The sequence below is a fragment of the Malus domestica genome, chromosome 12, assembly GCF_042453785.1.
Source record: "Malus domestica chromosome 12, GDT2T_hap1".
Lineage (NCBI taxonomy): Eukaryota > Viridiplantae > Streptophyta > Magnoliopsida > Rosales > Rosaceae > Malus > Malus domestica.
This window is the reverse complement of record NC_091672.1, coordinates 15,252,263-15,324,351: the sequence shown is the minus strand read 5'-3', so window position 1 is coordinate 15,324,351 and position 72,089 is coordinate 15,252,263. Positions and strand designations below refer to the sequence as shown.

The following is a 72,089-nucleotide window of genomic DNA, read 5'->3' as shown; positions in this document are numbered from 1 at the left end:
ATCCTACATTGAAATGCTTTTTTTTTGTTCACTTGATTTCTATTTTTTATAGAGTTGAGAAGATGAGTTTTTGAGTTTCAATTCACGGCCATCAACATTGAAAGTTGAGAAGATGGGTTACAATATCTGCATAGAAAGAAAAGTTATTATTAGTCTATTTTCTATGGTGTTTTAAGTATAGACATATGAAAGCATATACTTTATGCTTATGCAAATACAATCACGGGGACATGGATATCAAGAAAGTATATGGAAGATTTCTAAACAAGTAGAAACTTCACCAAATTATTCAATTGGGATTTTATTTTTTAAATGGGTGCAAAGATAAATTTTCATTTTGAATTGGGTTTGTGAGGGTAATTTAGGTATAAAATTGGGTTTAAAGATATATTGATTCTTTCATTAAAAATAATATGGGTGTAAAGGGTAAGTTGGGTATAAAAAGTGGTTATATATGAGTTCAAATAAAATTTCCCTTTGATTTTGGTCGGTTTCAAAAGTATCAAAATCCAATCAGAATTGTTGGGATATTATTGGGATATTATTGATTTGCATATTATTGCTTTTGTGCAAGATTTCTTTCAGTGCGGTTAGTTGTATCCTAACACTAATAGTTATTTTACTATTCTTGTCTCAAAAGTGAATGGTGTTTTTGAGATTGGCCAATATCGATCTATTGTTCTCGCAAACTTTTTTATTTAAGATTATTTCCTAAAATTCAGGTTGATAGGCTTAGTCCAATTGCTACATTAACTATTTCTCCACGTCAAGGTGCTTTAAGGTAGCGTTTGGTACGTGGGACGGGACGGAACGGAGTGGGACGAGACGTTCCGTCCCACGTTTGGTACGCCTAAAACGGATGGAACGGGCTGTTCTACGAGACAAGTTTTGGGTGAATTTTCGTTCCGCCTCACCCCCCTGGAACAACTCGTTCCACATCCGTGGAACATAAAATTATAACATTTTAAGATAAAACTGCCCCTCTCCCATTGTCTCTTTCCTCAGACCTCAATCTCTCCGTCTCCTTCGTCCTGCATTCATTCTGCCGCTGCCCCTCTCTTCCCGTGGGCTTCCTCCTCATCCTCTCTAGTAGGCGTCGACTGCACCCAGCCAGCACACAGCAGCACGAACCCACAACTGTCGTGCTGCAGATTAACCTAGGTATGCGATTGATAGCTTGATGAATCTCAGTTTTTTTTTCATTGTTTTGCGTTTTGATTGAAAGTTTTCTGGGTTTTAATTAATTAGGGTTTTCTTTTTTATCTTTTGTTGCTGATTTGTTAATTATTGGGTTGTGTTAATTACTGGGTTTTGTTAATTATCAGATTTGATTTGTTAATTACTGGGTTTTGTTAAGATTTGTGCAACTGGGAGTGCGAGTGCATAGATTTAACATGCCAATTTGAGATTTCTAAATTAGAAGTGAAGAACGGAGCAAACAAATGTAAGACCCCACTGGTGATATTCGAATGCTGCTATATTTCCAATTTGAAATTTCTTAAATTCTTACTAATATCTTATGGTGCTTAGATGATATGAATTTACTGAGCATAGATTGAGGCAAGAGACACGAGTTTCGGACAATCAATTCGGGTTCATGCCAGGGCGTTCAACCATGGAGGCAATCTATCTCTTACGAAGATTGATGGAAAGATATAGAGATGGGAAAAAGGATTTACACATGGTCTTTATAGATTTGGAAAAAGCGTATGATAGGGTCCCAAGAGACATTCTTTGGAGGATTTTAGAGAAGAAAGGAGTATGAGTAGCATATATCCAAGCTATAAATGATATGTATGAAGGAGCAAAGACTGCCGTAAGAACTCATGAAGGACAAACTGAAAGCTTCCCCATAACTGTAGGATTACATCAAGGCTCATCCTTAAGTCCTTACCTTTTTGCGTTGGTAATGAATGAGTTAACAGGACATATTCAAGATGATATTCCTTGGTGTATGCTTTTCACAGACGATATAGTGTTGATAGATGAAACTCAGGAAGGGGTAAATGCGAAGCTTAACCTTTGGAGAGAAGTGTTGGAATCTAAAGGTCTTCGCCTAAGCCGATCAAAGACAGAATATATGGAGTGCAAGTTCAGTGCAAATGGAGGCCAAAATGAGTTAGGGGTGAGGATTGGAGATCAGGAAATACCAGAGAGCGATCGTTTTCGCTACTTAGGATCTATCTTGCAAAAGAACAGAGAATTAGATGGAGATCTCAACCATAGAATACAAGCTGGATGGATGAAGTGGAAGAGTGCATCCGGCGTGTTGTGTGACCGCCGTATGCCACTGAAGCTCAAGGAAAAATTTTATAAGATGCAGGTTCGTCAATAAATTATAATCAAATTCTTAATGAATTAAATTGTTTGGTGCATGGCTCACAAAATCAAGCCAATGAGGCTCAACAAGATGCATATTGGCAGCCATATGAGGAGTTCTACACCACACCTATACAGCCACCACCCTCTACCATATTTTCACTACACCATTCACCAATCATCCCTCATTGTGCCGTGAGTTTGCAAGGAGAAGAAGGAAGACAACTTGGAGCCGTGCATGCCATTCAAGACGTTGGATTGTCGGAGCGTTTCTAGGTGTTTTCTATCTTTGCTGTATGGCACAGAATGTTGGGCGGTGAAACATCAACACGTACACAAAATGGGTGTAGCGGAGATGAGGATGCTTCGTTGGATGTGTGGGCACACGAGAAAGGATAAGATTAGGAATGAGGATATCCGAGGTAAAGTAGGAGTAGCCGAAATTGTAGGAAAATTGAGAGAAAATCGGTTACGGTGGTTTGGACATGTGCAAAGAAGGCATACTGACGCTCCGGTTAGAAGATGCGACTACGGGACAGAGGTTCAGGGCCGAAGGGGTAGAGGAAGACCTAGGAAAACTTTGGAAGAGACTCTAAGAAAAAACTTAGAGTATTTGGATCTAACGGAGGACATGACACAAACCGAGCACAATGGCGTTCTAAGATTCATATAGCCGACCCCACTCAGTGAAGAAGGCTTTGGTGTATTTAACACAATATGTTGAAATGAAGCAAAGCTTATTTATTGATATATCCGATAAGTTACAAATATGTACATACACATGAGTCAAAATAAACAAACAAGAGGGAGCCTTCACAAAGGTTGCTTATGAGAAGTCTCAGTAGTCGGTAGAGCCCCAGAAAGAGAAGGCACCGGAGGGGGATCATTCGGAGCCTCAGTACTGGACAGAACCCTAGAGGGAGGAGGCATCGGAGGTTGATCATTTGGAGCTTCATTACGCGGTACAGCCCCAGAAGACGAAGGCAATAAATGCCTTTGGAACAAACCCACAAACCGCTGATGATCAAGTAAAACCTAACCATCAGATTCCTTCATCTGGTTAAGCTTCCTCTTCATGTTTGTAGCATAGTCATGTGCGAGCTGGTGCAACTATTTATTCTCATGCTTGAGCCCTCTAATCTCCTGTTTGAGACTCATCACTTCAGCCGCCAATGATTCAACTTGGCGGGTTCGAGTAAATAGGCGTTGGGCCATATTAGACACAGAACCTGCACATTGAACACTTAGAGCCAGAGAATCCTTAACAGCCAACTCATCAGACCATTTGGAAAGTAGTCTGTTATCTTTGGGAGTGAGAAGGTTCCTGGCTACCATCGCAGCGGTCATATCATTCTTCATCACGGAATCCCCAACGGTAAGAGGACCAGTAGGGGATAAGAAGGATGGGCGCCATATGTTGTCTGGAGAAGGCGTGGCTGCCTCTTCAACAAGGTTCAAGTCAAAACGACGGTCGGAGGGGCCAGACATTTTCAAAGGTGTTGAAGAGAGAAAAGGTTGGACAAATCAAGATCTTAGAAGTGCAAGAAGGGAGCTTCTACTGGTGAAGATTCAAGTGTGCTTTGGAACTTAATGCCAGCCTCTATAAAAATCTGCACTCGACGGAGCTTCAGAAATCGAAGAGGCGCCTGCCCAGAAATCGAAGAGGCATTTGCTTTCTCAAAAGTTGGGCTGCTCAGAGACCACGAGGGCCGATCTCAGAAATCGAAGAGGCGTTTGCTTTCTCAAAAGCTGGGCTGCTCAAAGACCACGAAGGCCGATCTCAGAAATCGAAGAGGCGCTTGCTTTCTCAAAAGCTAGGCTGCTCAGAGACCACGAGAGCCGATCTCAGAAATAGAAGAGGCACCTGCTTTTCTTAGCATTGTCAGCACCTGTCACATGCACACTCAGCTTTGCTGAAATTACGGGCATTCTGTTGAAGATTTCTGGTGAAGTAGAAAGCACGTGAATCTTACTGTTCAATCATCCACTTTCCACACGCACTATCAGCTCATGGGTACTACAAATAACTTTGCCAAAGATCTCTGACAAAGTTTAGACACGTGAAGCTTGCAGCTCCCACTACATCGCTATGACCAAGAAGGGTAAAAAAATAGCAAAGAAACAACACTAACAAAGTTTAGACACATAAATTTTGAAGGTCTAGCTACCATATTATTACCCACAAGGGTAAAGGAACAACACCACTGCTGGATAATTGGAAAGTCCCTATGTGTCAACCTCTGTGCTCCGTGGCAAGGTAGACTAGCAAACATGCCCAACCTTTACTCATATTCGAGAAAACACTCCTAACAAGATTGCTTGCTCCAAAATCGAAGAGGCACCGTCCTCCGAATCTCGAGAGCCAGACTACCAACATGATTACTTTCTTAAAAATCGAAGAGACACCGTTCTCTGAATCTCGAGAGCCAGACTTCCAGCAGGATTGCTCTCTCAAAAATCGAAGAGGCACCGTTTTCCGAATCTCGAGAGCCAGATCCCCGACAGGATTGCTTGTTCGAAAACCGAAAAGGCACCGCTTTCTCAACTTCGAGAGCCAGATCTTCTTGGATAAAGCTTGTCTGTAATCTTCACACTCAACATCAGCTTTCCAGATACCACAGACCAATTTTTCAAAGTGCTCTGACACACGTGAAGTTGGCAGCTCCCACTATCGTGCTATGACCAAGCAGGGTAAAGGAATAACATTACTACTTGTTGTTAGGGAAACTCCTATATATGTCGACCTTCATCCTCAACGGACAGGCAGACCTGTAAAAATGTTCAACCCTTCCTCATATCTGAGAGGGCACTCCCAACGAAGCCTTTCGAAATACTCAGCTTTCTTTCCCCCCGATAATCCCTCTGCAAACAAGCTACACCAAAGCAAGAATATCTCATATCATCAAGGTTAAAAGCAAGAGTATCCCATATCATGCTTTTTCCCTGTCTTTTCCTTTGGCCTTGTTCTTACCTGCAAGACAAGGAGAAAGAGAGCAATTAGTCAGCACTTGGAATCAAGCTTCTAGTCAGGAACTGATTGCCTAGAACCCTTTACCTGATTACTTACCTGGCATTGCTCTCGAGTACTCATCTTCAACATCTTATGCTTCCAGAGAAGATACCACATCTGCCTGAGGAACAGATAGGGAAAGTGAGAAGGATACAAAAAAGCATGTGGAGACAAGCATAACAGAACACGTGCCGATACATCCATTACTTTGTCAATAGCAAAAGTATCCCATATCAGCAGGGTCGAACGTACTCTAGATTTGATGGACTTGTTTTACCCTTAAATTCTTTAGTCGGCCTTATACTTTGGAGGAAACCAGAAAATCCTCTAGCCCAGTTCAAGAATAAGCATGTGGAAAGTTACTTCTTCAAAAGCAAAAGTATCTCATATCATCTATTCTTCTTTTCTTCTCTTTATCCTTCATGCTGCCTGCAAGATAGGAAGAATGAGAACAATCAGCCGGAACTCGAAATCAAACTTCTGATCTGGGACTGATTGCTTGGAGCTCTGATTGCTTACCTTGTCTGTCGCCTCTTTCAGCAGATCCCCTAGCTCGGCGACTTGGGGGACTCCTACTACATGGTTTGTATCGCGCTTGACCAATCCTGAAACTACAAGTAAGCTTCAAGTGAAATTGATACATTACCTTGTGCATCTCCACCAGTTAAAGATACCATCCCTGGATGGAGGAAGAGTACTTCCAGAGAAGATGCCACATCTACCTATGAGACAGATAAGGCAAGTGAAGACGAGAGCTTGAACCTATGTCATTTGTACTAAATCATTCACTTGTACTCACTAAAGGAGAGCTTGAACCTATGTACTTGTGTAAACCCTTCACAATTAATGAGAACTCCTCTACTCCGTGGACGTAGCCAATCTGCGTGAACCACGTACATCTTGTGTTTGCTTTCCTATCTCTATCCATTTACATACTTATCCACACTAATGACCAGAGCAATCTAGCAAAGATCACAAACTTAATACTTTCTGTTGTACCAAAGTCCTCACTGATTTTGTGCATCAACAATCCTTAAGTCCTTACCTTTTTGCGTTGGTAATGGATGAGTTAACAGGACATATTCAAGACGATATTCCTTGGTATATGCTTTTCGCAAACGATATAGTGTTGATAGATGAAACTCAGGAGGGGTAAATGCGAAGCTTAACCTTTGGAGAGAAGTGTTGGAATCTAAAGGTCTTCGCCTAAGCCGATCAAAGACAGAATATATGGAGTGCAAGTTCAATGCAAATGGAGGCCAAAATTAGTTAGGGGTGAGGATCAGAGATCAGGAAATACCAAAGAGCGACCGTTTTCGCTACCTAGGATCTATCTTGCAAAAGAACGGAGAATTAGATGGAGATCTCAACCATAGAATACAAGCTGGATGGATGAAGTGGAAAAGTGCATCCGGCGTGTTGTGTGACCGTCATAGGCCACTAAAGCTCAAGGGAAAATTTTATAGGACGACAATAAGGCACATAATGTTGGGTGGTGAAGCATCAACACGTACACAAAATGGGTTTGGACATGTGCAAAGAAGGCCTACTGACGCTCCGATTCGAAGATGTAACTACGGGATAGAGGTTCAGGGCCGAAGGGGTAGAGGAAGACCTAGGAAAACTTTGGAAAAGACCCTAAGAAAAGACTTAGAGTACTTGGATCTAACGGAGGACATGACACAAAACCGAGAGCAATGGCGTTCGAGGATTCATATAGCCGACCCCACTTAGTGGGAAAAGGCTTTGTTGTTGTTGTTGTTGTTGTTGTTTGGGAGTTTAAAACATTGGAGAAAGGAGGTGCGAGCATGGCGGAATATCAGGGAGTGCCCAATGTGAGGGAAGAGAGAGTGGCAGCCATGGTTGTGGATTTTTTGGGTCTGTTAGGACTTAGGAGGGGTAGATAAAATGAAAAATGGAAGAAAATAAGGAGAAGATGAGGAAGAAGAAGAATGTAAGAAAAATGAGTGGTATCGACTGGTTTTTCTATGGTTGCGAGCCTGTGGCTTATCAAAGCCTAATCTATATACTGTTTGTTTATATATATGAGTTGGAGAATTTGGCCAAAGAAGGGTTGGAGTAAAAATGACGACATGGAATTAGAATTCACTTTGTATGATATATACAAATGAGGGATTGCTTGGTGTACAAATAATTTGGATAACAGTGAAGCTTGTGATATATGTTAATCTATCTGTTATCTATATATTGGTGCAGATAACTGAATTTGTTAACTTTCATGCCTACAAGTTAGCATGCTGATTCTTGTATCGGAATTCCCTCTTATAATTTTACAGGGAGTAGGATGATTATGAGGTGGTGAATTGCATAGCTTTTACCTTCTGTACTTGTATAGGCTGCCTTGTTGGTATTGTTGTTCAGTGAGTGAGGTTTTAGGAGGATTGCAATCGGAATTGGAGTGCATGAGAGATTTGGTCTTGTGGGTTGTATGCTGGGTAAATTTGGGATTGAGAATAAGGTGGGATTGTGGGCTTGTGATAAGGATCAGGGGAAGGGGGGGCAAATGTGGCTGAGTTATTGTGGGATTTGAGGACCCAGGTTCTTTCCATTTTTGCTTGATCTCAGCTGGGTAAGAGCTTTTTGGCTCACTTTTTCGAGTTTTCGAGATTTCGAGTTCAGGGTTTGACACAGAAATGCAGCAGTATCACACCAAGAAGGATCACACCATGGAGTTTAATTTCAAATGTCTGCGGGTTTAATCTCAAATGTCTGCTGATTGAGTGGGACATTTGTTAGCTAAAATTGCAACATAATTATTGGTTTAGATAACAGCACTTGGATTTAGTTTTTGCTTTATAACAATCATAATGGATAATGGCATAAGTTAATGCGAATAACCTTTGATAGATATGTTTCCATTCTTATTTTGGTACTTTACCAATTCATTGTTTGATGACAATTTGATGACATTTTGCTAAAATGATTGTTGTAATTTTTTTTTATTGCTTGAAGACTACTGAGATGTAAACATGTATGGAAAGCCTACTTCCGTAAAATAGAGACTCATAATTTTACACTAGTACTATCATATTGTTTGAATGTTGCCTCTTCACATCATTGATCCGATAAGCTTCAACCATATTGAAGCTAAGCATCGTATTGTTATAAAAGATAGAATTCATGGCATAACATATCTTCAGCCATGTACTACGCATAAACATTGTACCAAACAACAAACAAAACAGGGGTGATTTAGTCATTTAATATTTTGGTTTCGTTTCGTCCAGCGTGTACCAAACGCAGACTGGAACAATCGTCCTGTTCCATCTTGCACGTACCAAACATAACACGGAACCTCTGTTCCGTCCCGTTCCATCCTGTCCCGTCCTGTTCCGTCTCGTCCTGTCTGCGTACCAAACGGTACCTAAAGGATGACATATTCATGATTATATTGGGCAAATATCAGAGGGTTTTGATCTTTTAGACGTAGGATGACACACCACGACCCAATAACTAACTAGTTAAATGACCATAATGTGCTGGACGATGTCAAGTTGACAATGTAACCTCATTGTAGGAATGAAGAAACACCACCAACTTAATGATGAAAACCATGGTAAAGAATTATGATGTGAATACATTTGAACCAAAGTGGCTCTTTATTAATTTAATTCAGACCAGCTTGTAAGTCCTAAACAACCTCCCTACTTAGGAACACATTTCAATGGATACAATCCCATTATTATCTGTCATAGCCCGTCCTGAAATATTATATCTGTTGATGCACAAAACCGGAGGCTTTGGAACAACGTAAATCCGACCGTGAATCTGCATGAAATGTAAATGACACAAGATGTATCGTGGTTCACCCCAATGTTTGGGCTACGTCCACATTGATTGTATTATATTTCTCTGTCGAAGAGGGAGAGAAAGAGCTTAGAGCTTAGGGGGTGTGAGGAAGCTTAGGGTTTGTGAGGGTGATAAGGCCCTTTTTATAGAATAAGGGCTCCTCCCCTAATTACATATTTGCCCATTCCTTTATTACATAATTACATTTAAAACCCCTGAGTATTTATACGAGGTCTAAATATGGTATAAACAGGGGCCCTCTTATAGAATAAGGGCTCCTCCCCTAATTACATATTTACCCCTTCCTTTATTACATAATTACATTTAAGTCCCCCGAGTATTTATACAAGGTCTAAATACGAGACCCTAAATATGGTATAAACAGTAGTCCCCCAAGTTTTCAGTCAAGAGAGTCTTTTGGCTGGAGACTTGAAATTTAGTCTATGTGTGGGCCGAAGTAACTAGATGTTGTCTTGAACTGATGCTCGATATGAGGCAGTGCTCAATCTGAAATGACGCTCAACTAGAAGTAGCACATGCTGCGAGGCTGCTCGGCTCGTGGCTTATGTTGCCTTGGTTGGCTCGGCTTGTGGCGTTTGAAGGTGAGGGAGTTCCTTTTATAGAATAAAGGCTCGCTCCTCAATACATGAATGATGGGCTAGAGTTGATGCTCTCTAATGATGGTGAGGGAGTCCCTTTTATAGAATAAGGGCTCGTTCCTCAATACATAAATGATGGGCTAGAGTTGATGCTCGCAGCAAAGCGGTTGCTCAGTAGGTGGTGATGCTCTCTAATGGTGGTAAGGGAGTCCCTTTTATAGAATAAGGGCTCGTTCCTCAATACATAAATGATGGGCTAGAGTTGATGCTCGCAGCGAGGCGGTTGCTCAGTAGGCGGCGATGCTCTCTAATGGTGGTGAGGGAGTCTTTTTTATAGAATAAGGGCTCGCTCCTCAATACATAAGTAATGGGTTAGGAGTGATGCTCACGGCAAGGCGATTGCTCTCTAATGATGGTAAGGGAGTCCATTTTATAAAATAAAGGCTCGCTCCTCAGTACATGAATAATGGGTGCTCTCTAATGAAAGTGAGGGAGTCTCTTTTATAGAATAGGGGCTCGCTCCTTAATACATAAATAATGGGCTAAGTCCCTCAAGTATTTTTCATGAGGCCCAGTTGAGGCCCAATATATGGTACATAATGTAGTCCCCCAAGTCTTCGGTCAATAGAGTCTGTTGGCTGGAGACTTCAAATTGAATCTATGTATGGGCCGAAGTGACGGTTGTTCGGAGGCGGTATTTGTATATCCTGCACTGAAGCTTTGTAAGTGAAGCTTTGAAGCTGGAGCTCTGTAAATGAAGCTTTTGAAGCTAGAGCTTTTGTAAATGAAGCTTTTGAAGCTAGAGCTTTTGTAAATGAAGTTTTTGAAGCTGATTGACATAAGTGATGCTCATGAATGTTTGATTGACATGAGTGATGCTAATGGATGTTAACATGAGTGATGCTCATGAATGTTGACATGAGTGATGCTCATGAATGTTTATGTATGATTGATATGAGTGATGCTCATGAATGTTTATGTATGATTGATATGAGTAATGCTCATGTATAATATGAAGTACTGGGCGTACTTTTGATCACCTGGTTGGTGGCATGAATGGCTAGTTGCCAAATTAGAGTACGGGTTGTACATCTCATCACCTGGTTGGTGGTAATAGCGGCGGGTTGTCGAATAATTTTGGAGTACTGGGCGTACTTTTGGTCACTTGGTTGGTGGTAATAGCGGCGGGTTGCTGAATAATTATGGAGTACTGGACGTATTTTTGATGACCTGGTTGGTGCTATTTTAGGCTTATGGGCCTTCGTTCTTCACAAAACATTGCAGCCCATTATTTTGGGCTTTTTTTTTAATTACCCTTTGATGGGGTTTATACATATTACCCTCTGATGGGGTTTATACAAATGTCTCCGAAAGATAAAATAAATTACATCATGCTGGTGAGATGTTTATTCCTTACTTTTGCAGTGTCCCAAGTGCCTCTCTTTTCCTTTTCTGCTTTACTTTTGCTTTTGTTTCTATCTTCTTTTCTCTTTTGCAGATGGTAGAAGGGATGATAAGTACATTAATCTTATCTCTGCTTTTGCAAGATCCCTCATGATCACAGCCTCCACCACCTCTCCATACTTCCTGAAATATTCCTTAAGCCGTTTCTCATCTGTGTCCCAGGGAATCCCCATTGTTTCTTTTTCTTTTCACTTTCTTTTTCTTTTTCTGCATAGGCACAGTGGATTTTGATCTAAATCTGCCAATAGCATTGCTTCTGTCAGTGCTTTTGCTTTCGGCCTGGTTGGTGTTGGGACCTGTGGGATGACAACCAGCTTGGCATCATTATGTCTGAATTCCTTTATCTTGCTGGGTAAAGCTCTGGATGACAACTCAAAGCACCAGAGACCAAGAAAGTCTGGTTAAAATATTCTTTTCGCACGTTCCTCCGCGATTGTGTCTGTCAAAATATTCCATAATATTGAAAGGGTTTTGACAATAATGGAAAAGAGAAGGACCCAGACACGGTGGACGAGGAGGCCGAGATTGTGGAAGAACGGGAAAATGAGGACAGTGAGGAACATGAGGACGAGGAGGCCGAGATTGTGGAAAAGCGGGCGAAGCTTGAGGAACTAATCCCCAGTTCTGAGAGTCAATCGACCAGCTTGACATTAACTACGCCGAAACCACCATGCTGTGCAACAGCATCATCGATCCCAACTCCACTGGTAATCTGGGAAGACCAGAAATGCGTCGGACAGGAACGGAGGCCGTAAAGAGAGGGTTCGACTTGAGTTGAGAGAGCTCGGATGCCAGCGTCTTATTGGTGAGATTGCACGTGAAGAGCTGTAATCAGGAGGATAACCCAGAGATAATCTTTGCAGGACGCCATTGGAGAAAGTTTCGAGCTTTGTGGGCTGTAATCGAAAAATTTCAATTACTATTTTAACTGAGAGAAAAGTACCAATTTGAATAGTCATGATTCCATAATTGCAGCCAATGTCAGGACAATCTTTTCCTTCGAACCGTTCCTTCTTGAAAACCTTCAACCTAACATCTTCTTCCATTTCTTGGCTAATTTGATAGCAACTTTTGTGGTTTCCATAAGGGAAAATGTCTTTGCGTTTCTTATTACTGATCTGCCCATGTTGCTGTTCGCCTTCCAAACCTGAGTTCCTGCAATTCAGCTCTATCAATTGACTGTGACACGAACTCAAGCTACAAACCTGCAAACTGATCATTCTCTGAAATTTCCTGCGTCGAAGGCGCGCCACGTGTTCCTCGTTCTTCCGGCCCTCCTCCTTCTGCTCGATCGACGGTCAGCTCGGTGGCCGAAGTCGAACTTTATTTCTCCCCCAAACGACGACGCTGTGTGGGTCTTGGTTTCCAGCAACCGAAGACGATTTTTCCTCAGCGTCGGCTTTTTCACGCAGGAAGGAAGGAAATGTGTTTTTTTTTTAAATTCTAGGATTTCTCTTTCAACGCTTTTGGTACACTGTATTTCGAAACACAAGGTGAGAGCGGGAGCTTTACACAGATTTAAAAGCAGCAACCTAGATGGTGGTAGCTCATGGTGGGTGTTGTGCCAAGTGTGTCGGATCTCCAATGACGGGCGGTACTAGGCCGGGTTATGGGCTAGGATTGAGTTCCCCAGTTTATACTAATGGATCCGTAGGTGGAGACGGGGGTCGCCAGGAGGAAAATGAGTGTGCCGATATTTGAGGGTATTTTCTGGGTTTTTTGTAACCGTTTGTTTGGGTTTTATTTCTTTCTAGGAAGTGATTGGAAAAACTATGATATCTCTGAAATGAGATTTGGGTGTTTTGATTTGTTTGGTAGATGAAAATGGAGATCTGTAGGCGTTTTGGATTTTTTACGAATCCACGGTGGATAGTGGTTGTGATGAAAAAAGGGAAAGAATCCGACATAGCTTTTCGTGTCGTTTCCCACAGACGGCGCCAAATGTTGATGCACAAAACCAGAGGCTTTGGAATAACGTAAATCCGACCGTGAATCTGCATGAAATGTAAATGACACAAGATGTATCGTGGTTCACCCCAAGGTTTGGGCTACGTCCACACTGATTGTATTATATTTCTCTGTCGAAGAGGGAGAGAGAGAGCTTAGAGCTTAGGGGGTGTGAGGAAGCTTAGGGTTTGTAAGGGTGAGGAGGCCCTTTTATAGAATAAGGGCTCCTCCCCTAATTACATATTTGCCCCTTCCTTTATTACATAATTACATTTAAGTCTCCCGAGTATTTATACAAGGTCTAAATATGAGGCCCTAAATATGGTATAAACAGAGGCCCTTTTATAGAATAAGGGCTCCTCCCCTAATTACATATTTGCCCCTTTCTTTATTACATAATTACATTTAAGTCCCCCGAGTATTTATACGAGGTCTAAATACGAGGCCCTAAATATGGTATAAACAATATCTTTAGACATGAAATGTCAATTATGCCCTTGAGTGTTTGTGGTGTTGTGTGGTTTACATTTAGATTTGGACCGATTCCTTAAGTCCCTAGTATTTTGGAACCAATTAGAACTAAAAAGGACTTAGTTTTGTTTGGTTTGTGACCAACTAGGACCACACACACACACACACAAACACCCATACCCTCTCTCTCTCTTTCCCGTTGACTCCCTCCCTCTCGGATTTTCAGTTTTTTCGTACAAGTCGTACGGACCACCTTGAAGCTTCACTTCTCGTGACGGATCGAGCTCATAGTTACCATCATCATCTTCATCTCATCATCACAAGCTTAGCCATACCCTTTTTCTGGTCGTGAAACCTTCGAAACCTGTGAACCCGAGATACCCAGTTTTGGTGCACTGTTCATGCACAAGTAAATGTGAAGGTTTCAGTGGGTTTTAAGCCTCTAGGAAGCTTTAGAATGTCTTCACGAAGCTCGGAGAAGAAAAACCAAGTAATTTGGACGTCGGAAAGTCGAGTTTGACGAGTTGTAAGTTTTGGCCGGATTATCGAGTCTTCTCCGTCAAGATTCTATGGATTTCAAGCCTTGAAATTGGTAAGATTTTGTTCGTCTAGTTACAAGTTTCATTTGGGGACAAATTTGAGGTAATTTGGTTAAGAAATGACTGAAATATCAAGGTTTTCGAATGCGCAGTTTTTCGGCGACGACAACGGTCACCAGAGTCGAAGGAAGAAGACGAGCGAATATTCCGTCAAAGTTTGACGGAATATTCTGACGCCGTCAGGTAGAATTAACGGTTTATGTTACTTTTTAATGGAATATTCCTAACTGGGTTAGGGGATTCCGTTAGGGTTCCCTACGTATGGCCGCGCGTAGGGTTGGGCCTTTGTCGGTGTGTGACGGTGCGTGAGGGCTCCAAAAATTATTTAAAAAATTTGGGCGTGTTCATGGAGTTGTGTAGGTCATGATGATATATTTATATACCTCATTTGAGCAATGTATGAGAAGTTATTAGCTAGTATTGGTTATGTGCTTTAAATTAATGTTTTTATAGTTGTTTCGCATATAGGGGAGACTTATCCCGAGGACGAGCGCAGTCAAGGACGACTCGGGGGCTACGACCCTTCGACATACCAGTGAGTGGGCTTTAGGTTTTCAATATATACTTATATACTTGATATTTTCCCAGAAAATGCGTTTAAATGAAAGTATGCTTTGAAATGCCATGCTTATAAATTTACATTCAGCATATGAATTAGTATATGATGTATAATATGAATTGGTATTGTGGACGCTCAGGTAAGTACCAGGTGAGTTATGTTTTATTATATGAGATATTTATAATATGAGATGTGATTGGAAGCTCATAAACCTGCACCCCGGGTGATTGTGATTTAACCAGAGATATGGTACATGCCTGTATATAATGTCACCTCCCGCGCCATATGCTCACATTGGATCCAATTTAGGTGCACAGTCTTGTCGTACAGACCATCATAGGTGGTTCTGACTCGTAGGTGACTAGGATTTATCGTACAACTATCATGAGTGCGTAGCATTAAGCATAACTATATTACACCCAATCTTGTCGTACAGACCCTTACAGTGGTTCCGACTTGTGTGCAGTGTAGTGCTGTATAGGTCACTTGTAGTGACTCCGGCTAGATTGATTAATGAGCTATGAATTTAGCCGTACAGACTTTTGCAGGGGTTCCGGCTAATATGTTATTTTCCATGAATTTATTTTCACCTGAGTTATTTATTCTGTTTATACCTTGGCATGGCATATTTGTGATTATGGATATGTGTGAAGCATGAATTGATATATATATATATTTTTATTCCATTCCTAGGAAAATTATATATGTTTTACGGCAAGGGGTTAGAGCGTTGTTAAATGAAATGATTTTAAAAAGCTTTGTTTTTTCCCACTCACACTTTCTGTTTTGCGCCCCTCCAAGTTTTAGGTAGACTCGATGTTGGTGGCATTTGAGGATCTCGGCGGTTCTGACAAAATATAATATATGTAGGACCTCTTATGGTACTGTATAACTAGTACTTGTCCTACTGGACTGCACCTAGACTTTCTACGCTCTGATTAAGTGTATTTACACTTGTATCTCATTCCTAACACTTTCTACATATTAGTGCAAATTAATTAGCTTTCGGTTCTTATTTATTTGTATATTTCATATCCTTATTGCTTCCGCACTGTGCACATGGCTACGTTACCCTCACATGGCGGGCAGCACGCCTTGATTTTAGGTCGGGGTGTGTCAATTTGGTATCAGAGCCTAGATTTAGCAGTCATGTATATCTCGTGAATAATCTAATCATTATGATGTCTTTTGTCAGAACTATGCCGCCTCATAGAGAGCCTTGTCACTCAGTTGAGCTTAGTTTCCCCGATATTGCTCAGTTAGGGGAAGTTATAGCTAATGCCATTCAGTATTCGCTTCGTCCTCCTCAAAGGACACATCTTGAGACTATGTATAATCTGAAGCTGAATCATTTCATGGGTAATGGAGGACATGAAGGAGCAGAGAAGTGGCTTAATCAAGTCGAGAAGACTTTCCTTGTGATGCAAAGTCAGGGGAATCTTCCTCCTGATAGGTGGGTCGAGCAACTACCTGGTTTCTAGGTCCGGAGCCTGCATCCTGGTGGAGACAGGAGTCATATCAGATGCCACCAGAGGTAGCAGCCGATTGGGAAGTGTTTAAACAGTTGTTTCGGAAAAAGTTCATTCCCCCTAAGTATATTGATCGCAAGAAACAAGAATTTACGCATCTGAAACAAGGAAAGATGACGGCGAATGAATATTACAGGAGATTCACTGATTTGTCTTGATATGATTTGGAGGTTGCTACTAATCCGGTTGAGATGCTCCGTCGTTTCAGGTTGGGTACTAAGAAGAAATGGCGTTCTATACCGACATCGACTCCCTGTGCCACTTACCAAGAGTTTTATGAGGTTTTACTGTGGATTGAGGACTCAAAGAACATGCCCAGTGAAAGTGAAGATGAAGAAGAAAAGAACGGGAACCAGAGGCGAGATGATAAAGGTGAAGGTCAATCATCTCAAGGACCTTGTAAGACTCAGAGTTTTAATAGAAGTGGTGTCAGTTCCAGCTCTTCTAGTGGAGGTTTAAGCTCTAATGTGCAAAGGAGAAGTGGTAGATTTTTTGGAGGCTCAAAATTTCAGAGGCAAAGGGACTTTGGTGGTTCAGGTGCTCCTTTATGTCGTAGGTGTAATAATAGGAATTTTGGGGAGTGTAAGAGAGGCAGCAATGCATGCTATACTTATGGACAGATGGGGCATAGGGCTACACATGCTATACGTGTAGGAGACCCAGTCTTGTCGTACATACCTTTACAGTGGTTCCTACTCTTGTGCAGTGTAGTGTCGTATATGTCACTTGTAGTGACTCCGGCTAGATTGATTAATGAGCTATGAATTCAGCCGTACAGACTTCTGCAGGGGTTCCGGCTAATATGTTATTTTCCATGAATTTATTTTCACCTGAGTTACTTATTCTGTTTATACCTTGGCATGGCATATTTGTGATTATGGATGTGTGAAGCATGAATTGATATATATATATATATATATATATATATTATTCCATTCCTGGGAAAATGATACATGTTTTACGGGAGGGGTTAGAGGCTTGTTAAATGAAACGATTTTGAAAAGCTTTGTTTTTGCCCACTCACACTTTCTGTTTTGCGCCCTCCAGGTTTTAGATAGACTCGTTGTTGGTGGCATTTGAGGATCTCAGCGGTTCTGACAAAATATAATATCCGTAGGACTTCTTCTGGTATTGTATAACTAGTACTTGTCTTGCTGAACTGCACCTAAACTTTCTATGCTCTGATTAGGTGTATTTACACTTGTATCTCATTCCTAGCACTTTCTACTTATTAGTGCACATTAATTAGTTTTCGGTTCTTATTTATTTGTATATTTCATATCCTTATTGCTTCCGTACTGTGCACATGTCTTCGTCACCCTCATGTGATGGCCTTCATGCCTTGATTTTAGGTCGGGGTGTGTCATTATCACATCGAGTTCAGAGCTCATATTTAATTTTCAAACTCAATGTCGCTAGTCCATAATATAATTGGTTTTTATTTTTTTTATCGCTATGTGCATTTGATTGCTCATGACAGCAATTATGACTCAGTCTTTGCTAATCCGCATTGGTTCAACATGTTTACAAATTAAATATCGCTTACGCATTAATCCTAACGGTAACTGAAAATGTGATTTCGTAAACATAAGGTTTAGTTTCATAAGTTGTCACAAACCTATATCCAATATATACAATGCATTTTCTAAAGTCATCCAAAACAAGTAATAATAAGGTTTAGTTTCCCTAACTTAATTCATCACAATATGTCACAATAAATGGAAAGCTGTCCAACAACACATATCAGCGATACAAAAAAATTTCTACAATGAAGCACTGTAATGAGGCAAAATTCCTTCTTCGTGAACTGGGTTACTTTATAGCCTATTAAATACGTGAGCCCTTCTAGGCCTTTCACCCCTTGATTAGCCACTCTACGGAGTGACAATTCATGCACCAATGGGCCCTTGAAGGCCATTCTATTGACATGCTCTAAGTGTCCAAAGCATGATTCCCTAAAGGCAGCACGATGTGCGTCATTAAACTTTTGACGCATGTCTCCTAGCACATGACTTGCTTGAGAAAGTTTGTTAACCCTTCCCTTATACGATTCTTCCTATTTTGTTACTAGCTGAATCCCCTGAGTTGTCATCTCCTGTACACATAACAATATAAGCATTCAACATAACCAAATTCAGCAATATATACCCTGAACACAACCAATGTATACCCTTAACACAACCTGTCAACAAGTTTTCATAACAATACATCTACTATACAAAACTTCATGACTTAAGCAATATCAAATGAATTCATAAAATTAAAAAAGATTTCATCAAAACAAATCATTCCCAACTAAACAATATAACTTCAACAAAACAAAAGTGAACGACATAGCTCTTATACACAACTTGTCAACAACATTTCATAAACCCACATCCAACCCAAATTTCTAAAAAATTCCACAAATATTCACCAATTTCAACTAATTTCATCAACGAATATGCATAATTAACCTTAAAAACTACATTGATTAATAAAATTTACAAAAATAATAGAATTTATTTTTAGGGCTCCACATTTCCAAACTCACCAAATTTCAAATTTTCTCTTTTTGTTGTGCATTGTTGAGGAGTTGTCCCACATTGGTGAGGAACAAGGTTTGCTATGTGCTTATATGATCTTGGGCTACTCCCTATATAGCCAATTGGTTTTATGGTGGAACCCCAATTTCATCATGGTATCAGAGCAAGGTTGTCCACGTGTGAAGCCCAACGGCCACACGCCACATCACCCAGTTATTGTTCACGTGTAGGCTTGAAAACCCGTCACATGTGCAGGGACGTGTTGAGAGTTGTCTCACATTGGTGAGAGACAAGGTTTGCTATGTGCTTATATGATATTGGGTTACTCCCTATATAGCCAATTGGTTTTATGGTGGAACCCCAATTTCATCATTGCAACTCTCACTCTCTTCGAAATTATATTTACATCGGTTTTATTTTATTTTATTTTGAATTAAAATAGGTATTATTCTAAAGTAGATCAAATTTTAATCCCTCAGACAACACAAACCAAGCATAGGAACGTAAATAAAAAGATATTTCATTCCTTACCATTTGGTGCATTTCTCATCATTCTAGTTTCGAAACATGGGGAATGAGGCATACCAAACTCGCCCATTTAGATTTTTGTTTTTTGAGTTAGTTTAAATAAAAAAAAATTGAGATTATATGATTATATTACAGCAAGGTTCTAAGAGATTTATCTCAGTCATCACATATGAGACAGAGGATTAGAAATTCTAAAACGCCAGTGTTCTTAAGATAGAGAATCAGAATATCATAGTTTGCCCTTGAATACATATTTCTCTTAAATTCCAAGTGAAATTAATGCACTACATGCTATAAAACTGACCCAAAGTTTCAGCAGTAGAAACATATATATAAAGCACGACTAAACAACATAGCGATGCAGAATTCGAGCGCCAGAGATGCATGATTTCGTAACAGGATGGTCTTATCAATGCATCAAAAGCTTGAAGTCAATATCATCGGTCACTACTACATAGTCGTATCCAAGAGTAGTGGCTCGAGCATGGAACTCATCGATCTCGCTTTGAGGAACTTGGATCCCAACCAACACATTTGCCCCGGTTTCACCCTATTGCAGAGGAAGGGCAAGTACACAATCAAAGTATTGTTAATAATAAGAAGAAAAAAAAACGAATTTAAATTTCTTACTATAATCATATTGAAATATAAAATCTTTAAAAAGGAAAAGATGTTGAATTACAACCTCTCCGCGGTAGTGGAACAAACTAATATTCCAACGTGGACTAAAAGCGTCCAAGAACTTCATCAGAGCACCGGGTCTTTCTGGGAAGACAAAGCGACAAAGAATCTCATTTTGAAGATTTGATCGGCCCCCCATCTGAATGATGCAAACAAAGTAAACTTAGGACCAAGATGCGCAACTGCAGCCAGGACAGGAAACAAGTCCTTTCTTTTTTAAAAAAAAAAAAATTAAAAAAAAAAAAAATTTACACCGTTGACATAAATGACGTGCTTATTTTTGGGTCAAAAGAAATCAGTCTTGCAATGGAAGACAATTATGAGAATCAAACTCTCGCCATGGCATGGGGGTAAGTGCTGTGTTTGGAACTTGTGACCATCAAAAAATGTCATTTGATCGACTAAACAAAAATGAAATTGCTACTTTTCCACATACTGTATGGTGTTGCTATGGTCGAGCAGCATAGCATGCCACTGTATGGGAAGGGAACATAATTCATATATACACACATGCACATACAAGAAAGACAATTATAAGTAGAAGAATTACCAAGTAACGCAAGTGATCTTTGACTAAGTCACTTTTCGTGAGATTGTAAGTCTTGAGTTGAGAAGACTCCAGGCGCTCTTGCATTTCTTGAAGTTCAGAGGCTGTATGCACACCAACACTGCATATAACGTACAAAGGATAAATAAATATCTCACTTCTGCATGTATTATCAGCCCTAAGTAAGAAAACCATTTGATGGGAGTCAACACGACCGTACTAAACACATCTAAACCAAGCAAAAGAAATTGGCCCTGAATTCGGAAAAAGTAACAACAGTGATCACTAAAACCTTCTTAAGGCTTACCTGTACAATACTATAGCCTCTTTATCAGAATTGTGTCTGTATTTGAATTCACTGATATTCATTGGGCCCACCTGTCAACCAAAGTGATTCAGTTCAAACCATGAAGACAACTTTAATAGGATGGGGAAAACAAAAAAACAATCGACTAAAGCATTATTAGCATATGATGTAGGACAACAGGAATAGATATGAACAGAGAAGAAGATCTGGACACACCCGGCCCTTGGCATCGCACCAAAGGTGTAATGGAAGCACTCCAATAGAGAAATCAGAAAAAAAAAATCACACTGGCCTTCAGCCTCACACTGAAGGTGCATTGGAATCACTCCAAGGTGGTTGCTCCTCACGCACAAGCAGGAAACCCAGAATTTCATTTTACTAATACTTATTTTAAAAGATTAAGAAGTAGACCTTTTGATAGGCTACTAGGTACATGAATCTGGAAAGATCCACATTAATATACTAATTTATGATACCTAATACATTAATATTTTAACATAGAGAGACTCAAAGACTATGAGCTTGCAGAATGCATGTGTAACTTGGCTCCATCAGCATACCAGTTCACAATAATGTTTAAAGCTCCCAGGCTCCTCGGGCATAACAGTTGCGAGTACAGCCTCTTGTTGTCGACCAACATTAGCAAGTTCAGTCACCACTCTCAATTTATCAAAGTTCATATTTGCCCCACTCGTTATTGCAACAACATTTTCTCCTTTAAGACCATAATACTTGCAATAAGCTTCAGCACCGGCAAGAGAAAGAGCACCTGCCGGTTCTAAAATGCTCCTTGTCTCCTCAAACATATCCTGCAAAAGAAGCAATAGGATTGTTAGTTCTAATCTAAGAATTCAAAACTCTCAAATGGTAACCTACTGTTCTGCTCATCATTTCCCTATTGGGTACACTAGCACAATAATTGCATTTGAACCGATCAGTGTCACAAACAGTCAAATAAAGGAAAGAGGTTACTCCTGAACATGAATGAACCAACATTAGCAAGAAGCTCTCTGATGTCGTAAGTGCATTATGGAGCACACATCCCTTTGTATGAGAAAAAACGTCACGGACCAAACTAAAATATCAACATAAAATGACGACCCTAGTATCAAAGCTTGAAGGATTAAATAGAATAACAGCAGAAAAATGGCCCGCCTTGAGGCATTAGAACAAGCCGAAAAGGACCTCGCTACCATATCAGTTATGGTAAGCTTGGTTCAAGGAATTTTTTCCAGCCCATGATGACTTGTCCTAAGTTTATTAGGAATTACAGCCTTAGAGGATTAAAATTATTTACCCAATCGAAGTTGTTTTCCCAATTGGAGTGGTTTCTCAACTGGAGTTGGTCCAATTGGAGAAGGATTCATAACTGGATTCCAATTAGGATTTGTAATCCTTATTGAAGAAGACCTTTATTATGTCTATATAAAGGGGCTATTGCACTAGTTTTGAATTGGAGCAAAACAATAAGTTGTATACTACTCAAGGAGTTAGAGTGAGAGAAGGGCAAAGTGTGTGCGAGAGAAAAGACAAGAAATAAGAGTGTGTATCATGTTCTTGTTCTTTCAAGCTTTTCACCCAGTCTTAATCCTAGAGGCTTGGCAAGATTATTCGTTGTACTCATTATTGATATGGTGAAAGATTGTTGTTGTTGCCCCGTGGACGAAGGCACATAGTTTTGGTGTTGCTAATCTTGGTTATTTGCTTTCGATATCCGAGTTTGTTCTGTTTTTCCCATTCTTAAAAGCAACATTCACAACAACAGAATATTTTTTTGGCCATTTGGACATTCTAATCATACATTTGTAATCCAGTAACCAATATACAGTACATAATTGCCACCAGAAACCACCCATGCAGATACAGAACATTCACTCGACCTGATTATCATATTTAGAAGTCCTCAAGTAAATCCACAATTCCTTATGTGGAAAGACACTAAGGGAGAGGGATATATTCCTTGATTTTAGTAATTGCCAAGATTGTACGACGAGCCCTTTTGTTCTTCACCCAAACACATTCTAACTGCTGCCCAAGAATTTTAGCTTCTGATGCCATGAATTCAATTTCTTCATATGTACGTAAATATGTCAATTCTAAGACAGGTAGCGTATGTACAGTTACAAAGCTAGAAGTAGGTTTACAATCTATAACATGCAAATGCAAGCAGAAGGCTTCTTTAAGAAGCCAACTACCAAAGAATGCATGAGAAGCAAAAGACACTCACCCATGCAAGTTTCAAGACTCGAAAGAAATTTCACCTTTATTGAGCCGCAGATAGCATCGCGGCTGACAAGAACTACACCGTCAACCATGTCCTTGCATAAGCGGAAGGTCTCTTCACCAACCTCTTTCACAGCCACACCATCTGCAAAACCACCCACCTGGTCCAACATTATTCTCTGGCCGTGATGTAGTGACAATGCCAGTGCATTTGCATCAGAGGGCTCCACACCAATAATCTTCACCTGTATAAGAGATGCCACAATCAGCGCTCTTTCAGAATTATATGATGTGAAACTAAAGAATCATTATAAAAAACAAATAAAATATCAAATCTTTCCGAGAAGAAAACCTACGAACTTGAAAAATTCAGTTGCCCAGCAATGTAAACTCAACAGACATAGTAAGAAAGTTGAAAACACCAAAACCAGACAAACCTTTGGAGCAACCCTCTTTACATATGCAGCAATACCAGCTATAAGGCCACCGCCCCCAACAGGCACAAAAATTGCATGCAATGGAGCCTTTGTTTGGCGCATAATTTCCATCCCAACTGTGCCCTGGCCGATAATAACATCCGGGTGATCAAAAGGAGGTATGAAGGTCCTTACCTCCTCCTTTGCCCGCTTCTTAGCATAAGCTTGAGCCTCGTCATATGAATCCCCTATAAGAACAACCGTGGCTCCCAATCTCTCCACCGACTTCCACTATACACAAGCAATATACAATTCAAAAAATTCAGAACGCCAAACCCACATTTTACAATTTCAAAAGCCAAGATCCAAATGAAAAAAAGTACCTTAATCTCCGGCGTGGTGACGGGCATAGCAATCACGGCACTGCATTTCAACTTCTTAGCAGCCAAAGCAACTCCCTGGGCATGGTTTCCGGCCGAAGAGCAAATAACCCCTCGATCCAATTGCTCCCTTGGAAGCTTTGCCATCATGTTGTAAGCCCCACGAAGCTTGAACGAGAAAACCTACACATTCCAACACGAAAACATTCAATCGAAAAATCCCCAAATTTTCCAATCCAAATTCTACTCAAATCAACCATTGGGCAACACACTTACAGGCTGCAAGTCCTCTCTTTTCATCCATAATTTCACCCCCAATCGCTCCGAGAGCTTCGTAGCCAATTCCAATGGAGATTCGATGGCCACGTCATACACCTTGGACGACAGAATGTTCGTCAAGTACTCCATGGCGTCGACAATGTTCCCATTGTCGTTTCCGTCCGTGGCCGAACGGTCGGGCACGGCTCCCAGGAAGCCGGGCGGGTACTGGAGCGAATTGGAGGAAACCCGGTTGGGAGGCGGAGACGGCTTCGTTATGGTTTCCGATGAAGCAGCGGAGGTGGAGGGTTCGGCGGAAATATCGGCAGTCGGTCGGGACAGGGTGGCGGAAACGAAGGGCCGGAGCGGACGGCGGGTGCTGAGGTTGTGCGGCCCGCTGGGGAGGTGATGAGAATGGAGGCGTTTGGAGCGGATGAGGGGGGAATGGGCGGGGCAGAGGTGGAGGGCCTCCATTGTCGGTTGGTTGAAAGTGGCGGCGGCGGCTTTGTTTGCGAAGGAGAGGGGGGAGTCGCAGAGGTTTGGGGGGTTTGCTTCTACTTTCTAGTTTTGGTCACACGCAGTTCACAATTAAGATTGTACGAACGGCAAATGAGAGAGCGACACGTGCAGAAGGTTGGATGGTTATTGGTCTGTTACTCAACAGCCGGGGAGATTATGGGTATCGAGTGCGCGGTTCTTGACCAAAATTTTATAGTAGCTATCTTACAGGAACATTCAGTTGGGACGTGAAGAGATACTCTGTGTTCTGTTGGGGGTCCCACACTGTAGGTCTGTAGGTGTCGGGAAGGGAAATGGAAATGTGCATTGCATTCGTTCCCGAAAGGACACGGAAATGTGCACTGCATTTGCCATGTGCCTGCTTTTTGTTTTTTTTTTTACGTCAATACATAACATGTATTCAATTAAGATATTTCGATTTCTTCTCTCAATCTCTCTCTTCTCTTTTATATTTTATTTCTAACACGTTATCAAAACTCTTAATTCCAGCTGAAGAGAATAAAGAGACAACAGTTGCAGAAAACCCCTTGAAAGATCATATTTCCTGCTCAAACTTCTATAGATATGATATATGTAACTTGCCCTTTATTTCCAACTGCATTTGTTCTAATTATATGCGACTTTCTTTGCAGATTCAGTATTAAAGAAAAAGCAGTGCTCTATACTATGATTGAGATTGCATCGCTTAGTCACCAAGTACAATTGAGTTTGCATTTACTTTATCACAAGCAATCTCATATCTAGCACAATCAATTTTTTGAATCACGGTGCGCTACGCGCGACTTGCACATTTTATTACGGGCATTACGCGCCTGTAAAGATCTTTTATGTATGTCCAAAGTCCAAACCACATGTTTGGCAAGCGTCTCATTTTTGAAAAAGGGATCAATTTGTATTACACAAATTATGAAACAATCTTGATGCATTGTGAGAAAGTTTGAACTAAATGAATAATATTAGATCATGTTAGAAGAAATCCTTGGATATTCCACGTAATAATAAGATACTAATTAAAAAAAAAAACTTTCTATTTGACAAAAAAAAAATATTGTTTTCATGACCACGTAATAGTGAGATACTAATTTAAAAAAAAAAAAAAACTATTTTCAATACAAAATTACTCCTACATTATTATTATTTTTTTAGTACATTGATATTTTTATATTAGGGGAGGGGGAGTTCGGCTAAGCAACACAATGAGCAACCTAATTTGGTATTGAATTCGTCATTCACAAAATTCGAACCTAAGACCTTTCACTTTCAAATGAAGATGAATATCACCAGATTGTAGTATTGAGTGGCACTCCTACATTATTTTAGACTATTTTCGAACTTTTTTGTTTGAAGGGCATTTCTGTCCACTTCATTTTAGTGAAGCCTGTGACCAATAGGGTCTGCCGGCTTTGTATAGAAAAGATAAAAGATTTAGGATTTACTAGCAAAACTGCCCGCGCGTTGCTGCGGGACTTGAATGCACAAATGTTAACTACACGAACTAATAAAAAGAATAGATGAGTGAAAGGTAAAAAAGATAAGGTTGTTTTTGTTTTTGCAGTTATTCTTCCAAGCATAAATGTTGAAAGCAACAAAGATGCAATATGCTTGTTTTCATTAGTTACAGAAAGAGGACACACATATTTTGCCCCTGTAGTTATAATGACAAAATAGATGACCTGCAGTCTAAGCATCTGTTTAAGTAGTTACAAAAAAGAAAGCCAAATGTTCAAAGGAATAAAGATGCAGGATGCAGTTTTCCATTAGTTACAAAAGGAAGATGCAGTCCACACATATTTTGTCCCTATAGTTAAGGTGACAAAATACATGCCCTGCAGCCTAGAAACCTGTTTAAGCAGTTACAAAAAGCTCAAAAAAATGTTTTGACTAAGTTTTCAGCTACACATGTTTTAAAGGCAAAAAACTGCAGAGTAACTTTGTAGCAATTCATCACGGAGAATGTAGTCATTCACTTTTTTGGTGGGCGAACATCTTGAGCACTATAATAAAAAACATGAATCATAGTTTAGTAAACATTGGTATAACAGATGTTATGTAGGTGTGCATGCAAAAAATAAATTGTAATTTACCTATCCTTGGTTTTTTTGGTTTGAGACTTTGTTTTGAGCGCAGCTATCGGTTCTTTATCGGCGGGCTCAATCTTAGGGACAACCAGTTTGTGGAATTCTCTGGCAATTCTAGCAGAATTGGTTACCTCTATTTGCTCGGTGCGAGTTTTTTTGCTGTGAATGAAGGTAGAATTTATAAGGTCTAAGAGAATTGTGATAGGTATGAAAAAAGGAGTCAAAAGACTGGAGCAAAAATATTGGCTAACAATTTTTATATCAACAGCATAATACATATGTTCACCCAAGATAAGCAAGTATATTTATTAAAACTTACACATAAGATGATAACTGAGAGGAAAACTTAACCTGTCTGGTTTGTCTGCTTGATCAATGAACAATGGTCTCTTTGAAGTTTTGAGAGGTACAACCGATTGGGGATGGTGATCTGGCCGCTGGGAAGGTGTCACTGGGGCAGGAGTCGCTTCAGTTATAATTTGTTTTCCTGCAGTGGCAGTAGGCGTTTGTGGGTCGATTGAGGCAATTGCTGTGTTCAAGGGCAGCTGATCTTGAAGCAATCCATAAATGATGAAGTCTGTCTTCCTAAAATCACTGTTTTGATTGCCAAAAGATAGCAAAAATCTTTTTGTCTCGCCCACCAATTTTTTTAGAGGTGGTGGCACCATGAAGGGATCGTCATATCCGTCTTCTATTACCAAAGTGTGGCAAGAAACATGAAGTATCTTTTCAGCGTTCCTTCCTAACATGAGGAAATTGTGCTGATTTGTGCTATCTTCCACTATAAGATTGATTTTGAACCTAAGGAAGAGTTATATATTTTCAGGTTAGGCATTTATCACTACCATTAACATTCTGAAAGTATAGATTGCCAAAAGCATCAAGTCAACAAATTTAACCAGATACCACATAATGGGTGTAAGAATGCTAATGATCACAAAATCCAAAACGAAAAAAAAAAAACCAATATAACTAAACTATTTTTAAGTAAAATAGCACAGGAACCATATGATAGCCACAAAAACATCATCAATCATAAATTTTATAATTGCAAGAAATTTAAAAATGACTAAGCAGCTTAATACAACAGTTAGATGTAAAATAGGTGTAAAAGAAATTACCATGGTTCAGGTAACCTGTTTAATGAACCATGTTCATTGCACTGAAATGCTCCGAAAGTTTTTTTGACAGCTTTATGGCAGAATGGGCACGACTTGTACCACCAACCTCTACTCAAATCAAATCCAATGACAGTCGCTTTGCATTCAAAACTTACATTCTGTTATGGAATCACACAATTTTAAAATAATGAAATACATTTAATCATCGTCTTGTAAACATGAAATATAAATGAATATAGAAGAAAGCAAGATATAGCTAAGTATGAAGCAGTTATAAAATTTATTATTAAAAAGATGTGATTTTTCTTAATAAGTAGGTGATAAGAGACTAACTTTGTGCAAAGCAGGATCAAGTAGAAGGAGCTCATCAATTGTTTTGGACTCAAAATTAGGACTAACAGCACGGTCTGCATACATTTCCGCTGAGGTGCGTAAGGTTTGAACAGGTGATTTCAGATCCTTAAACCTTTGTCATGAATGTTTAGGTTGAGAAAGACAAATTGAAGAAATATAAACAGCAAAGTTATTAAAGGAAGGTTGTCGATTTACTTTTGTTTGTATTGGGTGAGCTGTGGAATCTCTGGATTGAAAATACAAACAGTTGATCCAGTGCTTCCAAGAACAGGGTTTCCTATATATAAAACATAAGAATGAGCAATAGATGGTTTAAGCAGCTAAATAAAGGACGTTGAGGTACAACCTCGGTATTCTTTGACTTTGAGGCTTGTTACAGCAAGGAAGATAGGTGGTGGAAGGGATTTTATTCCACTGTCCTCAAAAGTTGTTGCAGCTTCTCCCCATAAGGTGATCCTAATCGTTTCGCCCCTGTAAGTTTAAAAATATGTGATGTTTTATGTCATTAATATGACGTTTTATGTGCGTAATTTTAACTTAACGCATAGGAATGACCTGATGTCTTGCAAGTTAAGATTCCTCTTCTTCGCAATTCTTGAGCTTTGGACAGTCACGTCTTCAATCGGCTGCACAGCCGTTAAATGACCAAACACATCTGCAAACAATATTTAGCTGTTAAATAACCAAACACATCTATGAATAATATTTAGCGGTGAAAATTATTGCGCACCAAAGGCAATGAATAAATTATAATGATGATTTTAGATGTTAGTGCAACACGCAAAACCAAATTTGTTACCTGTAAGTTCAACATCGTTGTTGATTCTCTTATGAAGTTGATCAAGGTCAATCAAATTGAACCATTGCTTTGGGATCTCCTGATTTGTTTTGTGAATTGGAACGAATGTGGTTCTCCTATTTAATTCAAGCGCCGTAGGATGAGGGACAATTTTGCTCGATGTCCTGTTGTGAACAACACGAAATTTAGTGATCTCATATGCATCGCCGACTGTCAGAAGGTCCAAAAAAAATTGAATGTCTCGAGCATTCACAGTCGCGTGAACTGCATCCCCCTGTTAGAAGGAGAAAATTAAAATAATATAGATTATTAAATGTGCGGGAGAACATTTAATACATGCGGTTTAAGAAGCTAAAAAACAGTGAGGATAGAACAATTATGTTCACAGAGGCGGCATTTAAGATAATACACCATAATAGTAAAGATTACTTTATGAATTGAAATGATAGCAAGTGAAGCAAACTTATAAATAAAGTTTGAATTATATTTTTGTGAGTAAAAAAAAGAAACAAAACAAATTAAGAAAAAGAAGAATTGATTGTCTCTACTTAGTTTTGTTTACACATGCAAAAAAAATTGTTTCAACAGATTTCCATATAATCTTTGTAGTGAAATGCAAGGAGAGGAAAAGTGTCAACAACAGAGTCTAAAATTTGGTTTTGTAAGAACAAAATTTATTGCATCACATGGCATTATATGGAGAAGATGGAATTTTGATTTCTTTTGGATTTGCATGAATGTAGTGGCTCAGTTTAAAAATTGATATCAAGGCCCATGATTGAATCCAATAGAACAATTAACCACACAAACATTAATCATGTGGAAGTGATGTATAATTCGGCAATGAATTGCATAGAGCAATCAGTTCCCAAACTTTAGAGAATGTTTGACCACAAAATTTGTTGTACCAAGAACACAACATGCACACTTGGATACATAAAAAACATAAGCATCTTACGATAACGAAAAAGAGGAAATATTCTCACCTGTTTATCAACAAACACACAATCAAGACTTTGTGGCTGAGGGTCATCTTCGATGGTTTTTGTGATCCACATCCTGCAAACCCTGATTTGGAGCTTGTTTGCTGGCTGGTATGGTATTAGAGAATGAAGCGACATCATCTCGATCAATCTAGATAGAAAAAAATGGAGAAGCAAATTAAATTGAAAAGTTAATGAGCTAATTTATCAAAGTAACGGCACAGTCATGTTTAGAAAAATAAACAAAATGACAAAATAACAATGCAAACTTATAGCTTCATGTAAATGTTTTAAAACATTTTTATGAACTATGTTTTTTGTATAACCATAAGGTATGTCGGAATCATGAGTAATATATGGGGAAGATAAAAATTTTCAACTTTTCTTTAGTTAATCCGTCCCTTTTTTTTTTAACTATAAATGGTTTTCAATTTTACGTATACTCTTACATATGCTGCAGTCCTTGAAAGGTGGCTTCTTGCTTGTTTAATACTAAAAAACAAAATTATACAAAACACATTGAATCTAAACCTTGACTGTGTCTTCAATGGACATCTAACTACGAAATTGAGCTAAGAGGATGAAAAAAATGGCGATCTTATTCTTACCCATGAAAGTTCTCCCAGTACTTTTGTTACCTATCAATTCAGTTATGCTCACAACTCTAAGTTCAGTTGCGACAGTATCGCTGCTCCCCCAGTCATAAAAATAAACTTATAAACAATATTAAGCAGCACTATTTAAGAATCTAAAAACATCCCAAACTAACTACACAGATAGGACAGACACTGAAACATGTAGACATGCAACACAAAATCTGTAATTAGATACCAATCAGAAAATGGCAAAACAAAATTCCTAATCTAACTATCCCTATACTAACAGCACATCCAAGCAAATACAATTATAATGGGGTTTTAGAACAAATAAACCAATCATCCAATTCGAATGGTGTTTCGAACAAATACAACAACCATTCAATTGGAACGGGTTTGGTACAAATACATGCTCAATTATCTCAAGCTTTCATAAATAGAGACATACAGATACATGCATAAAATAGAAAGAAGCCTAGTTCCATTCTAAGCTCAAACGACCAAATGGATGCTTAGTTATTTCAATCTTGACATAAACGGACAGATACAGATACGCAGACTAAATAGGAAGAAACTTAGTTCCAAAATAAGCTCAAACGACAAAAATTGAATTATATATTTAAATTCCAAACATGAAAGCTTCACAAATATAAATAAAAAAAGGTAGATAGCTTATTAGGTTTTGAATAAAAGCGATTGCGTATAATTATATACCTCAAAACGGCATAGAACCAGCTTCTTCTTGCAACGATCCAAATTTCTGAAATCTGCAAACAAAGTAAATCCGTTAACAACTCAGAGAGTTTCAAATTTAAAGACCAAATGTAATGAAATTTTAGCTAAATGACCAAAAGACACACCAAAAAAAAAAAAACAATTTACAAACATTTTTTACCAACAGAACTAATTTGGTTCAATAAAGAATACGAAAGGTTAAGGCCTAAGTCAAATGTTGAGTAAACTGCAAGAGGCCTCGGCCAAGGCCATAATGAACTGGAAATTGACAGGAAGATTAACTTTTATTATGTTTCTTTCCTCATGTAAAGGAAACAGGATGACTAAGTCAAGCTCTTTATCTTCTTCCACTACCCTTAATGTGGTCAAATAAGCAGGACAATAGTAGCAAATGGATATGAGTTTACATGGCAAGTATGTCAGCAATTTTTATTCACATTAGTATAAGTCTTACAGAGCTATAATAATGCAGTCATGAGCTTCGAATCGTTGGCATTTGAATTATAAGGATTCATAATTTCACTTTTAAGATAATATTAACTGTTTACAAAATTAGAAGCAACTGATGGCATAGCATACCGGCTTCAAGTATGCTAAAGTTAGACATAATCTCGGCAAAGAAATATTGCTTAGTAGAAATAAACAGAGTAGATAATTTGTTTGTGCTGAATTTGCAAGTGCTATTAAACTATCAATGATCAGAAGAGAGCAAATGGTGAAAAAGAAACTGAAGAACAAAAAAACAATGATGGATTTGAACACATAGAGAAGAAACTTGTTCCAAAATTATACTACCTAGCAACAGAGGAGCAAAACAATAAATAAAACAGTCTTCAAACATTCTTATCGCACAAATACAGAAGCAACAAAACATGGAGAAACAACCTAGCAAGAGAGGGATATTCAAAGAAACAACCTAGCAAGAGAGGGAGATTCAAAGGATGTAAAGCAGAAAAGGAACCTCAATTCGACTTGCTGAGAAGGAAACAGCAGCAAAGCATGAAGAAAACAGAAATGCGAACAGTGCGACACCCTAAGTTTAAAAGACACGAACCTGACTGTAACAATGTACCAAACAGTGCACTAAACAGATCTATCTTGCTAATACCCAACTAAGCAGGTTATAAACATCCATTACAATTTTATTGAAACAAAAAAAATGTCAATCACAGTTTTAACAAAGGTAATGGGAAACAAACAACAAACAATGATTTCTCAACAGTATTTTACCTGTTGAATCAGAGGACAAAACTGAAAACCCTCTCCTCTCCCATACCTCTCTCAGACATCCTCTGTTCACCAACCCCGTGGGGTAACTCGTTAACCTCAAAAAACGCATGTTGCTCTCTGCTCTCTCTCTTTCTCCTTCCCCACTCATGAAATCGAGGATCTGCAGCAATGACACTGAGATCCCCAGTCCTCCCTCTCCCTCTCTCTCTCGCTGTGTCTCTCTCTCTTTCTATCGGAGGCATGGCCTCCCATCCCCGAAAAGCTCAGTGAATGACAGCAAACGTAAACCCACTGCAATCTGTCACAAACAAACAGGATAAAATTACCCTTCTAACCCAGCCCCAATATGAGGCAAATCCTTACAGCTTTGTTGTAAATAGTGTGAAATCGAGTGGCTCCTTGCTAAACAATATGGACAAATTTACTCTCTGAACTTTTGAGAATTAGCAACCTAACCCAGTCGATTGAAAGGTGTAGCAGCATGTAGTTGAGCCGAAATAGGAGAAAAGAAAGGAGCCGGTTTTAAAAAAAAATCAATCTTCAATGTTAAAGAGGTCAACATCAGATCTGGTATTGTCCTTCTTCTGGTTTTTGTGGATGACATTGCTTTCTCTAGTATTGTTTGTTTTATTTGTATTTTTTTTAGTTATATTTAATTTATGTTTATATTGGGAGGTATCTTTAAGGTTTAATAGAATAGATGAGTGGATAAGGTTTTTCAACTTTTAAATTGTTTTGTTATCACAAAGTGCTAAACTAATCTTATTAAATTAAGGAGTCGGCAAACCACTTACAAAATAATGGACTCAAGGAATAAAAAACAAAAACTGGTCCATTTCCCACTTTCCTAACCCATCTACCCCTAGCTGCAGTAAAATAAAAATTTATTTGCTTGTGCTTTTCTTGCAGCTGCTAAGTTATCAAAAGTGTAAAGGAAGCGCTTCGAAAATTTAATACAACGGAAAAAATTTAGTTGTTGCAATTTAACACCGTCAGATTCCAGGGAAATCATATTATTTTAATAACTCTCAATTTTAAGACCGTCGTGTGTATTTTGCAAAACTAATTCTGCGTAAAAATATTATTTTGAGGATTTATAAGAATGTGGGATTGAAAGAAGAGTGCAGTGTCTTGAAATAAAAGTAACTGTAAAGGAAATTAACAGTTTGTATCATTGAATTGAACTAAAAACATAGTAATGCCATTAAATCTCTACTTTTAGAATTACATCATTGTATATATGGCTTGCTGTAAATAGTAGAATTCAACTAAATACTTTCAATAAGAACAATTGAAGGCATCTAAATGGTAATATTGTTAATTACCAGCCAATTTCTATTAACTAAAAACAGTACGCATATCAACATTAAATAAAAAGCAATTTTTTTGGAAGCTAATCTTTCAAGTATAAATATTCAAAGTAACAAAGATGCAGTATGCTTGTTTCCATAAGTTATAAAAGAAAGTGGTAGTTCACACATATTTTTCCCTTGTAGTTATAGTGACAAAATACAGGCCTTGCAGTCTTAGGCACCTATTTAAGTACTTACAAAAAAGAAAGCCAAATGTTCAAAGGAATAAAGATGTAGGATGCCTGTTTTTGTTAGTTACAAAAGGAAGATGTAGTTGACACATATTTTCCCCTATAGTTAAGGTGACAAAATACATACTCTAGAATCTAGGCACTTGTTTAAGCAGTTACAAAAAACTCAAAAAAAGGTTCTGTTGTTGCTTCAACAACTAAGTTTTCAGCTGTACATGTTTTAAAGGCAAAAAAGGGCAGAGCAACTTTGTGGCAATTTATAATGGAGACTCTAGTCAGTCATTTTTTCGGTGGACGAACATGTTTAGCCCTATAATAAAAAACATGAATCATAGTTTAGTAAACATTGGTATAACAGATGTCACAAACCATAAAATACATATCAAACATCACAGAAATTAGAGAATGCTAAAAAAATTGAGGTCTAATTCACTTTTTCACAGAGAAGAAAATCTAAATAAGGCTGTCCTCTTGATTAAGCTCTGAACAAAAAAAGGTGTATGATTATATACCTTCAAATGCCAAAGAACCAAGTTTTTACTCCAACGATCCAAAATCCTGAAACATAGTAAATCCATTATCAATTCTCAAACATGCTAAACTCAAAGAGAAGGTAAATAACCGTAATCCAATAATCTAAGAACGTGTCAATTTAACAACCATAATCCAGTAATCTGGAAGAACCAGTATCCTTCCCCAACCCCAACACTCACATCATTTTAACATCACAACAAAGCAAAAACACTTACCCTTCAAGGTTCCGAGCCTCACAAAAATGTATGAAGTTCACGCATACATTTTTAGGTCTCAATGCACCTATCCTGCAAAGCAACGAAAATGAAAATGCATTAATACAACTGCCAATATCGATTTTAGTGTTCTGTTTACCGTTGCAACTGAAATCCAAAAATTCTAGAAAAAAGAGGAAGAAGCTTAAGCAGAAAAAAAAAATCATATTTTCAACAACCAAAACCGAATGCCCATTTAATCATGCACGAACGAAAAATCTAAACATAGTGACAAATTAACGAACTAAAAACCTACAAAAAAAACCAAAAAAAAAAAAGAAAAGGAAACTGACCTGAAAACAAAGAATAATACACCCTGATGGTGCGCACCTAAAGAAAGAAAGACACAGATCATGAAGAGAGAGAGAGAGAGAGAGAGAGAGAAGAGAAAGATGATATGTCTCCATATGGTATTCTGGAGCCGAAAGAAAAGCTGCAGACGAAAATAACCTGGAAGGAATCAATTAAAGATAACCATTTAACAACAGAAATTAACAAATCAATTTAAGATTACTAACCCAGGTAGGTCAGCTGCTGTGAAGTTAAAGAGGATCAAGAAGCTCATATGAATGAAAGGATTTTGCTTGCTGCACACATAGATCTGTAAACTCGAGCAAACCCAATGTCAATCAGACCATAGGTCGAAAATCTGAACAAACAAAAAACTGAGCACAAATTAAAAAATCAGAAGTTAGAGAGAAATTTGTGACCCTAATTTATGAAACTGCAGAGATCTGAGATGGAGAGAGAGGGGAACATATTCCAAACGATCCCATATTTTGGAACCGCTTTAAACCAAGCTACCATGAAATTATAGCCAGTTGACAAATCTTCAAATCAGATCGGAACTGTCAGCAAGGGGATGAATTTGCAAATCTGTGAAATCCCGCGCTTTCTCGCTCTGTCTCTCTCTCTGTGTCTCTCTCTATCTCTATCTCAGAGGCAGCATGGCCTCATGCCTGCCCTAAAATCTCCTCACCATCAATCCTAATTTTTGGCAGACCTCCCTCTCCCTTCCTGTCCCTGACATTCCACGTCCTCATCGCCTTCTCTGTCTGTAACTAATCCAGCACCATTGCACAAACCCAGCCCAAGCCTTACCCCCACTCTAGCCCGTTCACTTTCTTGAAACCAACTCTTAAACCCTAGAACTCTGTCTGCTTGCGAGCCGCATGCCTTACTCTCACCAAATCCATTTCTCTGTCTCTCCCTCCCTCCCTCCCTCCCTGAATGACATAGTTTGAGTTACTTTTACTGTATTTGACCCTTTTTTTTTAAAATCACATAATAAACATTTTTCATCATCGTCACAATCATTTTGGGGAACCAAATCTTAAGAAATATAAGAATCACTCCATTTAGTTTACTTGTTCATAAGGGAAAATCTTATATAAAATAACTCGAAATGTATTCAAGGTAGAGCAGCTAAGGATTTAGAAGTTTAGCAATATCTAATTTAAGCATTAGTCTATACTGTATGAACAGAATATATAACACTACCAAATAAAGGAGTTGAAGTGGAGAATCAAACACATACAGACCAATTAACAGAATAAGAATCATTTACCCTTCTCTACACCATGTAAGGTGATTATGGGTTGCCAAAGAGCGGAAAATGTGATTCAGTGCTAAACAAATACACTATACTCCCAGCCATCCAAATCATGAAACCATCATCACCAAATTCTTGAATGGGACCTGTACAATTTCCTAAGCTTTCTGCTCAACAAAAAGAAACCATGAGATGATGAGATTACATAAATCCAAACCACTAAGAAATCAGGTTATACTGTATTTTAAAATTATTTGCAGAGTCGAACTCAGAAATCAGGTTATGCAAAAGTCTAAAAATTAGCAATTAATTTCATTGATCCATATTACAAAATGTATTGGCATATGAAGTGGGATCCCAAAATATAGTTTGAGAACTATATTTGGAATCCTGAGATCATGCACCAACAGAGTCATAGATTACCAAATGCTTTAATCGAAACACAAAATAACTACCAAACATCAAAATTCCAAAAACCTAAAACACAAAGCAAACAATTAGAGTAAAATTAATATTTAGCAAAATTAAATGAACAAACAATGTATACAAATTCTTTTTCCTAGTTCTTGCACATTCTAAATTTGTGGGAACCATATACAATCTTTTTTTTTTTTACAAAATTTATTAAGCGTTTAATTAGCATAACAATATTCAGAATTATAGTGGTTCTCTATGGTGCAATTATAAATAAAAGTGGAAATGTAACGTTGCAATTCAAGTCTATGCACCTGGTTGAATTTAACATGTTTACATATTAATCGTCAGCAATGTAACCATTAACTTTCAAAAACTTTGCCCAAAATCCAATCTTGGGCATGCATTAAACCCAATATAAAACTTGAATTTGTTTATTTGCGCTAAATGTTAATGGGGAAGCAAGATGATGACTTTATTGTTGAAAACCAAAAAAAAATAAGAGAGAGAAAACAAAATAACAGATCTAACGGTTGTAGTGTAAAAGCTGAGAATGTAAATAAAGATGCAGGGAAAAAAATTGAAGATTCAAAGTAGGGGCATCCGAAAACACTTACTCCAATTAGACACAAAAAGTGATGGTGATGAGAAGAGAGAGAAAAGGCAGTCGCTTTGACTTTTCTGGTTTTTAAAGGAAGTAGCTTTCTTTGACCAGCAAAAAAAGGAAGCTTCTTTTCACGTGGCTATGATTTCCTGAGTGTTTGTGACTGGGTATATGGTACTTCCAATTTTTGTGTCAATTATGGTAACCGAGCGAGCTGGACATGGCGGCATGGGATTGAATCCGAAAAGGTGAGAAAAATTAAAAACACAAAGAGGTGTTCATTTTGTCACATTCTGATTACTAAAAATTCAATAAAGCACATTCATTAGTATGGTAGCTTAACTATTTAATTCCATCCCATTAAACTAAAAAAAAACAATTATAAAAAATAAGGGAAAACTATTTGGAAACCTTGTCTAGAGAGAGCTGAGAGAAAGTGACGACTTTTCCTCTCATTCCACTCCCTACTTGATCTCTAAAGTTCATTTAGCATGTAATTGATGTTAAATTGCAAATTGAGTGGTAGCAATTAGCAAAGCTAACGGAAGAATCAAAATGAAAGAAAAAGTATGATCAAAGAAATCAAGATGAAGAATGAAATTTTGTGAACTCACCATTTTTTTCTTTTATATAAAAGATACATCCTATTTGTAGTGAAAACAGGTCCCAGCAACCCCACGGCAACCCCAGTTATGCTGAAGAAGTCTTTTCCTTGACTTTAAAAACATAATTCGTGAAATTATATCTATTAGTTGAGAACAACAACAAATCTTCATGCATAGCTTGTAGAGAAAGACATCAGGCATACAAAAGAACATGCAAGCATAAAATAAAAGAAGCAGGGAAAACCAAAAATACAATTGAATAGAGTGTCAAAAGAAGATGAATAAATGAAAATTACAAAACAGACAAATGATGAGAAAGCAAAGTACTCATTTCATAATCTGATTACTTTTTTGATTGGTTGCGATTTTTAGTTCTTCAATTTAGAGAGAAACCATAATTCAGCACATTAATAAAGTGAAAACATAAGAGATACATGGGATAAGCTGACAGCCAGCTATCCATGCATAATGGATCCACTTCTGAACCCCAAACACAACCAAACAAAAATTCACACACATGAACTATTGCTCCCCTATGTAATAAGAATTAAAAGCATCTCAAAACAAAATGACAAACTATAAGAGCACTGCAAAAGTAAAATTGCAAGAAATCTAATAATTGGAGGGCAAGTACCAATTAGACGAAAATGAACGATTGAACCACCTTGCGTGGAACTGTGCCTTGGTTTTGTCCCATGCTTACAGGAAGCTTTGCACTGAGCTCTTATAGCCCAAATTTTTTCTGAAGGGAAAAAACACAATTTTGAAATAAGATTTTCATATTATATCTTAAAGAGAAGAATTAGAAAATGAATAAGAGAACAATGAGTAGTTTTCATCATATATTGTTAAAGTATGTGGTCTTCTGGTCCAATGGTGCTGCAGCCATATTTACTTTATAACTCTTTCTTTTAGTCTAAAAAACATCTTGGATCTCAAATTAATATGAACACGGATTCATACTTTATAACTAAAGATTTTACTGCTCCTGATAAGATGAACAAAACGCCATTTATTGCATGCATTGCATTACAATCACAATGGAACATCTTATTAGACATCCCCATATAAAAAGTTTATATTGTTACTTTCATATTTGCTTATCCTTTTTATGAAACATGAGGGAGGTATTTTTTTTGTTTTTTTTATTCCAATAATGTTATAGGGTTGCAAGGATATTATCAATTTAATTGATTGTATTTGTTTGGTGGAACTTTTACACCTATATTTCAAGTTTTCAATTTTAACAGTGGGAGAGTCATTCATAAAATATTTGACGGTGAGATTACCTCCATGGATTATGGTCACAATGGACAGCTCATTTTCCGCGGTGATGGGACAATATTTTTCAGTCATTTACCATTGAAGAAGAGGATCTGCCATGTCAGGATCACTGTCGTCCAATTAATACAAAAAATCGAGATAAAAACGATCAATTTACATAACAGGCTTTCATTTTGTCAACAACAAAGCAAAAGAAAATACCTATCTGTTAAACAGTCGATTTGGGAGTAAATGTTGCTGAAACTGGGCTTTAATCCTGTCAACCGCAACAACCGAATTGAGGTGTGCAACTCATTGAAAAATCCACGCAAGATTTGGAAGCTGTATAAAGAAATAAATGAGCACATAAATTAGCCAACTCAGAAATCAAAGAAATCAAAATCCACCCAGAATCAAAGAAATCAAAACCCATCCAGAACCAAAGAAATCAAAATCACACACAGATATGAAAGACAACTCAAATTTGAAGCCTCACTTTTCGGGTAGCTTGGCGGCTGACATGAGTCTTCTTCATAGTTTCATCCATCCATGGATCCATTTGGTATGCCCGTCACTTCCAGGTCGTACAATCTTAATATCTGCAAAAAGAATTTAAAGAATAAATTTTTAGAATTGAAAAGCCAAAAGTGCTACAAACTCCATATTACTGAGAACCAAAGTGGAGTAACACTTACAGGTCGCGAGAGGAGATGAGGACATTGTCGGATTTCAGGGCGAACAGGATTATGGAAATTGCATTTCATATCGGGCTTTCGAACTTCAAAGGAGCTTTGTTCATGGTGGACCCAATCAACTCTCTTTCTGTCCCCCTAATCGTGCACCTGCCCTCACCTCTCTCTGCACCCAATCCCCTCCCCTATCTCCCGCAAATCACGCCCCCACAACATCCCATCAGTGAAGAACCAAATCCAAAAATAAATTGCAGTTACCTATTATGCTAGGATTTAAATAAAAGTTTGCAAATAGAAAGACAAAGGATATAATACAACAGATAGCTCACCAAAAAGCTGCAGTGCTTTCACAATGGTGATACATTTCTGCTTATTACACTTGGCTTTTTCAATTGTAATTTCTTGCTTTTCCTGCAAAAAAAACCACAATAGAACAGATTTCAATAAGCACTCATACCTATTTCATCTCTGAAACTAAAACTTTCAGTTATTTATCTATATATAAATATTGATTACAATCACATTTTGATCACCAACCTGCAAACCCTGATTTGGAGCTTGTTTGCTGGCTAGTATGATCTTGGAAAATGAAGTGGCATCATCTCCATCAATCTAAATAGAATAAAAATTGAGAACCAAATTAAATTGAAAACTTACTAAGCTGATTTATCAAAGTAATGGCAGAGTCATGTTTAGAAAAATAAATAAAAGGACAAAATAATAATGCAAAGTTATACCTTCATGCAAATGTTTCAAAACATCTTTATAAACTATGTTTTTTGTATAGCCGTAAGGCATGTCGGAATCATGAGTGATAACAATTTTGAGACCTTTTTTTGAGGTGACTCTAGACACCGCAACATATAGTTGCCCATGAGAAAAAACAGGTTGGGATAGATACAAACCGACAATTTTCAAGGATTGTCCTTGACTTTTGTTGATTGTCATCGCATAACAAATTTTTAGAGGGAACTGTCGCCTTCGCAAGATAAAGGGAAATTTGTGCTGAGATGATTCAGTAATTATCCTGGGGATAAAAACTTTTTCACCAATGTTGCTTCCTGTAATGATTTTTGCTTGTATAATTCTGTCGTTTAATTGGATCACAACCAATCGTGTTCCGTTACACAACCCAACACTTTGGTTTAAATTCCTGATCAACATCACTGGGGTGCCAACTTTCAAAACCAACTTGTGATGCGGCAAACCAGGTAAATCAAGTTGGTTTAGAAATTCTGTTGGATAAAGCACGTCTAAATTCTCTAAATTTTCTGTTGAAGAAGACACTGAATCAAAACTGAGATAGGTACGACTTTCACCGGGTACCATACCCAACAGAAAATCATTTATTCCAGCAGCTGTATCATTACGTGGTGTCACAATAGCTCTCTCTTTCAAATACGGGACATCTTGAAAATTTGTCATGAAATCCGTATACACAGCTGAAACCATGGCTTTGATGGGATCTTCATCAAAACGAATAAGGAATTGTTCGGGTATCTGAACCCAACAGCTTTCTTCATCAGTTGAAGATAAAGATTCGACAACAGTACCATTGCCAATGTCTAATATCCACTTTGCAAAATGAGCAAGTTCTTGTTTTTCCCATTCGTCCAAACCTGTCTTTGAAAGTCTCATATTTTGCTTCAAAAAGAATATAGTTAAATAGGGCCAAAGATATGAACTTGTCAATGAAGCTTCAACAATGTCAGCGACGCTTCCGTTTGGGACAACAGGAAGAATTTGCCTGAAATCACCTCCAAAAAGAATCGGCTTACCCCCAAATGGCAAATGGTCGAAACCTGGTCTTGACCCTTTAAGAACATCACGAAGAGATCTATCAAGAGTTTCAAAACATTGTTTATGATTCATGGGGGCTTCGTCCCAAAGAATAAGAACAGCTTCAATGATTAGTTTTGCAAGATGAGTCCCTTTTTTTATTTCACAAACTGAACAATCTGTGATGTTGATGGGAATTTTAAATCTAGAGTGAGCCGTTCTTCCACCAGGTAGCAAGAGGGAGGCAATTCCAGATGAAGCCACCGCCAAAACAATCTGATTTTGGGATCTTATTTTAGCAATGATGGTTGTCCACAAAAAAGTTTTACCTGTGCCACCATGACCATGCACAAAAAATAGGCCGGATCTATTGTTGTCAATTGTTTCCATGACACTGTTATAAACATATTGTTGCTCTGTATTTAACTGGCTGATTAAGAGCGAGTGCTCATGTTTCATCTTGTCCACATCATAATCTAACTCTTCTCTCAAACTGCGATTTGCAAGCCTATCCATCATCAAATTGCTTGGTTGCGGTAAGTGATGCTTCAACAAAGAACTATTTGCAGCAACAAACAGTTTTTCTAACTCGTACAAAAGTAAATTTCTAACTTCATCTTGGTATTTAGAAACATTTTGCAAGCCAAAAGCATTCATCATATTTTTCACAATGTCATCACACATCGTCTTCCAATGCGTTTCAAACAAAGCTGATGGATCAGCAACATCACAAAAGAGAACCAATGTGACAAACAATTGCCTAAGTTGAGAGGATGATGCAGTGAGAACAGCTTCTAACATAGCGTTATTCCATTCCCTATCATCACCTAATAAACCAAGAGAGGTGCATGCAGCTTGAAATGTGGGTTGAAGAACAGCATTGACGGTCCTCAGATGGTCAAATCCAAAGCTGCCTTTTTGGTAATTTAGCAACAATCTCAGGTAATATAATTCACCGGCAGCAGGGTGAACATATGCAACCCTACCTAAAGATCTGCCTTTTTTTCTACGGGACCACTGTTTCTCATCATTTTTCCATACATACTTTGTAGGAAATTCAACGTAAGATAACTCACGTGCATCAGGGTCTTCAACATTGGTTTGAAACCATTGTGTTAACATTGTGCTTTCAAGATTAGGGTTGTTAACAACATGGTTGAGATCATCAGTCTCTTTGAAAACCACATTTTGGTCAGATGGAAGGTGCACAGACAATCTCTGAACCGATGGTTCTCTAAAATGAATGTGAAACTGTAACAATCTCCAAACTGCTTCGTAAGGGCATAAGTATCTACAGTTTAGATAAGCCACAATCTCATCAAACTCTTCATCCTCGAAAACAGCTCTAGCTCGATCAGCACCTTTAGTTATGTACTTAAAAAGATATTTAATAAGCATCGATTGACAACATGATTCAACATTTATATGTGCTTGATACTTCAATAATAGCTCACGGTTGTAAGGGACGACAAATGCATTATCAAGCTTGATTCCATTTTTTTGAACAAAAAGATTTTCTATATCTCGACGCTTATACTTAACAAAACCCTCGTCAGAAAAAGTGGTTTCACTTGTGAAAGATTTAGGAAATTTTTTTGAACACTTGTTTTCTTTCATGCAAGGTGAAAATTTATTTGCAGCACCACATGGACCGTGTATCATGTATTGTGAAACTGCATCATACCCAGCCTTGTCACATCTTTGATCAGGAATCTCAGCCGAAATTATAGAATCAACATCATAAGGAGAATGACACTTATAATGCTTTTTGACCCAAAGTAAGATATGACAATGAGGAAGACCTCTTTTCTGGAACTCCACTGTGTAAAGGACTGTTAATCAAAATAGAATGTAGATACATCAAAATTATAGACTTTTTAGATTTGTATCAAAAAGACAAAAAGAAATAAAGGGAAAATTTTGGCCAAGAAAAATATACTGACCAGATTCGACGTCGCCAAAAGGTTTTCCTGATTTGAGGTATTTAATCATATGGTCAAGTTTTGCCTTAAAAATTCTAGAAATTAGATCTGGTCTATCTTCAGCTTTACAACCAGGTTTATCACGCAGATCTTCAATAATTTCAGGCCATTTAGCATTACAGGTAAAAGTGATAAATAAATCAGGATTTCCAAACTGACGACATATAGCCATGGCATCCTGATAATTATTTATCATATATCTAGCACTACCTGTAAACGAAGTTGGCAGAATAACCCTCTTGCCAACAGCAGAACCAGCTGCATTTCCTGCTTTAAGTGCTTCATGAATTCCTTTAAGACATTCTGTTCTCAAAGAATCTTGATTTGCTCTAATGAAATCTAACCTGTCTTCTTCAAGTGTCGCATATGCATCAACCAAGTATTGTTGAAACAATCTCCCACCTTTTAACAGGGTGTCAGTATGGCCTGGTCTATCCTGAATTTGATAACCAAAAAATGCTCTCATGGATACCCCGCTGCCATCCTTTGGTTTTCTCCCCCTAAAATTGGGATTCCAAGGGAGACCTTTCCTATAACCATCTTCACCGTATGGGAGAAGAAGAGGATATTGAAGTGCCATGTACTTAGGATGTAACTTTGTGATTCTCTGCAGGCCATCAGTCTTATGCTCCACAACAATATCTCTTTCGGTGTGAAATTGGCCGATATCCCCAACTATCAACCCACCAATCCCGTCACATGTCGGCAAATTGTACTGCACATCACGATTGCTCTGTGCACCATATAAACGCAGCCTTAAATTACTTATGGACCCTTCATTAATCCTATCCCTGGCGAGCCTAAAAAGCTTAACAACTTCATTACACTCATCCAGCATTTTGATGAGGTCACCAACAATCTGTTGATCAAGTTTTTCAGACGGTTCTGATCCATTGAAACAATTGATACGATTATTGACTTCATTTTGAGTGTCATAAATATACAGTTGTGCAAACTTAGGATCGCTGCCTTCTGGAGGCAACAGAGAACCCATCAAATGATGTACCTGACCGTTAATCTTAAAAACATATGGACCCCGACGCTTGTTGATAGACGGATCAACTTTGGCCCCCATTGAAGTTAATGCCATTATTGAATTATATGATCTAATATTTGTTTTAAACTTCAAAAAGGCTTGGGAATTCATGGGGTTTAACAAATGTTCCAAATAAGCATGAGTGGGTTTAGCACGTGCAAAGTGTACTTTGTTGCTCATGCAACACGCAGTAAATTGCGGGGTTGAAACAGAGGAAGTATGCTTAGCATGCTTCTTTGTTTGCTCTGCAGGCCAAAACAGAGCATTGCAGTATTGACATTGGCAATCTCTTAATCCAAAATCAACATATTCTGGATCAATTCCTATAGAAAACAAAGATTAATAGAAGCATAAATGAAACCAATGAATAGAAGTTGATCATAGAAGAAATGTTAAATTTTCAAACCAGCAAGAGAATGCAAAGAAAGTCACATTGGAAGATTGCATACTTTTTCTTTTTTTCTGATAAGCTGCTTGTCCAGTGATGAGCGAATTTGCAACAGAATTAACACTTTGAGTATCTCTGGCTAATAGATAGTGTAGAGTAGCACGATCAGCAAGACAAACAGGTACAGAAATTGGTTGAGAACTTGTCCCAGCTTCCAAAGGTGAGGCAGAATCATCATTGGAGGGAAAATTTCGTTCAAAATTTGATGCAAATGTGTGGGAAGGGTTGCTTCCACTGTTTAAAAATAGCAAAGAGCTTGAAGCATTGCTGTATTCATTGTTATAAATGGTGGGAACATCTTGTAACACCAAACTATTCAGATCAACGACTGCAACAGATGCAGGCAAATCGGCATGTTTAGTTCCAGTGGCATTGCTAGCTACCCCTATTCTTCCAGACATAAATCTACACAGACGGAAAAAACCACACGGTAGTGGTTTATTTTCTAATTAAAGCAATGCCACGATGAAGTAACCATGTTAACCACATGGAATGACCAGTGAACCACAACCCATTAAACCAGGAGGTTTTCAAAATCCTGACCACGTTGTAAACATAATAGTAAAAACATAATCCTAGCCCTTTTACCAAAAAAAAAAAAGGAAGAATACAAAAAGTTGATCTGCAGCTGTTTCCTTAGAGAAAGATGTTTCATAGTGGAATACGGAAAAGGAACAAATAAAACGAATTCTGACAACAAAAAAAGTGCGCTAAAGGTAAATAGCAAAAGATGAAACAACAACGCTACCATGATTCAAAAAAGACATGCATTGACAATCAAGCGTGTAAACCAAGAAAAGAGTGGATTAAAAAAAAAGGCGATGGTTTTTTAAAGGGCCAAAAATCTAACCTTTGTAGATGTGGAAGCCCAGCTGCTACAAATGTTAATGAAGAACAATGTAGGACCCCCAATGATCAAAACAGAACCTGGACAAAGAGGAAGACATTATATAAACACATATATAATTGGAGGGAAATAGAAAAGCAAACAAACATTAAACAAAAAAGGGCAAGTCACAATTCCAATTCTATGCCATTAGTTCTGTAGGACATGCATGCATAAATTTGAAAGAAAGAAACAAATTATTTAGGCTCTATTCATTCTAGAACGGTAAACGGTGCGAGACGATAAGTGCACAGTTAACAATCTAACCCGTTTATTTAAAACAACAAATCATTTTTAGCAGTCAAAAATGGAGTTGGGCTTTGCGCACTTAATCAACAACAAACATAGAAAGTAGTTCTAATCCATTATGTAGGACATGCACCAAACATTTTTCGAGTAGAAAAAAAGATGTATTGCCTAAAACCAAGATGATTAGGGTTTGAAACATTGAAATTTTTTCCCTTCGTTAACCAATGAAATGCACCAAGATAAACGAATCATGTAGAATCAAACCCGATCTAGGAAAAAGAAGCATATAAGACAAAAAAATAACAACAATGCAAAACAGTTTTCATTCATCCAATAAAAGGCTAAGAGGATTAAACAAATCATCAAAGATTGCAACAATCAGAAAGTCGGAACTTGAAAGTTTGCATTTGCTATGTCTGATCCCATAGACGTTGGAAAAAATGTTCATTACATATATTCAAGAAAAGGTAGAAACGAATGATGCAATTCCATCACTTGCGATAGCATACATCAGGCTGGAATCTAAGCCTGAAAATAATATCTATCCATCGCATATCATCCATAGAATTGTCAAGTTCCATTTCAATTTTCATCATTATAAAAATAAATATTTACTATGGTTATTATATTATTCATTTTTTAACTAAAAAAAGATTATTTTTCCAAACCAACAAAAACAAAAAGTAATCATATAAAGTTATATGATTAGTAACAATAATGCCATTAAGGAGGCGTTGCAAGAAAAGTATTTTAAACACATAAATTTGATGGAACGATTATATACTGCCACGATGAATGAGTTAGAGTGAGATCAAGGTAAAACATAATCGTTGTATATATGTGTTAGAAACTCTTTAAATTTTTAGCTTGCCATTTTTTTCTTTCATTAAAAGTAGATATGCCCCATAAGCTCAATTATAGGTAGACAAAATCTAATTAGTTACACGATGCAGTTTTTATATACTTATATGAAGACAAATGGACCGAGTATGTGTAAACAAATTGTTAGTAAAAGAATTAAGCAAACCTAACCAACAACTACCATGCAAATTGTATAAGTGACATATAACTTTGTTTTGGTTTAATAGAAGCACCAGAGTAGTTTTTTATATGCAATATGAGAAAGAATTCATTACGGCACAAAAACTCATGGATTAAAGCAAAGCCAAAAAAAGTCAAAGGCACACAATCGATGGTCTTCATCATCGTGGGGTAAAACTCTAGCTAAAGAACTTGGTGCATCTACTTGGGAGATACTCAAGGCAGCAGAAGATACTGCTCCAGCATGGTGAACAAATACTGCCACAGAAGATGCTACATCTATCTAGGGCAAAAGTGAAGAATCCATGACATTTCCCCAAGGGGCAAATAAGGGAAGTGAAGATGACACACCATCTTGGGGGAAAACTGCAGCTAAAGAAACATCCACATCCACTTGGGGGAGAGATAAGACAGCAGAAGATATTGCTCCTGCTTGGCGGAAATACAAACAAAACATGGAGAGAGTTTTCGGAGTTTATAATCTAAAGAGACATAACACCACATGAGGACCTTGACAACACTTGAAAGTGCATCCCAAGTGCGAAGGCTGTTAGCCATCTCTATCTCACCGGCAATTCTTGCAGGGCACAATGTTGCCGTTGTAATCATGCCTCACTCTTTCTTTGCTTCCGTAGTTAGTTTCCTAACCTTTGTTTTCCGGCATTGTGCTTCCCGCACAGAAACAGCGAGGAGACAATCGTTACGGTTTTCCAAAGGCATGGATACAATCAAGAAACCATTAGTATTCATCCCACCATGTACCCAAACTTCACCCATTCTTGAACCCACCCTCTACAAACCGCACTTAGCCCTTTTATTTTAAATTCTTGGATTTGTTGCACGATATGAATGTCTTCCATATTCTAGTAGTGATATATCAATCGAAAATAAGAATGTAAAACTCATGCACACCTCGTCTTTCCCGACCAAAAAACCAACCTAAAAACCACATTAACCACCACAATTTTTTAGAGTCCAGTCATTGCTCAAAACAAATAACTTGCACAACATAATCATCCATACAAATAGAATTTAACCAACCAAAATTTTTTGAGTTACAAAAGAGAATAGAATCTTTACAAAAATCGACCAAAGCTGCAATTGGAAAACCAATCTGCTGAATTTTAGCAATCTTGCATATACATTGGCTTTGTTCAGCATCAGACCAAATAAGCAAAGAAATTATTCATTCATGAGAACAGGCAACCGCATAAAACTATAAGCAGAGAAACATAATACCAAGACCATGAGGTTATCAACAGCAAAAAAATATCCTTAAATGATACAAAGTTGTATCAAAAAGGTGTAAAAAAGAGTATTAACAACACTTCATAGTTAAGATGCTAAAAGGGTCACGAAAAAACATTAAAGTGCGATACAAAAGTGTACCAAAAAGTTCAAAAAAGAGTATCAACAACATTTTATGCTTACAATGGTTAAAGGGTTAATTGTTTACATTATTGCCCTTATCACCAAACAAAAAAAATTTACACTACCCTTATCTTATCCATGACCCACGTCGTCTCAAGACATTTAGAACCCAAAAGGTTGTTGCAGCAGAGGCAAGCAAGAACAACAAAACTCCAACCTTTTTCGAACGATCAAACTTGAACATTCCACGAAAAAACCCCAAAAATCGTTGCAAAACATTATCATTCATCGGAACTTTTTCTTTCGGCGGATTAGTACGATTTGCAGGTCGATACATAGTATGGACCACCAACTTGTTCCGATTCGGACCTTTACCATAAACACGCAAACCCATCCTTGTTTTTTCTATTTTCACTGCTCTCTTGTACCAGATCCCGGGGGAGCATCGAAATATCTCACTAATGTCCCTCGATTTTTTTCTTCGTTTCGTGCCTTAACCAGTTCCCTTAAATTTTTGACCAAAACTCCTCCTAGAATTTGTTGTTCTCTTCGATCAATCTCATTCATCATTTTATTTACCCTGAATCAGAAATTAAATACAACATTAATATTGATGGTTTTTCAAAATATATTTAACTTTCCAGATTTAAGAATGACACTGTGATAAATCTTTAAAACTCAAATTAATAAAGTAAATGCATAAGAGCTCCCAAAAGTTAGATAATTATTAAAGAAAACACAACCAAAAAGTATTTTGACAGTGTTGTAAATCAAATTTTGAAGTGATAGCTGATAAAGAAGCTACAAAACCTAATTATTCATGAGTTAATGCGCTTTGAATGTAAATGCTCACGAATTTTTCTGAACATCTAAGATGTATTCATGAGTTGTTAAAAGGCAACTCATTTTCTAAAACGCTGGTTTTTTTTTTTTTTTAAAAATTCTGATTTGTTGAGAAAGTGCAGTTATGAACAGCATATGTTAAAACAATTCGGGAACGATGAGATAGTTAACTATCGGAAAAACCTAATTAAAACACCAACCAACCAATAACAAAATCACAGAGATAAAATGGCTAACAACATTCGATAAAAAAAAGCTACAACGCTGGCCTAAACCAGAATAAGAGAGTTAGCAAGGGACCTTCAACTCTAACAGGATCACACAAACAAAGTTCAAAGAAAAAAAAACAAACAAACCATCCAACCATTGGACAATTAGATCCCAAACTAACCACACAAAGAGGACAAAAACCGAAACATGGAGACATGAACACAAAACCTGTAATTAGATCCGAATCACAAAATGCCAAAACAAAATTCGTAATCTAACCATCCCTATACTAACAGCCCATCCAAGCAAATACAAATCTAATAGGGTTTAGAACAAATAAACCAATCATCCATTTTGAATGTTGTTTGGAACAAATACACCGACCACTCAGTTTTCTCAAGCTTTACATAAATAGACAGATACAGATACGTGTACAAAATAGAAAGAAGCCCAGTTCCACTCTAAAACTTAAACCACCAAATAAATACTCAGTTATTCAACATTTGCATAAATCAACAGATAACAGATACACACATAAAAAAGAAAAAAACTCAGTTCCAATAAAAGCTAAAATAACAAAAGTTAATCATATATTTAAAATCCAAATATGAATGCTTCACGAATATAAATAAAAAAAAGGTAGATAACTAATCAGGCTTTGAAAAAAAAATGATGGCACATAATTATATACCTCAAAACATCAAGGAACCAACTTCTTCCTCCAACGATCGAAATTTCTGAAATTTGCAAAAAGTAAATCCATTAGCAACCCTAAGACTTTCAAATTTAAAGATGAAATCTAATGAAATTTTAGCTAAATGAGCAAAGACACACCAAAAAACCAAAAAGCCCAAAAAAAAAAAAAGCAAAACAAAACAAAAAAAAATTTAGGAATATTTTGAATCTAACACAATAATTTGGTTCAGCGAAGAATACAAAAGTTGTAGACCTAGGTGAAATGTTGAGTAAATTCCAAGGGCTCTATACCAAGGCCATAATGGAACAGTAATGTCATGGAATCTACAATTAGTTCAATACAATCGGATATAAAAGCAAATTAAATTTGTTCAATCTTATAATAAAGAACTAAGTGCATGAATAACTTTTGTGGCTCAATGGCTTGAGAAGCAAATAACCAACTTTATATATCACAGCTTAAATTTCTCCTATTGCTGAAATCGAAGCTGACCAACTCACCGAATACATATATGAATTAATACCTAATGGTTCCCTCGAAAACAAATCTTTAAATATTTTTTTAAACTAATAGAGATCAATGTCATCTAAAACATTGGAAACACCATCATACAACACTGTAGTTCAATCTCTATTATTAAGGGTCATAAAAAATTAAAGCAATAAGTATAGCAGACTCAAAACAGATACCCTCTCTTGGAAAAACAGAGAACCACAGCGGGATGCTCAACTATCCAATTTATACCAGATGCAACATTTCACATTCGTTCAGTCCCCAACCACAGGGTTGATTCCATTTCAACCCTCTCATTCATACTATGTGTTTACATCTCCATTACACATTCAGATATCAAGACAATATATACAATTCATAAATTTGGTTATGCAGTTAATAAATAAAAATCTCACTGAACCAACTGCATTCTTCTAAACCAAACCAAAAAATTGTTTTATGATCAATGTCATTAACTTTTTTATCATTACATATCAAGATATGCAAAAACGACCACTGAAACAACCACAAAGATAGAAAGTTCCACAGTAATATATCATCTGCAACCAATAAAAAAATTAACCAACTAAATCAAATATAAACCCAAATAAATTCAACCCCACCAACCAAAACAGGAAAAACTCTAAATAGACAACAATCAAACAGAACCAAATGCGGTTTAGTAGCTTGAAACAAAACGAAATGGTGTTTGGCAGCTTAAAAAATTTCGTTTCAAAGCCAACTAAAAAGCAAAAAATGCTACCCAAAATTGGAAAAGAGGTAAAAATATGATTAGCAAAAGATGTTAAACATAAAAAAAAAACAATTACAATAATTCTCCATTCGTACATTAATACTAATAGATCAAACTCCAAATGATTTGCATAAAAATCTCATTTCCTTGTAACTCGTTGTTCAGTTATGTGTTGAACACAAACACCAAGATATCAACAAAACGTCTTGATTCACTGAAAACCTATAGAAGAGGTATGGAAATTTGGAAGATTTTAGAGATTGCTAGGTTTGTTAAGGAAAGGTCTACCTGATTTGATGGTATTAGAAGGGAGGTGAGAAAAATTATTCAAGACCTAAATTGTAACATCTATAGGGTAACGTGCACCTAACAGAATTAACCGTGTGAATACACAGTATCAGAGCGATTCACCCATACAGGTACAACCCAAAGTAGGTGGTTACTGGTGAATGTGTGCGTGTGTGTGCGTCTGTGTTTTGTATCCATTAGTTCATTATATATCAATATAGCACACTCCAATTCAACCTATCCAATTCAAAGCAGCACATCTCTAATTCAAACATATGCAATTAAAATTAGCACACATCCAAATTCCAATTCAACAAACCACATTTTCAAATCAATTTAAACTAAATACCCAATACTCAATCACATATCCAATTCAAACTACATGGCTAATATTCAATAACATGTCCAATCTTTAAGCACATTTACAAAATAGATTTAAAACAGTATAAAGTCTACTTAGCAACAAAACATAAACATCAAAATCCAACACAAAGACAAAAAATTAGAAGTTAGAAGATGTTCTAGCACCAGAGACTATTAGAAGTTGGAAAGATATGCTGATACAGCGGTTCGAGAACAGTTTGGGAAACTTTGGGCAGAAAATATGCTTGCAAGGAAAACGAACAATGGGTGAGCATCACTCTCAAAGCTGGTTTATGTTTAAATCAGTGAATTACCATAATCTTTACTGGTCAGTTTTCACTTTTGGCCTACTTCAGTGTGTAAATGCTGAATGTATTACTCCTTTTGCTTGATCCTAGGCAACTGTTACACCCTTACTACATTGTGACCTTTCTGATTTTTGAAGAACGAAGACTCTCAAAATTTATAGAAATACAAAAATGAGAAAATGATAAATCTTTCTCAACCAATATACTAAAAATGTTGACCACCAGTATATAATAAAAAAAACAAAATGCTAACTTCATCACATAGCACAAACTTTAAACGCATCACCTTCTGAAATTAAATTAAGAATTCATACGACATTCATTGAGAAACCGAGACAAACTGAAGTTGTATGTTGTAAAATGCAACCACTTTTAGAATCCCTAAGTCACATCAGTTAGCAAGAAACCCATTCTAACTCGAGTTGTACAGTGTAATAATGCAACCACAAAAAGACCAAACTTCTGCTGCTAAAAAGCTTTTACAAAATAATAAAACCCTTAACAGTTTGAACCCTACCAGAAAGTTTATATGAGTTGAAGAACAGCTGCACTTAAGTGCAGCAAGATCATAACCTCTTACAGCTTCTCCTCCGCGTCAGAACCACCTGCAGACCAAATTAAGAAAGATTCAATGGCAAATCAAGAACAAATCAGTAATAATTTAAATTAAAATCGCTAATTATTGTTACAGAGAGAATTCATATCAAGATTAACTACATTATTTAATTCGAATGGAATCAAAAAGCAGCATAAATATGAAGGGTAAATAAATTAATAGCAAAAGTCACATTTCAGCAGCAATTAATAGCAGAAATCAGAGTTGAGTATCAGGGACCAAAACAATTTCAGTAAAAAGATCAGAATCCCAACAAAGGTAAGTAAATTTATGAAACCTATAAGATTTTGAAGTGAGGAAAAATGTCGTAAAACCGAAAGAAAAAAACATGAAATTATCCTATGTTACCAATATTGATGAACCCATCACAGGTGAACAATGAAGCAAATAAAGCTTGAAAAAATAAACGAAGCAATCAGTACGGGAAAATTTGATAGGTTTCAACACCATTCCTCCAAAGCCTCAGTAGTGGTGGTTTCACTTAGCACGCCAACAAAATTTCAAACAGCATTCTTGTTCTAATACCAGATCAAACACACAATTATTCACAAAAAATATGTAACTTATTTAATAAGGTATACAAAGGAACTCATCACAGGTCAAGTACTTTTACAAACTTTGAAAAATATGAATCCCGAGTATAAATCATGTCAAAAATATCAAAACATTTACGAAATTTTTATCTTTCCATTCCACAGACAGACCAATTTCAGGACAGAATAAAAGATAGACCTCCTCAAGCAGCACATCTCTAATTCAAACATATGCAATTAAAATTAGCACACATCCAAATTCCAATTCAACAAACCACATTTTCAAATCAATTTAAACTAAATACCCAATACTCAATCACATATCCAATTCAAACTACATGGCTAATATTCAATAACATGTCCAATCTTTAAGCACATTTACAAAATAGATTTAAAACAGTATAAAGTCTACTTAGCAGCAAAACATAAACATCAAAATCCAACACAAAGACAAAAAATTAGAAGTTAGAAGATGTTCTAGCACCAGAGACTATTAGAAGTTGGAAAGATATGCTGATACAGCGGTTCGAGAACAGTTTGGGAAACTTTGGGCAGAAAATATGCTTGCAAGGAAAACGAACAATGGGTGAGCATCACTCTCAAAGCTGGTTTATGTTTAAATCAGTGAATTACCATAATCTTTACTGGTCAGTTTTCACTTTTGGCCTACTTCAGTGTGTAAATGCTGAATGTATTACTCCTTTTGCTTGATCCTAGGCAACTGTTACACCCTTACTACATTGTGACCTTTCTAATTTTTGAAGAACGAAGACTCTCAAAATTTATAGAAATACAAAAATGAGAAAATGATAAATCTTTCTCAACCAATATACTAAAAATGTTGACCACCAGTATATAATAAAAAAAACAAAATGCTAACTTCATCACATAGCACAAACTTTAAACGCATCACCTTCTGAAATTAAATTAAGAATTCATACGACATTCATTGAGAAACCGAGACAAATTGAAGTTGTATGTTGTAAAATGCAACCACTTTTAGAATCCCTAAGTCACATCAGTTAGCAAGAAACCCATTCTAACTCGAGTTGTACAGTGTAATAATGCAACCACAAAAAGACCAAACTTCTGCTGCTAAAAAGCTTTTACAAAATAATAAAACCCTTAACAGTTTGAACCCTACCAAAGAGTTTATATGAGTTGAAGAACAGCTGCACTTAAGTGCAGCAAGATCATAACCTCTTACAGCTTCTCCTCCGCGTCAGAACCACCTGCAGACCAAATTAAGAAAGATTCAATGGCAAATCAAGAACAAATCAGTAATAATTTAAATTAAAATCGCTAATTATTGTTACAGAGAGAATTCATATCAAGATTAACTACATTATTTAATTCGAATGGAATCAAAAAGCAGCATAAATATGAAGGGTAAATAAATTAATAGCAAAAGTCACATTTCAGCAGCAATTAATAGCAGAAATCAGAGTTGAGTATCAGGGACCAAAACAATTTCAGTAAAAAGATCAGAATCCCAACAAAGGTAAGTAAATTTATGAAACCTATAAGATTTTGAAGTGAGGAAAAATGTCGTAAAACCGAAAGAAAAAAACATGAAATTATCCTATGTTACCAATATTGATGAACCCATCACAGGTGAACAATGAAGCAAATAAAGCTTAAAAAAATAAACGAAGCAATCAGTACGGGAAAATTTGATAGGTTTCAACACCATTCCTCCAAAGCCTCAATAGTGGTGGTTTCACTTAGCACGCCAACAAAATTTCAAACAGCATTCTTGTTCTAATACCAGATCAAACACACAATTATTCACGAAAAATATGTAACTTATTTAATAAGGTATACAAAGGAACTCATCACAGGTCAAGTACTTTTACAAACTTTGAAAAATATGAATCCCAAGTATAAATCATGTCAAAAATATCAAAACATTTACGAAATTTTTATCTTTCCATTCCACAGACAGACCAATTTCAGGACAGAATAAAAGATAGAGCTCCTCAAGCACACAACAAACCAGTACAGATAAACACTGAACAATAGTTTAGAGCCCAGCCTCTGCCTTTAACAGTTTGTCAATTTCTAACTAAATCAAAACTCATCATACTCTCATTTACCTTTTCAGGATGCTCAAAATGCTATCAATGACTTAACTGGTAAGGATGATGTTTTTCTTATCCAAACTTTGTTTTTCGACAGCTTCTCAAAAACGAAATCATTACCAAGATTGAGTTTAATTAGTTTTCTCATCATATCCAAATTTTATGCAGTTTATATAATATCCAGAAATAATTCATAACAAAAGGCCATAAATGACAACAATACATGCTAACAATAGAGAAGCGAAAAAAAAAAAAAAACTTAGCTCAAAAACACATACCCTTCAAGGATCGGAGCCTCAGAAAAATTTATGAAGTTCTCGCAAATATTTTTAGGTCTCAATGCACCTACACTGCAAACCAACGAAAATGCAAATGCATTAATACAATAGCCAATACCAATTTCTAAGATTTTAGCATTCTCTTTACCCTTGCAACCAAAAACCACAAATCCCAGAAAAATGAGCAAGAAGCTTAAGCAGAAAAAAAATCATATTTTAAACCACCAAAACCCAATACCCATTTAACCTGAGATTTGAGTGTTCTCTTTAACCTTGCAACCGAAAACCAAAAATCCCAGGAAAATGAGCAAGAAGCTTAAGCAGAAAAAAAAAACATATTTTCAACCACCAAAACCCAATATCCATTCAGTCATTCACGAACGAAAAATCTAAATACAGAGTGAAAGATGAACAAACTGAAAACCCCCCAAAAAAAAGCCACAAAAAAGAAGAAGAAAACTGACCTTAAAACAGAACGCAATGCACAGAACAGAGAGATGCATCCCCAAAATGAAAGAAAATGAGAGAAAACGAAACAAAGGAACCCCCAAAACCTAACCCAACAGTTCACATCTATGCTAACAGCAAATAATGGAATAAAAAATGGAACTTAGCTTTCGAAATCCAGCCATTGATCCGACATGCAAAAGGGAACGAACGATCCAGAGTGATTCATGAACTGAGGGGACCTTACTCGGCTCTGTTCACCATCCAACCCCTCCCTCTCTCTTTCTCTCACTGTCTCCATTCCACTCACCCATGCCAGGATCCCTCTCCCTCTCTCTCTCGCTCTGTTTCTCTCTCTCCCTCTCTATCGGAGGCATGGCCTCCCATCCCCGAAACCCTCCCTGAATGACAGCAAAGTAAACCCACCCAATCCGTCTCAAACAAATAGGACAAAAGTGCCCTTCCAACCAGCCCCAATATCAGACCAAACCTGACGGGCTTGTTGTAAATAGCGTGAAATCGAGTGGCTCCCTGATAAGCCACATGGACAAAATTACCCTCTGAAATTTTGAGAATTACCCTCCCAACCCACTCCCCATCAGGCTGGTATTGTTGTAAATAAAGCAAAATCAAAACAAACGTGAATAGTGCCTGCCCTCCCCCCTACTTTAGTATAGATAATGTATGTTAAACGCATGTAACTACACAATATGATATGATAAAGATTATAATATCATATAAAAGATCATGACATGAAGGATCCCTATCAAATAGCTAGATCCGGACCTTAGTCCGTTGATCCCAATTTTCGTCAGTGGTGTTAAAGGGCCCACATATGAATATAGAGGTTCGTATTCATACAATTTGAAGCATGCGTCAAAACTCAAATGGGAATATGAATATCTCGAACTCGATGGATACAGTTCACCTGGAGTATTTTTTCTCAACGTTGATGACAAAATTATTATGTCCCTTATTTTAGGAATGAAATTGTACATCTTAGATGATAAGTTATTAGATTGAATCAGAACCCAGAATTTGTTGATTCTAAATAATTGAACCAAAATTTGGTGTAGTTTTACCAAAGTCTTGGTTAAAGACAAATGAAAACTTGTTGAGACAAATTGATATTTCTCCCATGAATTTTGAATTTGGTGGATATCACCCACCTTGAGTTTTCAAACTTGTTCTCTAATACAGATGAAAGCCATTTTGTTCCATTCTTAGTGTTTGAGATTTATCTCCCAACTTGATCTTACAAACAATAAACAGTTGAGTTATCTCTCAATAGCTTGGCTTTTCATTTCATTTAATTTATTTTTCTTCACTTTTATTATGTTGATTCAATTTTGTTTATTTCATTTTCGTATATTATTCTGAATTTGTTAGTTAAAATTTTTATTTATTTGAGAAGCTCCTACTTTCTTTAATGAGTTGTATCGCACAATTATAGTAGTAGTGTATGCTTATATTGTCATAAACCAGAAGTTCATTGACCAAATCATGGCATAATTATCTTGGCCATTCAATATCCACAATGATGTGTAGGATTATTACAAATATGTATGGACATATTTTGACGCCTCAACATAGTGCAATGTCCATGTCCTTGTAAGGATTGCTCACATAGAAATTTGGTCCTTTGACCATCTAAAATTGACTTTAGATCCTGTATTTTGTCTTGAGAATGCAACATCTTATTGTGGATTATTTGATTAGTGACCTAGGTGTATCTACAAGACGATCATTTTATTATTCGCCTACTATGACAAGCGCCATTTCCCAAATTTTTTATGCTATTTCATGCCACTTGGGATTAATTTTGAGCACACAACTTCTTATGGCTTACCACAAGCTTTACGCATTTTATGCATTGCTAGTTGAAGCTTGGAAGATGCATCTTGATCACATGCATCATAATGATCAGTTCGGTTGAGGTATATTTTCCAACCAATAAGTAATTGTGTACAACGATGTTTTTCATCCACTAAAATTAGGATTCAAGTCAATTTGTTTTAAGTTGTGCTCATAGTTACTGCAGTTTTGCAGGTTGTCACTTTGATCAAACAACATTCCCGACTTTAAGGGAGAAAGACAATTTTCAAAGAATGTCGAGAATTAGCATTGATACATTTGCATTTATCTCATCCAAGCAATATAAAGTCACAAGTGACATTAATTAATTTGTTGCATGCCTAAAGCATGACATATATATATATATATATATATATATATATATATATATATATATATATATAGTTTATAAACTTTGAACTCTTCTTAAGTAGAGATTAGTAAAGTTCAAGCCCTAATTGAAAATAACGCTCCATAAGAGGTTATAGTCCAATTCTCTAAGTAATTCATCTTCATATGTTTGTTCTAGATTTGACAATGGAAGCCTTGAAGAGGCATTGTTGACACACCCCGATCCGGAATGTCCACTAGGACTCCGAATCGAGCTGTGCTGGCCACCATCTGGAAGGTGACGAAGCCATAAAGTGATGATAAGGAAAGATGCAAATAAATTCAAACCTAAAGGTGCCTAAATAACCGAGTGCATTGTGCGTGGGTATGAACCCAAATCACACGTAATGTCAGAGCACAGTCAAGTACAGCAATGTAGGTAGAAACCATACCCACAAAAATAGCCACCTTAACAGGGACATGCCACGAATCCTCGTCGATAAGGAACTTTGCTACTAGAACCTGGAAGGGCGCAAAACAGAAAACGTGAGTGGGCGAAAATAAAGCTTTTCAAGAATATCTCATTTATCAACATTCATAACCCCTCGCTAAAAAACCTGTATACTTTCCCAGAAAATAATTTATATAACCATATATATCAGCAAATATCTCAAATCACAATCCTTTAACACTTTTCAGAAAATATGCCATGCAATGCATCGAAACATAATATGGATGCATCAATATAAATCAGGTGAAATGATAAATCAACCGGAGACCCTGCAGCTGGTCCTGTACTGTTAATTCTATAGCTCAATATCCAATCCAACCGAAGTCACCAACTGTGACCTATACGGCACTACTCTGCAAATAAATCGGAACTACCTGAAGTAGTCTGTACGACAAGAATGGTGTAAGAATATGCTCTAGTGCTTCTCTTATCAACAGCTGTATAATAATCTAAAGTCACCTATAGTCGGAACCACCTCTCATGGTCTGTACGACATGTCGGAACCCTCTATTGGTCTATACGACATGCACCTACTTGGATCCAAGGTGAGCGTATGGTGCGGGGTGAATAATATAAGCACTAACACCAGGGGTGCAGGTTTGAGCTTTCAATACAATTCACATCACAATAAATCACATGATTAACATAAAACTCACCTAATATTCACCTGTGCGTCCACAGCACCAATTCACACACACACACACACACACATATATATATATATATATATATATATGCATCAATTATCAATTCATATAATGTATGCATGGCATTTTAAAACATACTTTCATTTAAATCCGATTTCTGGGAAAAATCAATAGTATATAGGTATATATAGAAAACAAATGCCCACTCACCTGGGGTCCGCGCTACGACTCCCTAACATCAGAACCAAGGCGTCCTGAACGCTCGGCGACTAAAACAGTTATCAAACCACGTCTCAGAACTCTTATCCATAGAATATGAAATTCACATAACACACATCCACAAGGGTATTCAAGAATAATGCGAGACCCGTTGATCAAAGGTCAACCGTCGACTAAGTTCGACGGTAGGGTTATAACCTCACATAACTCAATCTGAAAGATCCACAACTAAGATTTCTAATCCGTCACTTCCCAAGATATACATTAATCTTCTAGAACAACATACTAAAATTTCGTTATGATCCGACGGTTGGATCTCCGGCAATTTCCAAAACCGAGTGGCGGTTAACCTTTTATTTTATGAACTTACAAATCCAATTCAGGAAGATCCATAGGTCGAATTTCCAATCCGTAAGTTCCTATATTCTTCAAATATTACGTACTACTACGTATCAAAGTTTGGTGACGATCCGACGGTTGGATCGTCGATTCATCTTTTGGCCTAACCATGAATCGTATCGAAATTAAGTCCAAATGATCAACTAACGTTAAGCCACTACCAAAAATGAACTCAGGACATCAAATATAGCTTAAAATAACATTGGTGGCCCACTGGCCACGTGCCACCGCACACGCCGCCGTGGGTGGCGGTCGGCCGCCCCGGCTCGCCGAAAAATCCAACTATTTCCAAAAATTACCAAAATTTACAGAAATGAAGATCTCAATGAGTAGAGAAACTTTCATACCTGTGGCCAAGGCCAATTCGGTCGGCAAGGCCTCCAATTTAAACAAAACCCGTCGGAAACCCTAGATTTTGGGTGTGCTCAATCCGTCCTCAAATCAACTCCGCCGTCCCAACCATTGCTTGGGCTTTGTTTTAGGCCTCAAGAGGATGCCATGGATGGTGAAAATTGAAAGAAATTGCTTTGGGATAGGGTGATTCGAAGCCAAGGCCGCCGCACCCCTTTCTTGCGGTTTTCTCTATTTTTAAAACCAAATCTCTCCAAATTTGAGATGGAATGGATAGAGGAAGGGTTCTAGAGTGTTTCCCATGAGGTTTCTTGAAGCAATTCGCCGGAAAAATGGGTGGAAATCATCGAAATTACACATGGGTGCCGACTGGGTCAAGAACGGGCCAAGGGGATCCGGCCGATCCCCCACGCCACTCTCTCCCTTCTTTCCTCCTTTCCCTTATTCTGATTGGTCAGTCTCTCTCTCTCTCTTCTCCCAATTTGGCCAGCTCCCTCTCATTTCTCTCCCGGAGCTCTTGCATCTTTTCCTCTAGATAGGCAGCTTGCCCAATCTCTTCTTCTTCCTTTTCTTTTTCTTTCTTTCCTTTCCATCCGCACCATCCATTTCTTCTTCTTTAAATCTAGGCCATCCAAATAGCACACCAGATTTTATAAAGGAAGAATCCATATTTTCTGAAAATAATAAAATTGATCAAATTTCAAACTTTAATAACTTCTTCGTTATAGCTCCAAATCACGAACCGCTTGCGCCCACACGTCCGTAGTGACAAGTATTATGAGGATAGGCCAATAAAGAAATTCTTAGGTGACATGACACCGTAAATAATCTCAGTCAACACACGTGTCTCGAAAGGCAATTTCGTAAAATCACTTAATAAAATTATAAAAAAAAATCAATATTTTCCGGGACGGACTGTCACAATCTTCCCCCCTTTAAAAATTTCATCCTCGAAATTTCAAATAACTTGCTAGATGCAAAATACTCAAAAATAAGAAGAGTACCATTATATAAAAATACTTACACAAGGAAGAGATCAAATTAGAGCGGTTGCATAAAAGAGAGTGCCATTCTGTCGTGATTGGATTGCAATTATTCCTCTTTCATGCCTCCAAGCTCATACCTTTTTCCTTCCTCGTCAGTATAGTAATATAACTTCCACAAAATCCGTCAAGTAAGAATACCACTTACCACGTAATGGCTTAAGAAAAGTTTACGGATATAAAAAACAACTATCAATATAGAAGCCTTCAGTTCAAACACTTGCGCCAAACTTAAAACCAAAAGTAGAAATAACTCACTCAACATTTGCAAAATCAGAAATACTCAAATAAATAGAATAGTCTCATAGAAAATGCTTGCACACAAAAATCAAGATTCAAAATGAAAATGGTCCTTGCCAAACATTTGTCGTGACACGAACTTCGAGAAAATTTGAAATATAACTAATTAGTAACTACTATTAAAGATGAGTCGTCTTACCTACTAGCTTAGAGAACCCAAAAGTAAGCCATTGATATTACTGTTTGCGGCCTGGAATGTCGATAGTTCAATGTTGTCTCAATAAGTTAGTAAGAATCATCTTGCTCCTTGAATGCAATTATGTCCAAATCATCCAATTCGTGCCTCGATCGCAACGCCATAGAATCTTTAAGCTCATCAATCTAACTGCTAGGAGTGCTTGATATCCATGTACTCCCCAAATTATCAAGTCCTAGAATGATGTCCTGAAAGATGCGTGTAGAAGAACATATATCATCACATATTTCCTTCGCGACTATTCACTAGCATTGCTCACCAAATAAAAAATATAACCTTTGAAATCTAAAATTTGAGAATCCAAATCTTTATCGACAACATTCAAGCGATAATTGTAATTTCAATCTTACATGGAGAGTGTTGTCAATATTACTAGGCTTCATACTTTCCCCAATACTAAGCTGAAATCCATTCAATTCTTAATACCACATGAAATTCCTTTTTGGTAAGTCCAATAAACTCATGAGGAGATTGCACTTCGAGATTTCTTGTACGCATCGATATAAAACTGGCGCACGCCTTTGCCGAGACAATGTATCGAATTACTCATCGATCAAATGAAAAAAATCATGTCAAGAAGACTAAAGCATACTCGAAAATCTGAGAACTCCAAACAAGGTCATCACATTCAAAGTTCATGATATCCAACTGATTGGTTGTCCTTACCCTTACCAAAAACAACTTCCAGAATACTTAATCACCAATGGTAATGATCTAATCCACAGAGTAATCGACAGGTGATTGAGGAATTAATGATTCCAACTAGATTTCAATATCCAAGCAATTCTTCCCGAATGACTATCTGTCCTTGAAAATAGTGTGAACTGCAATAGGGTAGGCATGTACCAAAGTTGACCAAATACACTCTCAGCACAAGGAATGAATATGAAGTCATGACCAGAAATGATGTTGACCAAAATGCCAACTAACTAAAAAATTCGAGAATAGGTAATTTTAACAAATGATCCAACTGTAGCTCCCTCAGAATCAATGGAAGAATGGATTGATTGCCAAGTCAATCCATAAACATCAAGGCATCACTATCACTCCACATGTACCAAAATACTTCTTACCAGAAGCTTATAGTAATTATCCCGTTTGCATCTGGATATGGTAAGTGATGTAACTCATTTAGACAATTTCTTGGAGAATCCAAATAACGTCGCAACGATATTCAAGGGTCAACTATAAAGGAATGAGGGAGACTAAAATACTTAGGATAAAAATCATCTGTGCTACGATGCTCAGTAATTACATTTGCACAACCAGGATAATACACGATAGTGCAATCATAGGCATTAATTTAATCCCTCCAATGCTGCTGCTAGCAACTTACTCTGTCCAAAGGTAAGTGTAATTAAAAAGCTCCAAAGTTAATGAAGATTTTGGACACACTTCTCCACAAAGAAGTACCAAACCGTTTTCAAATGAAAAATGACCATTGTTACCTCCAAACACATATAAGATGATTCATCTTTATTGGTTCCACTGCTAGGAAGCATAAGTGTTATCCCATCTCGATGCATTTACTTAACCAACATCCGAGAAGAGACGTCACCTTAAATTCCAAAATGTCTCGCTGCTACCAAAGGATGTAAAAATCATATGAAGAAAAGGCAACACTTAATCTGTCAGAGATCTTCATTCATAACTCACATCACACACTAAACCAACTTCTTTGATCAAAAGTGATGCAAAACACTAAAGCTGTAAGTTCGCTGATCAATAGTCGATAACCTCAATAAGACTAAGAATATCTTAAATCTCACGACACTTTGTGAGGATTTCAACCTTCATCCCTATAACTCTTTTTGAAATGAGAAAAGAATACCATCTATAAAGATCACACCTTCCAAGATAAGTATCAATCTAAATAAAACTGGTGTATGAGGAAAATAACTCCAACCGTCACTTAAGGAAGTGACTAAATCTAAGTAAAATCCCAAAGTTCGAAGTTCCATAAGTAGGAGACTTGGTTGAATAAATTCCTTAATCGATAAACTTTAGAACGCAACATCTGAACAAAGCCTTGCTCGTGTTCACGTACTACCTTTCAAACATCGTGTCAAAATCATAAAATTTCTATGACACAATCTTGATCCTCCAAATACCTGATTACGATGCTCCTCCGCAATTCACGTATTATCTAGTACTCATAACCTCAGGAAAGACTTTTCAATTCTTGAAGTAAAATATGCAATACGGCAAATTACAATTACATCCAAATAATAATCTAGTTCGTTTTCTAATTGTCCGAACTAGTATAAGAGTCCAAAGTAGCTATCTCATAATGCCATCATCCTCTGGAAACAACCAATAAGAAACTGTGGTTGCCCAGGAAGTTGAACTGTATATCCTCAAACATTCTTCTGCTCTAACCAAAGGCAGGCTCGCCTAGACTGAGAATTTCCTTCAATCACATCAAGTGGAGCCTCGACTTTTAATTCCTTTTATATCTCCACACCTGATTGGATCATGAACACAGACTTTTATATCACATTTATATCACAAAGTGAGAGAAATTAATAACAACTCACCTTTCTAACTTAGTTGATCCACCAATGCTTGTATTCAAAATTCTAACGCCCTTTTTAAAGGAAAGAAAACATCATCAATACTCTAAGCTTTAGGGCTGGAAGAACACAGCTTCTCTACTTAAGTAAGGCTATAAATAATTGAAACATCACATGAGCATAGCTTAGGTTCAACACCATGGCTATTGATTCTCACATCCTTTACACATACAAGATACTCCGCACTAAGGGTGTACAATATCACTTTCCAAGTCCAATCATACACCCAAAGTGATACTTCCAAAGTGCTTTTCCATTAAATGCTATTATTTTAGCACCATCGTCACACGAGACTGTCCTAGAATCTTAACAAGGTAGACTTCACAAGAATTCCAATAGGTAATAATCCAATAGATACTGTCAAGGAATCAAACTATTTCGGAGTTCCAATCTCAACAGTTTAATGCCGATGGCTAGAGGATAAGTATCAGATTAATTGGCAGAGTATCTGATAACACCCAATGATGCGCTAACCCTAATTTAGGCCATCCTCTTTCCTCTAATTCGCCCCTTGATAGAGAATTTCTTCTCTTTAATTATGAGAACATTCGCCGGAGTGCTCTTCTTAAACATCAAGAAATCGACCTGACCACAAAAACTTAGAGAAGCTACTACATTTTCTCGTAATCGACGAGGTGGCAAAACCAATAATGCTCACATCATGCGTGTGATGAACGCAATACTGTCCAACTTATGCTCTAATAACAAACTGACACACCCCGATCCGGAATGTTCACTAGGACTCCGAATCGAGATGTGCTGGCCGCCACCTAGAAGGTGACGAAGCCATAAAGTGATGATAAGGAATGATGCGAATAAATTTAAACCTAAAGGTGCCTAAATAACCGAGTGCACTGTGCGTGGGTATGAACCCAAATCACATGTGATGTCAGAGCATAGTCAAGTACAGCAATGTAGGTAGAAACCATACCCACAAAAATAGCCACCTTAACAAGGACATGCCACGAATCCTCGTCGATAAGGAACTTTGCTACTAGAACCTGGAGGGGCGCAAAACAGAAAATGTGAGTGGGCGAAAATAAAGCTTTTCAAGAATATCTCATTTATCAACATTCATAACCCCTCGCTGAAAAACCTGTATACTTTCCCAGAAAATAATTTATATAACCATATATATCAGCATATATATCAGCAAATATCTCAAATCACAATCCTTTAACACTTTTCAGAAAATATGCCATGCAATGCATCGAAACATAATATTGATGCATCAATATAAATCAGGTGAAATGATAAATCAACCGGAGACCCTGTAGCTGGTCCTGTACGATTAATTCTATAGCTTAATATCCAATCCAACTGGAGTCACCAACTGTGACCTGTACGGCACTACTTTGCACATAAATTGGAACTACCTGAAGTAGTCTGTACGACAAGAATGGTGTAAGAATACACTATAGTGCTTCTCTTATCAACAACTGTATAATAATCCAAAGTCACCTACAGTCGGAACCACCTCTCATGGTCTGTACGACATGTCGGAACCCTCTATTGGTCTGTACGACATGCACCTACTTGGATCCAAGGTGAGCGTATGGTGCGGGGTGAATAATATAAGCACTAACACCAAGGGTGCAGGTTTGAGCTTTCAATACAATTCACATCACAATAAATCACATGATTAACATAAAACTCACCTGTACTCACTTTTGCGTCCACATCACCAATTCACACACACACACACACACACACACACACACACACACACACACACACACATATATATATATATATATACACGCATCAATTATCAATTCATATAATGTATGCATGGCATTTTAAAACATACTTTCATTTAAATCCGATTTCTGGGAAAAATCAATAGTATATAGGTATATATAGAAAACAAATACCCACTCACTTGGGGTCCGCGCTACGACTCCCTAACATCAGAACCAAGGTGTCCCGAACGCTCGACGACTAAAACAGTTATCAAACCACGTCTCAGAACTCTTATCCATAGAATATGAAATTCACATAACACACATCCACAAGGGTATTCAAGAATAATGCGAGACCCGTTGATCAAAGGTCAACCGTCGACTAAGTTCGACGGTAGGGTCATAAACCCACATAACTCAATCTGAAAGATCCACAGCTCAGACTTTTGATCCGTCACTTCCCAAGATACAAATTAAGCTTCTAGAACAACATACTAAAATTTCGTTATGATCTGACGGTTGGATCTCCGCCAATTTCTAAAACCGAGTGGCGGTTAACCTTTTATTTTATGAACTTACAAATCCAATTCGGGAAGATCCATACGTCGGATTTTCAATCCGTAAGTTCCTGCATTCTTCAAATATTACGTAATACTACGTATCAAAGTTTGATGATGATCCGACGGTTGGATCGTCGATTCACTTTTTGGCCTAACCATGAATCGTATCGAAATTAAGTCCAAATGATCAACTAACGTTAAGCCACTATCAAAACTGAACTTAGGACATCAAATATAGCTTAAAAAGAATATTGGTGGCCCATTGGCCACGTGCCACCGCACGCTCCGCCGTGGGTGGCAGTCGGCCGCCCCGGCTCGCCGGAAAATCCAACTATTTCAAAAAATTACCAAAATTTACAGAAATGAAGATCTCAATGAGTAGAGAAACTTTTATACCCGTGGACAAGGCCAAGTCGGTCGGCAAGGCCTCCAATTTCAACAAAACCCGTCGGAAACCCTAGATTTTGGGTGTGCTCAATCCGTCCTCAAATCAACTCTGCCGCACCCCTTTCTTGCGGTTTTCTCTATTTTTAAAACCAAATCTCTCCAAATTTGAGATGGAATGGATAGAGGAAGGGTTCTAAAGTGTTTCCCATGAGGTTTGTTGAAGCAATTCGCTAGAAAAACGAGTGGAAATCATCGAAATTACACTTGGGTGCCGACTGGGTCAAGAACGGGCCAAGGGGATCCAGCCGATCCCCCGCGCCACTCTCTCCCTTCTTTCCTCCTTTCCCTGATTCTGATTGGTCAGTCTCTCTCTCTCTCTCTATTCTCCCAATTCGGCCAGCTCCCTCTCATTTCTCTCTCGGAGCTCCTGCATCTCTTCATCTGGTTGTGCAGCTTGCCCAATCTCTTCTTCTTCCTTTTTTTTTTCTTTCTTTCCTTTCCATCCGCACCATCCATTTCTTCTTCTTTAAATTTGGGCCATCCAAATAGCACACCAGATTTTATAAAGGAAGAATCCATATTTTCTGAAAATAATAAAATTGATCAAATTTCAAACTTTAATAACTTATTCGTTATAGCTCCAAATCACGAACTGCTTGCGCCCACGCGTTCGTAGTGACGAGTATTACGAGGATAGGCCAATAAAGAAATTCTTAGGTGACACGACACCGTAAATAATCTCAGTCAACACACGTGTCTCGAAAGGCAATTTCGTAAAATCACTTAATAAAATTATAAAAAAAATCAATATTTTCTGAGACGGACTGTCACAATTGTACCCAAGTAATGAAGTACTTATAAATTAAGCATGCACATGCAAATGAGAACTGGATCACAAATGATGAGCTACTCACGTCATCAAGGGCTATTCAGTCACGTTTTCCCTTATACAATTGTAAAATGGTTGGCCAAATTGGAAAGAGGAAAATTTCATTTTAAGAGCCATTGAAAAATGTGGAATAAGAGAACATATAATTTATACCCCAACGTCATTCTTGTGTGTTTGTAATGAAATAAACTCACTAAATGGCATGGTGCTTCATAGTAGAGACATGAGTATTTTTATTTTGTCATATATGCAACCACATTTCTATAAGTACATTGTTATTTTAAACGTGAGACTCATAGCATGTGGAGACTGCAACTACTTGAGATTTTTAAGTGTTGATCTCCCTCGAAGCAATTTTATAAAGAATAGAGAATGCCATGAAATTCTTTATCAAAGATTTCAAATGAAGAGCATAAAGCTCAAAATATATACTCAATACCTAATCTAGATAAATTTAGTATAAATTGCCTCAACGAGTACTTTTGTTAGTTCGAACTGAGTTATATTGTTGCAACATACTCTTAAAAGAGTTAATAGTTTTATTATGACTCTTGAAGAACCAACAAGGCTATTTGTATATATGGTTTATATTTACAATGGAACTTTATACTTCTCCTAGTTTATTTTAAATACTAGAGTTTAGTTTGTATTTGTTCTTTGTAGGAACACAAATGCCTGTTGTCAACTCCCAATAAATTTCTGCACTTCCCTAAGTCAATCACACTCAAACTTAATACTGAAGCACATTACTTCAAACTTGACAATGATGACTAGTCTATTGAAGACTTGCTATCATTAGGGAGTCACTTATTTAGCGGAGTTATTCATTAAGGGGAGTCTTTGACAATATGTTGTAATGGACGTATCCCACTTGGCTTTTTCTTGTCAAGGTTTTAACATGTCCAACACCATATAATTATTTCAAAATCGTGGTGCCCGATTTTTCTCCTTCGCTTAGGTTTTTTTCCACTGTGTTTTCCATGGGGCCTAAGCCGCCTTGTGATTAGAGTGGTCATTTGACTCTAGTGAAATTGTAATGATCCCCATTAAAATAATATGTATTATATTATAATTTATTAATGGTCTGCTGTATTGTTATATATTGACCCTTGTAGCCCACTAAACAACTTAATTCCTATTTGTTAGTTGACCGAAGAGTCCTAATGTGGAAGAATTATTTCTTAATTTTGTCTTCTTTCATTATTTAATGCATTTAAAATACTTAAAAAATTAGAGAAATTACAAAAATTGAAAAGGTAATCAATCAATTAGCATTAAACTTTAAACTTCTCCTCCATCATCAAAAAAACTTTTAAACTTCTCCTATTTAGAGAATCTGGCATCTCCAACTCCAAGATAGGTAATTAATGGGTAATTCTTAACTCTTAGTTAGAATTTCTTTGTGATTTTGTTGGTTATAGGTGAGAATTATTTTTTTGTTTAATAAAAAAAATTGTAATTCATAGAGTTAGTGTCGAAATAACTTTTTCTGCTATGAATATATTAGGAAGTGATTTGCGAAACTGAATGGGAGATATTTGGATGAATGACATCATGTTTTATGAATACTTATTAAGACTAAGGATTATTATTTTTATATGAGTTTTTCTTTATCTTTTAATCTTATAGTTATTTAAAGTTGACCCTCTTTCAAAGTTTTTCTGGCTACGCCACTTGTTTTCCATGCATGGTTTATCGAGGCAACTTCCATTAATTGGTGAACATCCAAGAAAAAATGTTATAAATAACTTTTATTATGTGGCTATTCATCTTCTAGATCAATATGTAATATGTATTTAGTTAAGACATTTTCGATGTAAACACTAGGCCTGTAAATAGGCACTATCATAAGGAGGAAGATACTTTGATTTCTCCTCCTAATCTCTCTCTTTTCTTTCTTTCTCTTTATATTTTATTTCCAACAATTCTTACCGTGTATTTAAAAGATTACTAAAATTTTGCCATTTAGTACTATAGTCTAGTGATGTTCCTCTTTATTTGTAAGTGAGAGGTATTAGGTTCGATTCTCGTCAAAGACAGATTTGTACCACATTATTGTTAGCCCATTATGAGGTTTAGCCTACTTCCCTATTCCTTTAGTATAAATAATATCATTTGTTAAAAAAATTATTAAAATCCTAAAACTATCTAATAATATATACATGCCCCAAGGGAGAATGCTGGAATAAAAACCTAATAAGTGCTAACATCAGGGGAAATAAAATAGTACTAATTTATTCTGAGCTATATATTTTAGTTGTCCTAAAACTAACTAGCCATCTTAAGCTTTTGGTGGTGCCGGGGAAGCTTTACTGCAGCAATGATTCTTTAACAAAGCATGGAAGAAATAGTTGTTGAACTTGTAGAAAACATAGTTGGCTCAATCGTCGTCCATTTCTACAATGGTCTTGCAGCAATCTTGTTGAATGGCGACTTTGCGAGTCCAGTAAGTATGCAAATCTCATGGTAAAAAATTGCAGAAGCAGTGTGGTAAGTTCGAAGGCACTTGACTATTCAAATATCCCACATTGATTGTATCTCTGAGAAAAAAAAAGTTTAAATATCCTAACCTCACTCCAACTAATGCCGAGACCTTTTGTGATGACACCCCACACTTGAATGCTTGTGCATATAGTAATTACCAAGTTGAAAACAACATGTGATAATTCTACATTCTATTTTGACAAGCTTAGGATCAGGGTTCTGCCATGACTATCGGAAGAAGCAATACATCGTGTCAATGCTAAACAAAATAGAAAGAAAAACACAGCAACTCCTTTCTTCATCATCTTTGCTTTCCCTTCAAGTGATGACAAATATAATCACCGAAAGGATAAATGTTCATCTAATTAGTTGATAGACTTTAATCCAAGTTTGGGGATTACATTTTTTTTTTGTACAATAATTTTCAGGGAGCTGATTTTGACATACATTTTTAGTTTCTCACCCACATATTTTTTATTTTTGACCACTAGATTGAATAAATTTGAAGAACGTCGAGGTTCTATAAAAAAAATTAATTGGCGATATGAGGAGTAGCTTAACCACAGTGACCTACTCGACGTCACGGACGTCGACATATTTTCAGAAAAATTTTCCGAGGCCACACGCGCCCCCATGCGCCGGGATAGGCACGGGTTCACGCACCCCCACGCGCATCACCCCTAACCTCCAGTCGCCGGTCGCCGGAAAACTGGAGATTTTTCAATCTCCTTGTTCTCTGTCATTTCTCAACCATTTTTCACGCATTTTATATCAAAATGAAGCTCTAAGCATGTAGATTCACGTTACACTACTTTAAGGCTAAAAAAACTACGAAATCTCACCGGAGAAATTCCAAGAAAACCGGCCAACTTCGAACTCAACGATCCCGACGTCCAAAACCTTCAAACTAAGCA

At 37.3% G+C, this 72,089-nt stretch overlaps 3 protein-coding genes and 1 long non-coding RNA gene across 11 annotated transcripts; all 4 read right to left on the bottom strand.

Annotated features, from left to right (window-relative positions):
• Positions 1-19,542: 19,542 nt before the first annotated feature.
• Positions 19,543-24,996, bottom strand: LOC103449936 (threonine dehydratase biosynthetic, chloroplastic). The gene is made up of 9 exons (XM_008389259.4): positions 24,191-24,996; positions 23,918-24,097; positions 23,556-23,825; positions 23,157-23,363; positions 21,456-21,704; positions 20,896-20,966; positions 20,592-20,709; positions 20,046-20,180; positions 19,543-19,910 (listed from the first exon to the last, which is right to left on the bottom strand). The coding sequence occupies exons 1-9, from the start codon at positions 24,644-24,646 to the stop codon at positions 19,770-19,772; spliced, it is 1,827 nt and encodes a 608-aa protein (XP_008387481.1). The 5' UTR covers positions 24,647-24,996; the 3' UTR covers positions 19,543-19,769.
• A 1,285-nt stretch (positions 24,997-26,281) lies between these two features.
• On the bottom strand, positions 26,282-36,643 carry LOC114820236 (replication protein A 70 kDa DNA-binding subunit B-like). Of its 8 annotated transcripts, none has more exons than XM_070809994.1 (15): positions 36,486-36,643; positions 35,437-35,519; positions 34,880-34,951; positions 34,643-34,688; positions 31,337-31,389; positions 30,030-30,177; positions 29,044-29,317; positions 28,800-28,899; positions 28,591-28,715; positions 28,440-28,521; positions 28,224-28,356; positions 27,891-28,048; positions 27,121-27,570; positions 26,776-26,928; positions 26,282-26,685 (listed from the first exon to the last, which is right to left on the bottom strand). In XM_070809994.1, exons 2-15 carry the CDS (start codon positions 35,481-35,483, stop codon positions 26,655-26,657), a joined length of 1,872 nt encoding a protein of 623 aa, XP_070666095.1. In that variant the 5' UTR covers positions 35,484-35,519; positions 36,486-36,643; the 3' UTR covers positions 26,282-26,654. The 8 variants fall into 8 exon arrangements, with proteins under 8 accessions (XP_070666095.1, XP_070666096.1, XP_070666097.1 ...); XM_070809995.1 differs by having other exon boundaries at positions 35,437-35,567; positions 36,486-36,635; XM_070809996.1 differs by lacking the exon at positions 36,486-36,643 and adding an exon at positions 35,629-35,790.
• Positions 36,644-39,895: 3,252 nt separating this feature from the next.
• On the bottom strand, positions 39,896-45,694 carry LOC114820208 (uncharacterized). The gene is made up of 6 exons (XM_070809065.1): positions 45,295-45,694; positions 43,771-45,168; positions 41,090-43,659; positions 40,586-40,660; positions 40,364-40,459; positions 39,896-39,955 (listed from the first exon to the last, which is right to left on the bottom strand). Exons 1-6 carry the CDS (start codon positions 45,692-45,694, stop codon positions 39,896-39,898), a joined length of 4,599 nt encoding a protein of 1,532 aa, XP_070665166.1.
• A 3,088-nt stretch (positions 45,695-48,782) lies between these two features.
• LOC139190145 (uncharacterized) lies at positions 48,783-57,373 on the bottom strand. The gene is made up of 4 exons (XR_011574186.1): positions 56,304-57,373; positions 55,089-55,176; positions 50,585-50,630; positions 48,783-49,420 (listed from the first exon to the last, which is right to left on the bottom strand). It is a non-coding gene; the product is annotated as an uncharacterized lncRNA (long non-coding RNA).
• Positions 57,374-72,089: the final 14,716 nt, after the last annotated feature.

What these genes read in the sequence shown, in the direction of transcription:
- LOC114820236 (XM_070809993.1), bottom strand. Translation starts at nt 35,273, where the DNA reads ATGATCTGTGTCTTTCTTTCTTTAGGTGCGCACCATCAGGGTGTATTA. An exon ending in CTTAACTTGCAAGACATCAG is followed by an intron (nt 28,716 to 28,799) that starts GTCATTCCTATG and finishes TTAAACTTACAG; the next exon opens with GGGCGAAACGATTAGGATCA. An exon ending in CAAGCAGACAAACCAGACAG is followed by an intron (nt 26,929 to 27,120) that starts GTTAAGTTTTCC and finishes CTTCATTCACAG; the next exon opens with CAAAAAAACTCGCACCGAGC.
- LOC103449936 (XM_008389259.4), bottom strand. Translation starts at nt 24,646, where the DNA reads ATGGAGGCCCTCCACCTCTGCCCCGCCCATTCCCCCCTCATCCGCTCC. An exon ending in TAAAGAGGGTTGCTCCAAAG is followed by an intron (nt 23,364 to 23,555) that starts GTTTGTCTGGTT and finishes TCTCTTATACAG; the next exon opens with GTGAAGATTATTGGTGTGGA. An exon ending in TTAAACATTATTGTGAACTG is followed by an intron (nt 20,967 to 21,455) that starts GTATGCTGATGG and finishes TTTGGTTGACAG; the next exon opens with GTGGGCCCAATGAATATCAG.
- LOC114820208 (XM_070809065.1), bottom strand. Translation starts at nt 45,694, where the DNA reads ATGTCTGGAAGAATAGGGGTAGCTAGCAATGCCACTGGAACTAAACAT. An exon ending in GAAGCAACATTGGTGAAAAA is followed by an intron (nt 40,661 to 41,089) that starts GTTTTTATCCCC and finishes TATTCTATTTAG; the next exon opens with ATTGATGGAGATGATGCCAC. An exon ending in CTCCAAATCAGGGTTTGCAG is followed by an intron (nt 40,460 to 40,585) that starts GTTGGTGATCAA and finishes TTTTTTTTGCAG; the next exon opens with GAAAAGCAAGAAATTACAAT.